The sequence below is a fragment of the Ostrinia furnacalis genome, unplaced genomic scaffold (assembly GCF_004193835.3).
Source record: "Ostrinia furnacalis isolate ACB-3 unplaced genomic scaffold, ASM419383v2 OfSCF1733, whole genome shotgun sequence".
NCBI classification, from domain to species: domain Eukaryota; kingdom Metazoa; phylum Arthropoda; class Insecta; order Lepidoptera; family Crambidae; genus Ostrinia; species Ostrinia furnacalis.
The window spans coordinates 1-71,598 of record NW_021131972.1 but is presented as its reverse complement, the minus strand read 5'-3'; the positions used below and the strand labels follow the sequence as shown (position 1 = coordinate 71,598).

General features: G+C 41.3%; 5 protein-coding genes across 8 annotated transcripts; 4 read left to right on the top strand and 1 right to left on the bottom strand.

The window, feature by feature from the left end:
* Positions 1–4,059: 4,059 nt before the first annotated feature.
* Positions 4,060–20,383, top strand: Rsph3 (Radial spoke head protein 3). The gene is made up of 8 exons (XM_028305560.1): positions 4,060–4,996; positions 5,551–5,641; positions 8,779–8,934; positions 9,437–9,565; positions 10,001–10,367; positions 11,233–11,319; positions 12,773–12,904; positions 20,234–20,383. The coding sequence occupies exons 1-8, from the start codon at positions 4,173–4,175 to the stop codon at positions 20,245–20,247; spliced, it is 1,800 nt and encodes a 599-aa protein (XP_028161361.1). The 5' UTR covers positions 4,060–4,172; the 3' UTR covers positions 20,248–20,383.
* A 1,153-nt stretch (positions 20,384–21,536) lies between these two features.
* Positions 21,537–25,040, top strand: Prdm13 (PR/SET domain 13). The gene is made up of 3 exons (XM_028305569.1): positions 21,537–21,743; positions 21,850–21,988; positions 24,499–25,040. Exons 1-3 carry the CDS (start codon positions 21,537–21,539, stop codon positions 25,038–25,040), a joined length of 888 nt encoding a protein of 295 aa, XP_028161370.1.
* Positions 25,041–32,053: 7,013 nt separating this feature from the next.
* Positions 32,054–49,552, bottom strand: RpS4 (ribosomal protein S4). The gene is made up of 6 exons (XM_028305554.1): positions 49,447–49,552; positions 48,852–49,110; positions 47,760–47,857; positions 36,186–36,357; positions 32,855–32,984; positions 32,054–32,226 (listed from the first exon to the last, which is right to left on the bottom strand). Exons 1-6 carry the CDS (start codon positions 49,447–49,449, stop codon positions 32,097–32,099), a joined length of 792 nt encoding a protein of 263 aa, XP_028161355.1. The 5' UTR covers positions 49,450–49,552; the 3' UTR covers positions 32,054–32,096.
* A 3,111-nt stretch (positions 49,553–52,663) lies between these two features.
* LOC114353527 (asparagine-rich protein) lies at positions 52,664–55,476 on the top strand. The gene is made up of 2 exons (XM_028305562.1): positions 52,664–52,850; positions 53,329–55,476. Exons 1-2 carry the CDS (start codon positions 52,780–52,782, stop codon positions 55,232–55,234), a joined length of 1,977 nt encoding a protein of 658 aa, XP_028161363.1. The 5' UTR covers positions 52,664–52,779; the 3' UTR covers positions 55,235–55,476.
* Positions 55,477–57,320: 1,844 nt separating this feature from the next.
* On the top strand, positions 57,321–67,754 carry LOC114353523 (glycogen debranching enzyme). Of its 4 annotated transcripts, none has more exons than XM_028305558.1 (11): positions 57,321–57,580; positions 60,942–61,060; positions 61,253–61,347; positions 62,359–62,560; positions 62,641–62,851; positions 63,232–63,369; positions 63,491–65,232; positions 65,301–65,483; positions 65,571–66,324; positions 66,408–66,542; positions 66,615–67,754. In XM_028305558.1, the coding sequence occupies exons 2-11, from the start codon at positions 60,948–60,950 to the stop codon at positions 67,752–67,754; spliced, it is 4,713 nt and encodes a 1,570-aa protein (XP_028161359.1). In that variant the 5' UTR covers positions 57,321–57,580; positions 60,942–60,947. The 4 variants fall into 4 exon arrangements, with proteins under 4 accessions (XP_028161359.1, XP_028161357.1, XP_028161358.1 ...); XM_028305556.1 differs by having other exon boundaries at positions 57,567–57,717; XM_028305557.1 differs by lacking the exon at positions 57,321–57,580 and adding an exon at positions 57,597–57,633.
* Positions 67,755–71,598: the final 3,844 nt, after the last annotated feature.

Here is a 71,598-nt window from a genome sequence, read left to right as displayed (position 1 = left end):
CGTACACTTTCATATAAAGATGCTCCCTCACCGGGAGCATCCACGTGTAATTTAATATCATAGATTCGAATTTGAGCATTACATTACAATACCTCCCTAACTGATGAGTACTTTGCGAGCATTCTCGTGTGATTTAGTTGATATATTACAAATTGTATCATTACAAGATAACTTGTAATGCTCAGTTCTCCTCCTTCATTGATGTACTATAATATATTCGTACTTGTTTTGTATTACGAAGTGCGCGTTGTAATACAATCGTTTTCCTCCCTCACGGATGTTATGCTCGAATCTGTAACGTTACATTACACGCAAATGCTCGTGGTAAGGGATCACCTTTATGTAAATGTAAATATACTACATGTAACATATTGTAGGCGTACTTTTTTACGTACATTTATTTGATATACCTACGTCCTTTAGAAAAAATAGTCAGCCGTCACAGTCCAATCAAGTCAGAAACTTAATTGCGACAGCTCCAACAGCAAAGACTTTAGGTCTCATCTGTCCGAATTCTGATAAAAAATAGATACGCAGGCACACTGGTATTTTTATTGCGTTTTTTACGCGCTGGTGGCTCTAACGGAAGTCGATATTGCAAGGATGACTGAAAGAAGACTTCTTTCATTCGTTTCAGCCAAATAACGTTCATCATCATCATCATCATCATTTAGCCACAGGACGTCCACTGCTAAACATAGGCCTCCCCCAATGACTTCCACATCGTACGGTTGGTAGCGGCCTGCATCCAGCGCCTTTCTGCTACCTTTTTCAGGTCGTCGGTCCACCTTGTGGGTGGACGTCCCACGCTGCGTTTTCTGATACGTGAATGACGTTCACTGCTGGACAAAGACCTCCCCCAAGGATTTCCATAACGACCGCTCCTTCGCTGCCCGCATCCAGGCTCTTCCCGCGACCTCTACCAAATCGTCGATCCAACCTAGTGGGAGTTAGTGACTAAACTCATAACTCTATCCATAATTTCAGAAGTATGCCCAACAGCCATTCAGTGATTCTGCTGGAATATAATGTATTAATAAAATGTTATTTATAAAATAATAATGTAACAACCTTATGGGTTAAGACGATGACGTCAAATTCCATCAGATTAACAAGAGCTATTAGCACCAGAGGTGCATTGACCTTAACCTTGGGCTCCGCTGACCGGCGGGGTGATGGGCGGCCGGTGGACGCTCGCGCGCCCGCGCTCGTCGCCATAGCAACCGCCCAACAACTTCCGGACAGCGTTTTAATTCCACTTTTATTCACTTTCAAATATATCACGCTAAGCTTTGCTTACAGGCAGCGCTGCGCTACTTATTTTATGTGACTTATAAGAATGTTTATAAAAACTGCAATATCATTATACACATCGTAGGAACAAGCTACACTTTGCAGGTTGAAAAATAATCCTTGCAACAAAATATTTTTTTACTCTGTCAGCATTTTGCTAAGCAACTAAAATCAGTATAAATTTATGTCATAATCTGACTGACTGGCGACTTAACGAGTAAAGGTATAAAGATGACTTGAAACTTTGAAACTGGTACGACTCTACAATAACCATAATTTAGCATGACTGTGGCATATATGACACTGTAGTGAGTACCCATAGTAATGAAAATGCGTAATGGGCTATTATAGCGAATAAAAGAACACAAAATTTTGTGAATCGCGATAACGCCACAAGGACGCGCGGGCGTTACCTCCTCACCACTGCCAAATAATAATGGTAGGGTACTTAAAGTAGTGCGTAATATCAAAACCGGCGTGTTGGAAATGCTAGAGCTAATGCTACAGCCATCTCCGTGCAAGCTTGCAACCAGTATTTGCTTGCTGTAGTGTCTACCCTACATTATGTTTGTTTTTGATCTGTGTGACATTTGTAAAATTTGTATTAATGTAGTTATGTACTCATGTAACCGACTACCAGTCATGTAGTCTTTGATATTTACTTTATTTTGGATATTTAACGTGTAAATCCGTGTAATAAAACTGAACCAAGTACTCTTTACAAAAATAGTTTAATGTAGAATCGGGCAATGTAAGCAGGCACTTAGGCCCGGTTTTTTGATTCGTAGTTAAAATAACCAATGGTCAAATTTGACAGATGTCAAATGACAAGTGGTTAAATATCAGAAAAAAATGTTTTTCGAACAATGGTTAGCTTGACTTTTAATACATTTTTTAACTATTTGTTTACATTTTGTTAATATTTAACCATTAGTAGCAAAATTTGACAATTAGTTATTTTAACTAAGAATCAAAAAACTGGGCCTTAGCCAGACGGGAAAGTTAAGGATCAGTCATCGGCATGTAATCACATTAATTGTGGTGACCGGTGACGTCAGCTTGTCATTCCTGTAAAGGGCTGCACGAAGCCGTACGACATGCAACGCCCTGCTCTAAGGCCGCCACATAGCGCTGCGATGGATCACCTGCTCACTAACATGGATATGAAAATAAATGTGTCAACGCTTAATCAGGACAGTATTAGGTTCGTGCTTGGGAACCTAAGTAAGACTAACTATCTAAGATATTTTAATCGTTATGTACCCCCAGCCAGAGACATCAGATTGTGACTAGGTGAAGATATTCATATTTAAAGTCTGCAAATAAATACGTTTCTGGTTACGTTGGGACATGTTTATGTTACGATAGGGTTTCTTTCTTTACCAAAGAAATGAAGGGACACAAACATCTCCATCTTCTCCATCCACTTATCGTTTCCGCCCTGTATACCTGCTAAACCATAACTAGATACCTAATTACCACAAGTAAACAATATGTGCCTACTTTCATTTCCTTTCGGGAGAGTGCTAAGATAAAAGAATTCTTTGACGACATATTATACATATGTCGTCAAAGAATTCTTTATTACTTTGGTTTTTGAAGTAGTTTGGTCTCGCCTGTGGTCTCGCCAAATGAAAAAGATCAACATTTTTAGAATACTTAGTTGCTGTTAAAAGTTTTAAAAACTCTGGGAATATACCTAAATAAATAGTATTTCGGTATTTTAGTCGGTGGGTAAATATTTTATTTACCGTTAAAATAGATATTGTTGCAATAAATCCCGTGAAGTGATAATTTTATAGTATTTATTTGTCTCAAAACAGGTTAAAATTAAATGTACATTGCACAAATTATCACAGTGTGCAACAGTGGTATGATATAGCTGCAGCGACTGGCCGCGTAAACGTGATTCTTGAATAATATTATAATCTATAATATAAAAATGAATCGCAAAGTGTTTTGGTAAGCGCATAACTCAACAACGCCTGGATCAATAAAATTTTAGCATTTTTTTATGTTTTTGACGAATTTTGAGTGTCATTACACAGCTAAAAACTGACATTATTTTAGTCATAGCCATAGCTAGTGGTGAACCGGTTATTACGCACCAGCCCCACATTATTATAGTACCTATTTGGGGGTGACGCACGTCCTGGACGGCGCCCCAATCACACGGCTACTTTGCAGGTGGGGTCAAGAGGGTTACCCATACAAACACCTTTACATTCTTGATGCTCATCTTGGTATTAAGAAACGTATTCAGCAATGGGACTTATAAAGGACTTAGAAAAAAATCAAAATCAGAAAGCTTTGAAAATGATGTCTCTGAATTTCTTACATGAATCATCAAAGCATGTATTAATGGAACCGTGACAGTTAACGGTCAGTATGTCAGTGAAGTGACACAGCGGTGATAGCAGGCGTCACGCTCAGACGCGCACGTGTCGGTTCCCGCGCCTCTTCCGCAACGCGTCATTACACGAGACGTGATTGATAACTATATTTTTTTAAATAGTTTACATTTTTCATAAATTAAAAATCATAATGTCCATTCCAGTTGCGCTTTACATAATTTCGGCGTTGAACTTTAACTATTTTTTTAATTACTAATATCACAAAATCCCTTCCCCAGTTTTGTAATGTTTACCCCAGTTACGACCACGTGGGCGCTTGCGCGATTATATATGCGGCAGCGGCGACGCCGGGGCGAGAGGTAACAGCGCTGACCACCGGCCGCCCGCCCAGTGCTCGCCGCCCGCCCGCCGCGCTCACTCCGGGCACACCGCGCCGGCACGTGCCGCGACTCGCGCGACACCCAGATCCGATAAATTGACAGTTTCAAATCAAAACAATACCGGAGCACCATGTGATGTGACACGATGCCAGCTGCGGACATCTCGACGGAGGACTCCAGCGCGTTCACCGTCATCAACCATGAGGAGCCGAAGCGAAGCGCCGAGCGCGACGTGACCCTCGCCGAGCGAGTGCTGCCGCGCAACGTGAACGTGGTGCAGCCGCTGCCGCGCGCCGAGCCCGCGCCCGCCATGGGAGCGCCGCACGGGCCGCACTCCATCCTCGACCCCAAGTTCTCGCGAGCGCTCGACTTCAAGCTGCGCCGGCTCAAGGAGAAGGAGATCCTGCAGGCGAATCTGCGTAGACCCACTAAATTTCGCCCGACCAAGAACGGTCTTCTCGCGGCCTCCAACCCCAACATCAGCACGAAGGAGCAGGAGGTTTCCCCCGGGAAAATGGTCAGTCGATCTAACCCGCGTATCGACGTCATCCCGCCCGATAGCGACAAGAAAATATCGCCAAAAATGGACAAATCCCCTTCACCCGGACGAAAGAGTCGCACGCGCAAAATATCGGGGTCGAACGACGGCGAGAAGCCTCGCTTCATCACTACCGTTAAGACGGGGCAGTTCCTGCTGCCCCCGCCCGAGGTGGCCAGCCTCCTGGGGCTTCAGACGCTGTACCCGCCCCAGGAGCGGGAGAAGATCGTGTACTCGTACGCCAGCAAACCCAAAGCTGTTCCGATGCGGGCGAAGCGGTCAGTCCCCGACAAGCAGGAAGGTGCTCCCGGCGGCGGGGGCGGTGGCGACGGCGGCCGGCGGCGCGCCGGGGACGTGTTCGGCGGCGTGCGCGCGCTCGTGGCCGGCGTGGTCGGCATGCGCCACCTGCTGGAACAGGCCGACACGTATGAGTATGTCTCACCAGCTCATTCGTCGCACAGTCGTAATAAAGCTGCATTCATGTTTTCAGTCTACGGCGATCGATTTCAAATGGATACAAAAACACCCGTATGCAATATCATCGACATTATCGCTGTGTTGACGTCGAGCTTATCGGCCTGGTTTATTGACTACCGTTATGATTATTTTCCCCGTACTTTTAAAATGAATACGTTCCTATCTATTTGTCGAAATGAACCTTAACGCACGACGACGATGACTCTCTTAACTGTCAATTTAATAATGTCCACCTTTTGAGTATTGATGTATTGGGGTCAGCCGACCGCTGCCCGCGGCGCCCCACTTCCCAGCGGTCGATCTCCTCGGTCGAGGTCGCTACCACCAATTTCCCTTCGCTGTCTTCCCTTATCTTATCTCTGATGTGATTCAATAAATTCCTTGCAGTTAAAATTGTTGGTCACGGCAATCACGGCAAAGAATTAAAGAATGAGAGATGAGATATCGTTGTAATGGACAGTGCCGGTAGCGCTACTGAGATATGGAGCTGACGTAGAGTTTGTTGCAGCGGCAGCGTGGCGACGACGCAGTACTCCAACGTGATGCACGACAAGCGCGTGGTGCGCGGGAGCACCTTCGGCGCGCACCCGCATGCCGCCGTGAGTAACGACGCAAACTCTTTTTTATTCAATCATATTCTACAGCCCATGTTGATCAGATGTAATGTAGAATTTTTTATCTGGTGCAATATTTTTTCAAATCGGTACAGTAGTTTCAAATCTTCCCTCTTTACAAAAGTGTACATAAAATATTTGGTATTAGTTAGACTCCTACATAATTTTCATTCTAAATGTCGTATTCCAAAATGACAATAATTGATAAATATAGTTTTTTTTTATTAATTAGTATAGTCTGTAAATTATCAGCAAATCCATAAATGAATTTTATTTAATTATGCCCTTACACACATGATAAGCAAATATGTGGTATACGAGTATAAATAAATCTCAAGTAATGAGCTACGTTCTATTTTATAAACTGTTAGAGTGCAACACAGGGGGTGTACTACCTGTAGTAGTTTTTCAGGCGTAATATAAAATGTTTATGACATCGCGGCGGCGAGTGTCGCGCGGTCGCCGCACCCGCATACATTACGGTGCTTTGCGACCATCTACCGGCTGCAACTCACATCCACTCACATTCTATGACTCAGTGGTTGGGTGTCAAGTTCATAAAATATGTTAAGTTACGATAAGGAATGCCGTTAGCAATATTTTTAAATGTTCTAAGTTGACTGTAACGACTTAGTTCTTGTTCATTGAAAATAGAAAATATTTATCTGATCTCAATAATTTTTTTTACCGTATTTTCTGCTAGCCTACCGTAAGTGCTGACAGTTGCTACGAAACACCTAAAATAAATAATCAGTCATTACTGCAATGACTAAACTTATATTTTAGGAAAATACAACGAAAAAATCCATTATTACGGAATTTAATAATGGAATTTTTCCTTATATTTATTATTTTACGGTGAAATCAAAACAAGCTCGTTACTAAATCTTAAATTCCCGCCACCAGTTCCAGCGACATTACGAGCATTAGACCGTTCCACAGCGCCCCTCCTCCTTGTTTGTACGCAGCTACTTTCAATCGTCTAATGAAATTCTAATTCTGAACCCTATCAAAACTTTTATTAAAGCAGTAGATTTTATTGTTATCATCTAATATTACGAACATATAGATTGTAATATTTCATAAACCTCTACTAAGTACTGGAGTCTACTAGAACTTTTGAGAGCTACATCCTCCATCCTCAAAATCCCTCTGCTAAATTTTAATATGTTCATCAATCATTGTGATAAGTTTATAAGATTGGATTATTAGTTTAGTAGGTACAGTTAAGAAAAAGAAATCAATTAAGTTTTTGACATTCAATGGGTGACTTTAGAGTTTATAAGACTTTTGAAACATGGTGGTGGTAAGTGATTGCACCCTAATCAACATTCCTTCGTCATGAATTGTAATCAATATGTACCCCCCACAGTGATCCCATTGTCACAAGGTACAACGCCAGACGCTTTGTCATATTTGTGTCGAATGTTTTCAATTGACTTTGTATGCGGTAACACCATGCCCCAGTGATTTGTATAGACGTAATAAAAATAGCATGGACCAAGGTTTCTAGCGAATCAATGTTTAAAGTTTTGTGCAGAGTTTTATTTTTAAGTATATTACTTTAAAAAGAATTGTTTACGACTAGTTAATTATTTAAATTGTATTAGTAATAAAAGACCTCACAACAAATTGATCCACATTCCCATTTTAGCGTTTGCTGAAATGTTCTGAACCGTATTAATAAAGTGCTAAAGTAGAAGTTAAAACTATCGTAAACAATGAGTCGGCCGCATGCAATTTGTGCATTTTACATTAGCGTTACTTTGGACTGAAATTAGAAACTATTTACGTCCATAATTTATTACTGAATCCCCGTCTGAATTAGTAAGTATTTGTCTCCAATTAGTAAAGTTTTTTGTTCTAAATATATGTAAATACATTTCATGCGGAAAACGAAACGCGCTAGGAAAACTAATTGAACTCTTCTTTAACGTTATATTTATACAATGCTTCAATTTTCTTACAATTGGTATTTGGTACACACAATAACTGTCGTGGAACCTATAAACATTTATGCAAACACTAAGTAGCCCTATACTGCTAAGCATTACGATCACTATAAATGTTCACATTTCTTGATACGGCGGTGTCGGCGCTGCGCAAACGAAAGGCGCCTATTATCGCCCCTCGGCCGGGTGGACACGCGACCACCGTTCGTCTATCGAGCCGCACGGGTGTGTTTAACACCTTATTCACAGATACATAAGCTCTACAATAGCTGTGCGCCATACAACGTATGCTCTACATGAAGAAGCGAATTAGCGAGTAGAATTTGGGAATTAAGGTCGATATCAGAAATATGGATTGAGCGCATAATGACCATATATAAACGCTGGATTTCAAAGGATTACCATATTCTTCATCTTTTAATTAAAATGTTAACTCATTTTGTTTGGACGACTTACATACGAGTTAATTTAAATTATTTTATACATTATTAATTTGAATAAGACGTAGCGTATCGCTGCTACGACTTAAACTGCTACGAGCCGAGACGTAGCATTCGTAGCGTATTCTGGGTGAGACAAGGAAACAGAAGTGTCTATTAAATTAAACGAGTTAGAATTCTGTCTATTACGTCAAATGAAGCATTATGAAATATTATCTTATAAATATGTCGAAAACAAAATCGGGTTTGTTCGAACACTATAACTAGAGAACGGCTGGACCGTTTAATTTCAAGTTTTTTAACAATGTATTCGTAGCAGGTTTACTATAAAATCATTGGAAAATTCGAAACAAAATAAAAGAAAAAAGACGTTACACGGGTTTCGTAATTTTTGTTAAATAATTTAATGATTGCATTTTGGTACCTGTCGAAATACTATGCAAATGGGCCTTTTATTCGGCTCGAAAATAAACAAGTCTTAAGAAAATTTTGGAGATGCCTGCCTAATGCGGTTATCACACTGCGCCGAGCTCCGCCGCGGAGCGCGGGGCGACAGATTTAATCATTGTATGCAAGTACCTCAGTTTGTATAGAAAACACGCGCGGCACTTCATACTGACGACGCGTCCGCGCGCGTGATTTTTTATATGAAAATCGGCGGAGCGCGGCGCAGTGTAATAACCGCCTTATAGTTCCAGTGCGGTAACTAAGCGGCGCGTGGGTGTTGCAGGGCGACGGCGGCGAGAGCGCGGCGGCGCGCGCGGCGCGCACCCGGCGGCGGGCGCTGGCGCGGCGCGCGGCGGCGGCGCGGCTGCGGCCCGGCACGCCGCCGCCCGCGCCCGGCCGCCGCCACCACCCCATCCAGACCGAGTACTACCTCGAGGAGGTCAGCTGGCTCACTTCATCACCCATCACCGACTACGGCACTTCACCAAAAAACCCTGGAACGTTCGCCTCTTTGTGCTTTAAACCCGGACGAACTCAACACTCCACCGAAGCAGCGGAGCGGAGATGTGCTCTAAACAACCAATAGAATTTCATTATTCACACATCTGGTCTCCACTCAGCTGTCTATTAAAATGAGCGGAGATGTATCATATTCGTGTACCGCTTTGAGAACAGAGACGTGAGCTATTCTCGCAAGCTAACGACGACGCGCACGGAGAGGAGAGATGGAGACGAAAAGAGTTCTAGCCAGTCAGCTTATTATTTCCACTACAGTCTAGCCACTACGCATCTTCCCACAGCTTCGGTGGATACACCCTAGCTGAAAGACCTCTCTCCTCGTCTCCGCTTAGGATATCTTTATAATTGGTGTAGTCGTAAGTTGCAGTTTGCAAGTAGCAGGTAGTCAGCTGAGGCGCGGGGNAGGCGCGGTGTGCTTGCAGCTGTTCGACAAGGGCGCGGAGATGGAGGTGGGCGTGCAGACGGAGCTGTTCGCCGACCGGCCCGCCACGCCCGTCTACGTGCCCGCCAAGACCGGCGCCGACGCGCACACGCAGATCTACCCTGGAGATGTAACTATTGCTTCATTTGCTTCCTTGCTCACTGACAAGTATCTCACTTGTCTAATTCAATCATTTAAATTCAATGAGGGCTATCGTTTTAGCGCTCACCAGTTTGCGCCACTGTCGAGTAAGGTCCTGTCACTTGCTAGTAGCGAAGACAGTGGCACCATCTGGTGAGTGCTAAAGTGGTAGGAGGACTATCGCATTTGCACTCATCAAGATGACGCCACTGTAGAGTAAGGTCCTGTCAATCGCCAGGGGTGCCAACTGTTAAGTATAAAAACGATAGCCCTCATTACAAATTATTTAAAGTGATACCAACATTACCAACGTATATTTTATGTATATAAAATCTGTATTGCACTGGCTCTTTAGTCTGCGCAGACCCTTTTTTTGTAACGTTCAAGTCGGGATGCAGTCTGTAACGCGTGTGCACCCTTGCAGCTGTTCGACTTCGACCTGGAGGTGCAGCCGATCCTGGAGGTGCTGGTGGGCAAGACGGCGGAGCAGGCGCTGGCCGAGGTGGCGCAGGAGGAGGAGCTGGCGGCGCTGCGCGAGCACCAGCGGCGCTACGCCGAGCTGCGCGACGCCGAGCGGGCCGAGCGCGCGCGCCTCGCCGCCAGCGACCTGCGCCTGCACCGGGAGAAGGAGCGGCGCGTGGCCGAGGCGCGCGTGGCGCAGCTGGCGGCCGCGGAGGCGCGCGAGCGCGCGGCCGCCGCCGTGCTGGTGCAGGGCTACGTGGCCGAGCTGCTGCCCGCCGTGCTGGCCGGCCTGCGCGACCAGGGCTACCTCGTCGAGCGCATCGAGAGAGGTCAGGCCTTGTANTATTTATTTTATTTTGTTGAAAACATACAGTGAAACAATAATAGATTAACCACTGCTTAAGAAACTATACACCATTTACATGTTTTCGCATATGTGTAGCAATACAATTATACAACAAAAGCCAATTCGCTTACATGAGAGAGTTATTTTTATTTTGAGTTAGTTATTAGAGTATTCACAATAAGTTACTCGAATGAAAATTAGGTAATATCAAAATCTGAAACTTCCGATAAAGTATCTGGCGTAACTATTTAAAATAATTGATCAACCAACTGTCCAGTCATTGCATACTTGATAGCATAAATTATAGACAAAGGGCGCGCCTTCAAGGATGCATCGATTAACTAGTGGGGCGCAGCATGCTGGGTTTCGTTATGTACAGCAACGCCAAATAGTTCGTGACACCCAAGTGACCAATAACTTTAAAAAAAAAAAAAACCGACTTCAAATGCGTGAACACAAATAATACCTATTCAACAAAAAAATAATCGTTCAAATTGATTCATATCGGCGGAGATATTGCGTATAAAAAAGTTCATCCCCAATTTTCCACCCTTGGGGGTTGTTATTTTTATTATTAAATTTAAATGGGACCACCCTTACACACACCTATACGCCGAAAAAAAATTTGTTCAAATCGGTTCATAATTGGCGGAGTTATCGCGTAACAAACATAGAAAAAAAAACATACGGGTCGAATTGAGAACCTCCTCCTTTTTTTGAAGTCGGTTGAAAAGTTGTGACCAAGACGTGTTGCGAACTTCTTGGCTACTTTGGGTGTCACGAACTATTTGAAGTTTAGTCAATATTGTCATCGATAGAAGTTACAGGAACGATCACTTCACTTACAGGGGTGGATGAGGAGTTCATGCCGTGGCTAGTGCGCGAGGTGTCACAAGAGATCGAGTCTATCATCACGAGCAGGGACGTAATTACAGGTATACCTCATTAAACACTTGCTCAATCATTAATCATTTTGTAATATTCCGGTATTAAGTGACCCAAATATTTTGTGGAAACAGCGTAACTGTCTTGTGATAAACTATGTAAGGCATTTTTTTATCTTAACCGCCTAATCTATTAATAAATACATAATATGCTGTTTGTTTTCCACAAAACAAATAAATGAACAAAAACCGCTAAGCTAAAACTGCAAAGCAAATGTAAAAATAGATCAATTGCGATTTAAACTGAAACTTTGTTCCGGGTTATTTACCGACCTAACTCCACGCACCTGAAAAGGGGACGGCTGGACTAGAAACGATCAGGGAGTTCCAACTGAGCCGCTGTTGTCGTGCGCAGAGATCGTGCGCGACGTGGTGGAGGCGCGCGCCAGGTCAGGCCTTGTACGCTTCACATGAAGTTAGATCGTGTTAAAGCAATTAACTTTTTCGTTTGTAGAAAACGAATTGCATTTAAAATAAAAGGAGAAATTAAAAGCTAAGCTTTTAAAAAATCTGTAGACTTTCATGGAATAGTTTCGCTAGATTCCAAATTCTACTGATAGATGGAATGTACGATGTATTCACAATAGGTTACTCGAATGAAAATTAGTTAACATCAAAATCTGAAACATCCGATTAAGTATCTGGCGTAACTATTTAAAATAATTGACCAACCAACTGTCCAGTCATTGCATACTTGATAGCATAAATTATAGACAAAAGGCGCGCTTTCAAGGATGCATCGATTAACTAGTGGGGCGCAGCATGCTGGGCCTCGTTATGTACAGCAACGTCAAATAATTCGTGTCACCCAAAGTTGGGACCAAGACGTGTTGCGAACTTCTTGGCTACTTTGGGTGTCACGAACTATGTGAAGGTTAGTCACAATATTGTCGTCGATAGCAGTTACCGGAACGATCACTTCACTTACAGGGGTGGATGAGGAGTTCATGCCGTGGCTAGTGCGCGAGGTGTCACAAGAGATCGAGTCTATCATCACGAGCAGGGACGTAATTACAGGTACCTCAATAAACACTTGCTCAATCATTAATCATTTTGTAATATTCCGGTATTAAGTAACCCAAATTTATATTTTGTGGAAACAGTGTAACTGTCTTGTGTTAAAAACCGCTAAGCTAAAACTGCAAAGTAGTAAAAAAAAATTGCGATTAAAACTGAAACTTTTTTTTCGGGTTATTTTCCGACCTAACCCCACGCACCTGAAAAGGGGACGGCTGGACTAGAAACGATCAGTGAGCTCCAACACTTTCAACTGAGCCGCTGTTGTTGCGGGTCCAATGACAGTTTAACTTTCCCCCGGGACAAACTTGACCTTCATTGGTTGGGTTTTTGTGGCGGTCAAGCTGTAGATCCTGGCTACACAGGAGTTGCAGTGGTGGGAACGAGAGGTGGGAATAGTCCCGTGACCCGCTGTTGTCGTGCGCAGAGATCGTGCGCGACGTGGTGGAGGCGCGCGCCGAGCTGTTCCGCGGCTGCGGCGAGCGCGAGCGCGAGCGCGCCGAGCCCGAGCAGAGCGCCACGCCGCCCTCCGAGCCCGACCCCGAGCAGGAGCCCGAAGGTACGCCCTCCGAGCCTCAACCAGGCCTGGCTCACTCCGCGCGGTACATCCGATAATTACCTACAGCGAAGCGCCCCGCCGGCGGGTATTATATCAGTCGAGTGGCACGCGCGCGCCCGTCAGGACGCTCGCGCTGGTGCGTTGTAGTATGATTATAATTCTATGATCGAAGTATTATTTAAAAATGGACATAAAGAGAAAGAAATATTGTGCGGCGTTCGGATGTTTAAATTCGAAAAGAAATCTACCGGATTCATCTTTTTTTGTTCGTTTCAGCCAAATGACGTCCACTGCTGGACAAAGGCCTCTCCCAAGGTTTTCCATAATGAATGCATACTTACCTACATATACGTACCTCATTACAAATAAGTAGATTAATTATTTTTTCACTAGACAGCAACCCTAATAGCGTAAGAAGAGTTCAGAGGCACGCGATAGAAAGAGACAAAACTTGTAGGTGAATAAAATTGTAGGTACGTAGTGCTATGCGAGCTGAATTCCACTGTATCGCGTCGTAGCAAGACTCGCATTTATTTAAATCGTCTTGCGGAGTAATCCTTCTGTACCTGTACTATTACTTATTCTGTGCCTCAACTGACTCACCAACACTAGGGATGGCCAGCTCGTCAATTTCAAGCTACGAAGTTTACGAATCGAATACATAATTTTATCGTTTTACAAAAGTTCTTAACCAATAATACAATGTATTGCATTGGCATAAACCACTGAGGTTTGTCTGCAATGCCTAGATACGTAGAATTACATTTATTAAGAATGTAAAATTACTATACGACACTTTAACGTACTAGATTTGTTCAATTACTTACTTCATGCTATAATGACGTACTTCCTAAATACAATCTTCTTCTTTAATATAAAAATTAATCGCAAAATGTGTTGGTAAGCGCATAACTCAACAACGCCTATACAAATTTTACCAATTCTTTTTTTCAATGTTTCTTGAATTCCAAGGATGGTTTTTACGGCGAGAAAAGTTCGAATAACTTCCGGGAAAACCCTAAAAACAGCCTTTTTCTTTTTTCCATACAAACCTAAAACGTAAAGATAATTTAAACCTTATTGCTATTCAATAAAATTAATATTAAATTACAAGCACTTACTGTTGTCAAAGCAATGTAGGTGACATTCCAAATATTTTTGACAGAACGAAGTCTGTCGGGTCCGCTAGTTTATAATAAAATGTGATTTTTGTCAAATCATCAAACTGTAGGTCTGGTTGTGTGGTCTGTGGTCTAGGTGCATTGTGTCCAGGAAGAATAGTAATACACTGTATGTCCATCTTCGTCGCATCAGCTGCTGCGCGCGCGTCCGCAGCACATGTCGCCCTCTCGCCCTCCGCCGAATGTTTTCGTTGCGAATCGATTCGCGCCACCTCGCCACGTGCCGCGACACCACCGCGCACCGACCATCCGCTACGCCGCGAAGAATGCTGCCATTACGCCACAATGCTATTCCTATTAAACAATACAAACCCTAAAATCAACCTTGTACCTATTCCACAAAGTATAAATTCATACATAGGGATGTGCCCGGCACCTGACTCGTGAGCCGGACGATATGCAACTCTCCGGCCGGGTCATAGGGGCGGGTATGGCGGCCGCACCTGCCTCGCGCTAATCCGGGGGATCGCATAATGCGCGCGAGTCGCGGTCGCGAACAATTAAGATTGATACGGTGTGATGACATTATAATATGGTTTTGATGCGGGGCGCGGTTGTATGCGTTAGTTAAGAGTTTTATATTGATGCAGTAATAATTTAAACGGCGAGTCCATGTCGACAGCGCACGTGCGAGTCCGCGAAATTAAGCCGCTGTACGGACTATTGTACACTAATGTGTCTCGACGTTTGGCGACAATCATACTTTAGAGTAGGTGCTTAAAATAACATTTTGAAGTACCTTTTTAAAAAATAGAATATTTGTTATTTGTAAAGCCCTCGTGGTACTAAGCTTAAGGGTTACCTTCTTTTTTTATGGGGAATTATTAACCGGGCGAATAAATAACATAATTATGGATGACAGTTAATGAGATATTTTAATACAAAACCGAGCGGTGTTAAATTTATATTTGCGAAAAATTTACTAACTGGTAAATTATGAATAACTAAAAAGTAAAAATACGTACTGCTTTGTTGATTTCTCAAAGGCATTCGACTGATTCGACTCAGTAAAGTCGCCAGTACTTTGAGAAACTCTGTTGGCTATGGGAACATCTAAACACCTTGTTCACCTTATTAGGAAACTTTATGAAGAAGGAACGTCTTCGGTGAGAACAGATGGCGTGTTGTCGAATAACTTTCATTCAAGTGACGGGGTCCGACAGGGCTCCATCTTATCACCACTGATGTTTAACATCTACATAGAGCTCATTATGAGAAAAGCACTCGAGGATTGGTCGGATGGAATCGTTGTTGGGGGTCATAAAATCTCAAACTTGCCTAACGGAAACGGAAATATGCCCATTTAGTATATCAGTGCGCCATAATCAGTATTTTTGATCTCCTAAACTGGGATTTACCTATATCCGATCGTTTAATGCCATTCTTTTTTAATTATTATTTTGCCGTTTATAAGTACCAAATAAATATTATACATTTATGTATAGATAAGACTTTAAATTTTCTCGTTTCTCAGTCGTAAAATTTCTCGTTTTTTTCTGTAACAAACTGAATTCTGACAAAAGACGTCCATAGACCGAAGTGGGTGCGGACGTAACAAAATGTAGCGACAGAAGTCGCGGAGGTCCAGCAGGCGCGTGCGGCGCGTGCGTGCTTCTGGTATCGCTTTTATTGACAATTCCTTTACTTTTCTTCACAGTAGGTGGTACTCTTTAATGACTCTATGATAATTTTTAATGCCGTTCTAATTATCTTAACTTCATTGATTGCTTAGGTTCAGCACATCATAGCATCGAATCACATCCGATTCTACAATAACGAAGTAGGTAACATTTATTCTGACTTCCTATCAGTGAAAGGTATCGTAAACATAATTCGTTTATCGCCACTCGTAATCATACGATTGCCGCAGTGGGTCGAAACAGTGTATAAATAACAATAAACAGATTTACTTCCAGCAAGCATTTCCAATTACGGCGAGAGTGGCACAATGCGTCTGTGATGTGGCGGGCGCACGTGCGCCGCAGATCGCGATAGCGGCCGCCAGTCGCCACCCTCCGCGCATGCAACACAAACTTCTTATTTTGATTTAGAAATTAGTTTTAATTTAGAGATAGAGACATTATTAAACAATATGACTGAGTTTAGTACCTAATTATATGTAGTATTGTATGATATTCAAAGAGCTCACACGTTTGTTTTTGCGATGGAGTAAAGTTCAATGGATTCAATTTGTGCCCGAGTTTGAATCTAGATTTTAACATCGTTTCGGAACTGTAGGGGGTGTCGTCACCTAGGAATAATTAGTTCGTGTCTGATCTAATCTGGATTTGAAATATGTAAAATACTAAAACTTTGTATTAAATATAAATGAGCACCAACACCCGGCAGAATCTTAATTAAAGGCACACAATAGTTGCACCCGGTGCGCGGCGCGTCCGCGACGCTAAGCAAATATTTTTGCACTACTCAGAACACATTAGCGCTGCGGAAACAATAATACAAATCTCATCCCGCGGCTTCCTTCAACAAGTGTATATCACGCGTCTAAATTGCTTGAAGCTTAGGGCTCTGTGTCATAAGGTCTAAATTAGATAAAGCAATTTCGCGAATATTCGGCTCGCATATTTTTCTAAACTATCGCCAGAGTCCGAACATTGGCTCGCCGCCCCGACGCGCTCGCGGCCGGTGTTTGTGCAGCTGCAGCCGGCGCACGCGCCGCTTTAGTCATTTTTTTTTGTAATGTAAAGAGCTTAAATGTTACAATTTGGAGCACTTAATGAAAACACAATGCGAGCAGGATTACATTGCAAAGTGGACAAAATATTAGATACGATTATATTTCGATTCACAATAGTTAAAGACGATTGACCTACACAGAATCTTTGGTACCAAGGTATCAAGATTCTGGTATTACCAGAATATGATTACTTATTCATAATTTCCAAATAAACGTGCCGAATTTTCATGTTTTGAATTGTGAAGGGGTCAAAAGTAACTCGAAATGGTTTCTATGTATAATCCTACTGCACACAACTGCTTTTGCGAGTTATTTTACTCTGATCGTGACAGAAGACGCTGCCGGGTGCCTAGATATGCTAAAGAATAAAAAAATACGCGTTGCCTAATCATTTACAAGGTGGTAAAGAAATTAGTTTAGGGGAAATGCACATTAAGTATGCTTTGCGGCGCTTTGCTTGTACTATAATATACGAGTAATCGGTGGGCGCCGGCGCGGTGGTGTGGTTTGGTACCTACTTGTGCCGGCGTCACTGACCGGAAATCTTAAGCTAAGTAATTTTATCTTTTTTATATCTAATTATGGATTTCCGCAAAGTAACACCTGATACTATAATTAGATTAAGTCGCTTTCCGGAAGCTTGACACAGCGTAGGATCGTTACACTTTACATAATTATTAAACATTCGGATGCCTTGTTTTGGATTTGGCATCTGCGTCACCTCTCCGCTAACCAAGTGTTGCCGATACAGCATCGGATAGATGCGCGGTAGAATCGCTAAAATGCACGATGTGATACTGCGATCGAACGTAGTCGCTAATTAACGTAATTTAGCATCAATACTGTGGCCCTTAAGGCTAAAAAATAAAGCTAAAATACCCTGGATTTTAAACTTTCGCGTTCCATTTCAATTAGCAGTCTGCTTGTGACCACGGCTGCAGCATCGCAGCCGAAACGTCAAGCCGTGAGTACATTGTATACAATGTACCTAACTCATTAATAAACGTCGCGTTAAGACACGTGTCTTAGTATATTAAATACCCTGGAGTTATACAAACCAAAGCCCAGAGGTAGAGCATCAGTACCCTTCATCTCACCAGATGGAAAGTGATTATCAGGCCAAATGGTGGAAGGAAACTTCATGGTCATGAAGTTTAAAAAAGTTACAAAACTAATGACAACTTCTAAACTACGAAAAATCGTTGAACATACAATATGGGAGTGATTCGGGTAGCCCTACTGATGCTCTACCTCTGGGCTTTGGCTTGACACTACTTTTTGGGACTACCTGTACTTATAGGATAATATTTTGAAGGATATCGTCGGGAACACGTTGTATATTTGTATATATTCTGAATATAATTAAAAATAAAGCACAAACTACATTGATTGATGTTTTAAGGCGTCTATTGCAACAGCTCTCTCAAACAATGGCTTCCGCAGAATGACAGCATCATGTCATTCTGCCGCCGCCCGCGTTTTCCTTTGACACATTTATCGATAATAAGGTTAATTNGAGCATGACATAAAGTGGTTGCTAACTAAATCGTCAATGTACAAGTGTGTTAGAATTTTTATCACCACTGATTTCGATATCGCAGTAACTGTTACGGCACTGAATTCGTTCGTAAAAATGTTTAGTTTTTTTTATTTATAAGCTAAATACCAATGGATTTGCAATACTTACATGTAGTAAATGACTCCATTGTTCCTGTAGTTCTTCGTTTCACTTGTTTTATTGCACGTAACGACGCATTATCCAAAATATCGGAGAACATTTCCTTAGTACGACTGAATCGCAACTGACCTAGCTACGCGGCCGATGTTCGTTTCTGGGCATATCGCGGAGACACGCGCCACGCCCCCGTTTCACATCTATTCCCTTCTATGATCTGAGCTAGATATGCTAAAGAATAAAAAAATACGCGTTGCCCAATCATTTACAAGGTGGTAAAGAAATTAGTTTTGTAGGGGAAATGCACATTAAGTATGCTTTGCGGTGCTTTGCTTGTACTATAATATACGAGTAATCGGTGGGAGCCGGTGGTGTGGTTTGGTACCTACTTGTGCCGGCGTCACTGACCGGAAATCTTAAGCTAAGTAATTTTATCTTTTTTATATCTAATTATGGATTTCCGCAAAGTAACACCTGATACTATAATTAGATTAAGTCGCTTTCCGGAAGCTTGACACAGCGTAGGATCGTTACACTTTACATACCTAATTATTAAACATTCGGATGCCTTGTTTTGGATTTGGCATCTGCGTCACCTCTCCGCTAACCAAGTGTTGCCGATACAGCATCGGATAGATGCGCGGTAGAATCGCTAAAATGCACGATGTGATACTGCGATCGAACGTAGTCGCTAATTAACGTAATTTAGCATCAATACTGTGGCCCTTATGGCTAAAAAATAAAGCTAAAATACCCTGGATTTTAAACTTTCGCGTTCCATTTCAATTAGCAGTCTGCTTGTGACCACGGCTGCAGCATCGCAGCCGAAACGTCAAGCCGTGAGTACATTGTATACAATGTACCTAACTCATTAATAAACGTCGCGTTAAGACACGTGTCTTAGTATATTAAATACCCTGGAGTTATACAAACCAAAGCCCAGAGGTAGAGCATCAGTACCCTTCATCTCACCAGATGGAAAGTGATTATCAGGCCAAAAGGTGGAAGGAAACTTCATGGTCATGAAGTTTAAAAAAGTTACAAAACTAATGACAACTTCTAAACTACGAAAAATCGTTGAACATACAATATGGGGGTGATTCGGGTAGCCCTACTGATGCTCTACCTCTAGGCTTTGGCTTGACACTACTTTTTGGGACTACCTGTAGGTACTTATAGGATAATATTATGAAGGATATCGTCGGGAACACGTTGTATATTTGTATAATATACAAATATATTATATTCTGAATATAATTAAAAATAAAGCACAAACTACATTGATTGATGTTTTAAGGCGTCTATTGCAACAGCTCTCTCAAACAATGGCTTCCGCAGAATGACAGCATCATGTCATTCTGCCGCCGCCCGCGTTTTCCTTTGACACATTTATCGATAATAAGGTTAATTTATAATCACCAAGTAAGTAATTATTGCGATAAATTTCATACTTTTACGTCAACTTTGGGTAATTATTAATAATGATAGACAATTATTAATAATCGTCAATTAATCACAGTTACGTAACATTTACACCTACACGTGTATTTAGTTGACCGCGTGCCCCTCGCGCCCTCCCTCACTGCAGGCCCGCAACCAAACCCCGACCACACTTGTGCCGCTTTACTTTCGGATTATGCCAGGGATTTGTCAAATCGCTCGATCTAAAACCCATTCAACACAATTTAAATAAGTAAATTAAATTCTAATTATTATTATTTGTAGGTAAGTTAGTTTTAGAATGTTTAATGGATAACATTATTGTGTTGTTACAGAAGCACCCGTATAGCACCACGGCGGCCTGCGAGGTGCAACCGAGTGACAGGACAGCACAGCTGTACACTATCTGCGTTACCTATGAACACTCAAAGTTTTGGTTCGTCTTTAGGAAAATAACTAAGTACCTACCTAGAGATCGGTAAATATGTTGAAAAGAAAAAAAATATTATTTTTATGTAGTGATATAATTTATTACAATTATTACACTATATTTAGTCTATACGCTATTTTTCGGAACTAAATAAAATACTAGTTTTCTTTATTCCATTTAATTTCAAGATGTAGGTACTTAAGTATTTTTGTGCTGTTAAAGAAATTTAAGAGCTTTTCATTAAAAAATTTAATTCAGTTCCTAAATACTTCAAAAAATTGTTATCATTAATGACATTATCTATTACTGCAACTCGACGCTAAAATGGCTATGATAATGTGGTATGTAACGAATAGGTTACTTACCTAATACTATTTTGAAATTTATAAGAATGTATGCAACCTACCTAGCATTTTATACAAATAAATACAGTTGTTTAATAATACTTGCTCAAATAAATGAGAGCGCTACGAGCTACGAACTGCGAACTACGAGCGACCGCACGGGCACAGGCGTTACGCGAGTAAAGAATAAAATTCGATTTCTTTACTCGGTGCTCATAGCATGTTATCTACTTGCATTATAGACTTTATTAATAGTCATTATAATTATTATGTAGTGATACTAATCGAAAATATTGTTAATTTTGTAAATTGTGTAGATCTACGATTTTGTTTCGAAAAGTTACGTTACGTTGTTGGTATATTAGTAATAAAATTAAAATAAAAGTCTAATCGTATGACGTTGTTTTATTGTATCTTAACTACTAAGAACTTAGATTCTAAAGAATGTCTGTTTTCATTTCTGATAGTGTAACTTTCAACTTTAAAAAACCAGTTAGTATTTAAAATATTATTGTATAACTGTACATCCTCTACTATAATGACTAAATTAATGGAAGAGCGTTGCTCCCTGATACAGGCTCACTAGCTTAAAAGGGCGCTACGTTCAGTAATATTAATGCACCCATTGTTATGAAATAAATTATTTATTTAAGAATTAAAAAGTCGTATTTCGTAGCTACTCCATAATAACAATGTAAAATGTTCTCACTCGATTAAGTACTTTTTCGGTTACTTATGTAACTTCTAATTAAATTGCAGATTAATAAAATTGCAGTCGTATGTGGTGTAGTGCTATAGAGAAACGGGGAGGGCCTACGATTTCGAGTGCGAATCGCGGGGCGCCACTCTCGGAGGGCGGCGCAGATGCATCGGCCCTCCGCCCTCCGCCGTATAAAGCGCGCGCGACCCTCCCGGCGCTCGCAGTCACGACCCACGTGCGCCCGCGCCGCCCTCTCGCCACACAGCATCGCGATGATCGCCGAAATCCGGTCGTTCGCTTCGGCGTCCCTGACGACGTCGCCCGCGGCGCCGCGCGCGCTGCCGCGGGGCTTCGAGTCGTGCGAGTTCACGGTGGGCGAGCTGGAGGCGGCGCTGCGGCGGCCGGGCGGCGGCGGCGGCGAGTGGCGCGCGGCGCGGCTGGGCTGCGCGGCGGGCGCGGCGGCGGCGCGGCGCGGAGCTGGCGCTGGCGGGCGCGGGCCGGCTGCGGCTGCGGCTGCTGGCCGACGCGCCGCCCGGCCGCGCGCCGCCGCTCTGGTTCGACGAGGGCGTGCTCGCCGCTCTCGACATGCCCTTCCTCACTCTGGCTAACATTAAAGGTGAGCGTTCACGAATGATACCTGGTTGGTTCGATTTCGGTACCTTCCGCTTCGAAGTTAGACCGTGTTTGAAACCCGTCACTCTGTTGACCTGTCGGATGACCACGGTAATAATGAGGATATCGTCTATCGTCGTTAAAGGGAGGCCTGACCCACAGTAGCGTCAAATAGGACTCAATTATTTATTGCATCCATAATGTTACAGAGGTGATATGGTATTATTTTAAGATACAATTATGGACCCTGTCGGAAACAGCATTTTAGGACCTTTTTCTTCTTTCGTACGTCGTGTCTTGCCAGCGCTCGCTGGGTTTACGCCTACCTAGTAGACTAAGAGCTAGTGAACGCCAGACCTACGTCATTTTATAAAAACTGAAAGTTTGTCAGCGTATGCTCCCAATATAGGATAGAATGTTGGTGAATCATGAAGTTCGGGTCATCGTGGCTTTGGCAGCTATCCTAAAAAAACTGTCTGGCAAGGAGTTGGAACTGTCAAAACTGTCTGGCTGATGAGGAAACTACTTCTAATTATTGCCCTAATATTTTATATAAAAATCAGCTTTTATATGGTTTAAAGTAAGCCTAACTTTTACGGTGGCTTTTTCTGTATATTCAATAGACTGTAATTCTACTTACTATACCATAAAATCTCATTTTTATGTATAATATTTGGGCAATGATTACAAGTTGTTTCCACATCAGCCAGACAGTTTTGACAGTTCCAACTCCTTGCCAGACAGTTTTTTTAGGATAGCTGCCAAAGCCACGATGACCCGAATTTCATGATTCACCAACATTCTATCCTATATTGGGAGCATACACTGACAAACTTTCAGCTTTTATAAAATGACGTAGATCTGGCGTTCACCAGCTCTTAGTCTATAGGTCTGATAGTCACTGACTATAAAGCACACTTAAGACCAGACCAGCGTAATACTAGGGAAGCGCGGCGAAGAGAAAAGAAGAAAATAATTTAAACAAAACCCAATTTTATGTCATACGGTTGGAAATGATAAACCAATGCTAAAAATTTGCAAACGGTTCGCAAGCGCCCTTGAAACTGACACAGCTTCGCCCGGTGACATGCACTCGAGGATTCCTGCGCTCCCAGTAAGCGAGCGAGTAGATCCGTTTGTTCAGTGTTGTCAACCTGTGCTGTGGGTCGCGAACCCCCAATGGGTCGCGGAGCCTTTATAGGGGTCCCCAGGGGGTCGCGAGAGGTCGAAAAACTAGCTCTGTTAAAAAAAAAAAGTTATAAAGGTAGATTTTGGACCATTTCGTAGTCTTTCGTAGCTGGCTACGAAGTGGGAAATAAATCCCATTTCAAAGCTGGCTTCATACTGACAAGTTTCGAAATGGGATGTTTTTCCCACTTAGGTATTGAGGACACGCGAAAATGGTCGACTCCTGTCATGAATAAGGTTAAAAAAGTAAAAAAAACTAAAACCCAACTACGACAAAAAACGACGCTGTAAAAGTATAAAACAAGATTTTCAGAATACTGAACTAAACAAAGTTGCTAATGTAGTTGCATAGTAATTTTCATGTTTGGAAAACCGCAGTCACACGTTATCAAAGTGCTACGGTAGGTAGGTATATGTAACGTGTGACTACGCCTTTCCAAACATGAAAATTACTATGCAACTACATTAGCAACTTTGTTCAGTTCAGTATTCTGAAAATCTTGTTTTATACTTTTACAGCGTCGTTTTTTGTCGTAGTTGGGTTTTAGTTTTTTTTACTTTTTATTTATTATTTGTACTATTTTGGTGTTAAAGTGTATTTGTGGCGCATAATATTAACAAAAGTTAAATTGATAAACTAATAAGTAGTAAAGAAGCTATGAACGAAAAGATGTGAATTATATGCAATCAGCCCATGAATACAGGTAAAGTCACAAGCAAATGCTAGTAATATATATATATTCAAAATGTACAAGTAAAGCGCTTTCAAATGATACCAAACACGGCATATTTATCTTAACTTTATTTTTTTACTCTGTATGTTTTGTCCGCTAGAGGGCGCCACATTAGATTTTGTGAAACCCCATATAGCCTATAACCAGCGGACAATTAAGACGCTTCTAATGATATGTCATTTTTCGAATTCTGTTCTGATAAGTAGTTTAGAAGTTACGAGGGAACAGATGAACATACATACATACCTACATACATACATAGCCTGTCAAAATCATAACCCTCCTTTTGCTTTGCCGTAGTCGGGTAAAAAACACTGCGTTAGTTGAACTAAAACAACAAAAACATGACAAGCTCCTTTGCTTTTTGGCGTAGTGACTGACGCCCGTATTCACAAACATTACTACGAGGTGGTGGACGCACAGGGTGACACACACGAACTAATCAGAGCTTTATTCAACGCTGTGCGTTCCATTTGCTGCTTCACTTAAGCAAGCTTCGTTTGTGAATACGGGTGTGAGTGTCTGAGTGCCCACAGCGACGGGCACTAATAATGTGGATGACGGACATTTAGTGAATTTTACATTCTTCTAGGCGGACGGAGCTACGCGTGCCACGAGTGCGGCGCTCTATTCGAACGCCCCAACCCGCTGAAATTGCACCTGTTTCTGGCGTGCGGCGCGCACGACGCGGCCGCGGTGTGGCGCCGCGCGCTGCCGCTGCTGGCGCGGCGCCTGCAGCCCGCGCGCGAGGACGCCGCTCGCGAGCCCGACGCCGCCCGCGAGGACGCCGCCCGCGAGCCCGACGCCGCGCGCCTCGAGGCGCTGGCGGCCGCCTGGGGGCGCGCGCGCGGCGGCCACGTGTGCGTGTACTGCGGCAAGCTGTACTCGCGCAAGTACGGCCTCAAGATACACATCCGCACGCACACCGGCTACAAGCCGCTGCGCTGTCGCTACTGCCTGCGCGCGTTCGGCGACCCCAGCAACCTGAACAAGCACGTCCGCCTGCACGCGGGCGCGGGCGCGGCGGCGGGCGCGGGCGCGCACGCGTGCGGCGTGTGCGGCAAGCGGCTGGTGCGGCGCCGCGACCTGGAGCGCCACGTGCGCGCGCGCCACGCGCTGTGTGCCGTCCCGTAGCCGCATCGGAGCAGATAACAGGTGACATGGACGTTTGGAAACGATCTTCGATCGGCTGAGAGAGACGCCACACGGGCGTTGATGTATGAGCCGCCGCTGTAGTACCACTGCGCACCGCAACGCAATGTCGACGCCCGTGCGTGTGGCATCTCTTTGAGCCTTGTATATGTGTTACCTAGTCTGGTCCCGATGTAAATCTGATCAGTAAAGAAAGTGAACCTCTAAACCAAAAGCCTACATAAAGTACACCTATTTAAAGTGGCTGGAGAAGTCTCAGACGGACATGTATAAAGAAGGGAAGAAGTATAATTTGTATAAAATAGAATTATCAATTTTCTTATTTCTAAATGCCAAATTACCTAGGCCCGATTCGACCAAACTTTTATCCGAGAATTCAAATTCAAAATAATTCAGTATAGTTACAGAGTGGAAACGATAAGTGATCTCACTCGATTATTTATAAACTATACAAGATATCAAAAAACTAGTTACTGATCCTGAAAGTGCTTCATGAGATCTATCAAACGGTATCAATAAATTTAATAGGTTACAGAATGAACTGGATCTATCCGAAAATCGATGTTTACAGCTTCCATACATTTGGTAAAGCCACATAATATTAAAAACTACACAAGATATCGTAAAACTGGTTAGGTACTGATTCGAAAAGTGCTTCACGTCACGAGCTCTAACGATATCAGCAATAGGTTACAGAATAAACTGTACCTATCTATCCAAAAATTCAAATTAATAGTCATAGCACTCATTGATAATATTTATAGAGAGTAAAGCCTAAAACTAATGTCTCCCATAAATAATTTTAAATAACAATACAAATTACGAGTTTAAATAATACCCTTACAATACAAATACAGGGATGTTATGGATATTCGTATTACCGTAACCGAAACTTTCGGATATCAGAAATAAAAAAATATCCGAAACCGTAATCGATTGAAAAGTTTCGGATGTAGGCAGTTTCAATTGTTTTATGTATAGAATTATGCAAAGGCTTAATAGGCCAGTAGAATTAAACACAAAAATGAATTAAATCGGAAATAATTCCGACTAAAGATTTTAGTGCTTTAATGGCTTCATATTAGTTGCCCATAAAGACTCTCCTAGGTTTTCGACTTCGACGGAGTTGTGCTTAAGTGGTGGGGGCCCCCGAAAGGGGCGCTTTTTCGGTTTTTCGGTTATACCGCGTAAAGGACTTACCCTATCGAAAAGTGGTCTTCCTGACAGTTGAAGAGCATTTAATCCTGCATTAAATAAGACCAAATTCATATGTTTTGAACAAACCGTTCTCGTGCAAATGTTCGGCAAAGTAGAAAATATGTATGTGTATAATTAATAACCCTCTCCACGTCCAATGGCTCGTTACCCGCAGGCTTCCAAGTCTTGAAAAGGAGCGACTCAACCAGTGTAACCCTATCAAGGCTTACGAGCTGGATGCGCCTATCCTTATCCTATCGTCCAAGCCATTCCTTAACTGCGGTTGCTGCACCTCTTCCTGGCACTCACCTGAACGACTCTGTGTTACCTACTGTAGCTGCCCCTCTTCCTTGTATCGTCCTGCGCGACTACGTTGCCTAGCCGTATGCCTGGTCTAAGGTTCGACGCCAAAAATCAACAACAACATGTTCATATTAAAACGCTGAAGAGTTTTTTGTTTGTTTGAACGCGCTAATCTCAAGAATTACTAGTTTGATTGAAATAATTATTTTTGTGTTGAATAGCTCATAAATTGAGGAAGGCTATAGGATATAAACAATCACTCTACGACTAATAGAAGCGAAGCAGTAAAGAAAAATGTTGCAAGCACGGAAAATAGTATTTAAACTATTTTCACGCGTACGAAGTTGATTTTGTGGCGTCAAAGCTTGGACCAGGCATATGGCTAAGCAATGCAATCGTACAGGAGAGTACAAGGAAGAGGGGCAGCCATATTAGGTAACACAAAGTCGTTCAGGAGAGTGCCCGGAAGAGGTGCAGCAACCGCAGTTAAGGAACGGCTGGGAGCCTGGGACGAACAAGGATAAGCGAATCCAACTCGTGAGCCTTGACAGGGATACGCTGGTTAAGGCAACCTTTTACATGGCTTGGGAGCCTACGGGTGAAGAGCTATTAGACGTAGAGAGGTTCATTAATTAATCAATCTCAAGTTGCATTCGAAAGCACAGATATCCGTAACCGTAACTTTCGGATACCTTTCCGAAATAAAAAATATCCGTAACCGAAACCGGTATAATATTATTCCTATATCCGTAACCGTATCCATAACCGAAACTACATATCCATAACATCCCTACTTCTAATATTGTGTGGCTGGCATACATTTAGTATGGAAACTGGAAACCTATAATTTTCGGATAGTTTTTTTTATGCATAACATAAGTTAGTTTATTCTGTAACCTATTTATTTGGTACCATTTGAAAGAGCTCGTGAAGCACTTTCAGGATCAGTCGTGATGTGCCCGGACAATCTTAGTATGCCGACACTTCATGGTCTGCCCATCTTATACCAGCCATATTATACAGGGTGGCCAGGGAGTTAACGTTCAAAGCTGATATTTAAATTTCTAGCATCAAGGTGTAAATCACCCCTATGTATGTTCTACGATTTAGGTAGTAATTTTGTGATTCATCCTTAACCATCACCTAGGTTCTTAATTAGAAATAATGATTGATATCCCAAGGCAACCACGTGGGAATGTGTCTGATTGAAAATGTGTCCCGTTGAAATTGTGTCTCGTTGGAACCAAATCTTTTATTGTTTTCATTGAATGTTCCAATCTCTATGAACCTTTAAATTTATAGTGCACTTTAGAGGACCTTCGGTCGATAATAGTTGGTCATGTTGGTAGGAAAAATCGTAAAACGTTTATTAAAACAAAAACTACAAATAATAAAACGACTCATAGACATACATAATGCATATTTTAAGACATTTTGTATTTAGCATTACTGAGGCGGGAGAGTTGTTCGTATTGCATGGTAGGCCAGTAAACACGAAAATGAATTAAATCGGAAATAATTCCTACTAAAGATTTTAGTGCTTTAATGGCTTCATTAGTTGCCCATAAAGACTCTCCTTGGTTTTCGACTTCGACGGAGTTGTGCTTAAGTGGTGGGGGCCCCCGAAAGGGGCGTTTTTCGGTTTTCCGCTTATACCGCGTAAAGGACTTACCCTATCGAAAAGTGGTCTTCCTGACGGTCGAAGGGCATTTAATCCTGCATTAAATAAGACCAAATTCATATGTTTTGAACAAACCGTTCTCGTGCAAATGTTCGGCAAAGTAGAAAATATGTTTATAATTAATGACCCTCTCCACGTCCAATGGCTCGTTACCCGCAGGCTTCCAAGTCTTGAAAAGGAGCGCCTTAACCAGTGTAACCCTATCAATGCTTACGAACTGGATGCGCCTATCCTTGTTCATCCCAGCCGTTCCTTAACTGCGGTTGCTGCACCTCTTCCTGGCACTCACCTGAACGACTCTGTGTTACCTACTGTGGCTACCCCTCTTCCTTGTATCCTCCTGGACGACTACGTTGCCTAGCCGTATGCCTGGTCTAAGGTTCGACGCCAAAAATCAACAACAACAAGTTCGTATTAAAACGCTGAAGAGTTTTTCAACCGACTTCAAAAAAGGAGGAGGTTCTCAATTCGACCCGTATGTTTTTTTTTTTCTATGTTTGTTACGCGATAACTCCGCCAATTATGAACCGATTTGAACAAATCTTTTTTCGGCGTATAGGTAATACCTCAAGGGTGGTCCCATTTAAATTTAATAATAAAAAAACAACCCCCAAGGGTGGAAAATTGGGGATGAACTTTTTTATACGCAATATCTCCGCCGATTATAAACCAATTTGAACGATTATTTTTTTGTTGAATAGGTATTATCAAAAGGGTGGTTTCATGCGAATTTGAAGAAAATATTTCACCCCCAAGGGTGGAAAATTGGGGATGAACTTTTTTATACGCAATATTTTTAATTTTTAGTTTTTTTTTTGTGTTCACGCATTTGAAGTCGGTTTTATTTTTTTTAAAAGTTAATTATTGTTTGTTTGTTTGAACGCGCTAATCTCAAGAATTGCTAGTTTGATTAAAATAATTATTTTTGTGTTGAATAGCTCATAAATTGAAGAAGGCTATAGGATATAATATACAATCACTCTACGACTAATAGAGGCGAAGCAGTAAGGAAAAATGTTGCAAGCACGGAAAATAGTATTTAAACTATTTTCACGCGTACGAAGTTGATTTTGTGGCGTCGAACCTTGGACCAGGCATATGGCTAAGCAATGCAATCGTACAGGAGAGTACAAGGAAGAGGGGCAGCCATATTAGGTAACACAAAGTCGTTCAGGAGAGTGCCCGGAAGAGGTGCAGCAACCGCAGTTAAGGAACGGCTGGGACGAAAAAGCATAAGCGAATCCAACTCGTGAGCCTTGACAGGGATACGCTGGTTAAGGCGACCCTTTACAAGGCTTGGGAGCCTACGGGTGACGAGCTATTGGACGTGGAGAGGGTCATTAATTAAACACAAATTTTCTACTTTGCCGAACATTTGCACGAGAACGGTTTGTCCAAAACATATGAATTTGGCCTTATTTGATGCAAGACTTAATTGCCCTTCAACCGTCAGGAAGACCACTTTTCGATAGAGTAAGTCCTTTACGTGGTATAACCGGAACCTTTTGTACCCTTTGCACCACCGGCCTGCACCACTGGTGGTGCAAAGGGTATTTTTTAATCCCTTTTACACCACCAATAGTGCCGCCCTACCATTAACTGTAAAACGATTATCTATAATCATATAATATTAATATTATAAAGAGGAAAGGTTTGATTATTTGTTTGTACTGAATAGGCTCCGAAACTACTGGACAGATTTTGACAACATAACATAAAAATTAATAACAACCATTCATACCTACATACAACGAATAATATTCCTAAAGTACCAGGGCAACATAATCATAAAGGAGCTATATCAAATTCTTCTTGGTTGACCCGAGAAATAAACATGTATCAAAAAATAGCTCCTTTATGGTTATGTTGCCCTGGTACTTTATTCGTTGTATGTAGGATGTAAGCCCGGGGTATCGTGGGTCTGAAGTGAAATGTTTATAGGCACTTACACACACACAAATTAAAACTTTTAGGTAGGTTTTAATTTATTTATAACTATTAAATTATTAAGTATTTTACAGTCTACTACTAGTTTTACCAGGGTTTGAGGATATATATCAAGGGATATATATCTTGATATATATCGGATATATAATCCGATATATATCCAGCCGGTTTTGATGATATATATCAATTTTTAAAATTTGTAACTGTATTTGTACTTTTTGACATAAGATTTTTGTTTTTTAGTTGATTTTGCCGTGTTTACATGAAGATTTTATGTTTTTGCTTTATTTGTCTGATTTTAAGTTTTAAAAACATTAAAAACATGTTTATGTAACACATAAGCAATGGTATTCATAAATAATACAATAAAATAATAGTATGGCTTTCATACAAATTTGATATATGAATACTTTGTTGAAACGTGTATAGTTTTAAGTCCCTTTGTTCTGTTTTTTATTTTTTTCCTTTTTTGTATCAAATAAAGTTTTTCTTATCTTATCTTATACCTATATGAGTATTTCTCAAAAAAAATGTACGTAACGAAACAGTAGTAACGAAATAGTAAGGCTATAAGGCTTGTTATACATTGGCGAAATATTGTGAATGCTCTTCATTTATTCAATTCGAGATATTTGTAAGTATGCACCCAAATACGGGGTAATATTAAGGGGTTAGAAATAAAATAAGGGAGTAATCATTCATACTATTTTAATAAAATTATTTTTGTTCCATCATGTTTATCCATTTTGAGTCGTTCTCTGTATAGTCCAGTCATTTCGTCCGAAAAAAAGGCAAATAAAAGAAAATGAATTTGCGCTTCTAATTTTTTAATATGTTGTAGGGGATACCTAGAAAAGCTTAACTTGAGATTGTCGACCAAGCTTTCCTAGGAGCTTTCGCCGCCATCTTGGAAAACGCTTAAAATTTGTTTTTCGGCAATAACTCGGCTATCCGATGAGATTCGAAAATTTTTGTAGGACACTTTTTGTAGCTTTCTTTGTGCTCTACAATAACGCCCGAACCATTTTTAGCGTATCATGCATCGTTATCGAGATATCGATCGATAAAGTCAAAAATTTTGGACACAATTTTTGTTTTTTTCTTTTTTTTTCTTTGGGTCTTAATAAATATGAAAAATTCAATTGCAACAATCATAGTCGAAATTTTATCAATTGAACGAGTTGCCAATTTGCCTTCGGCATTTCATAGAACAGCGAGCGTTTGTAAATTGACGACGCCGTTTGTAAAATGCGGAATCATACAATTTGCCTGCGACATATATATCATAAATATCCGATATTTTGATATTTATAATAAATATCGGATATTTTCGAACCCTGAGTTTTACAGTCGATGGTAGCACAGCACTATTTGTTGGTGGTGCAAGAGGGATTAAAAAATACCCTTTGCACCACCAGTGGTGCAGGCCGGTGGTGCAAAGGGTACAAAAGGTAACCGGAAAACCTAAAAAGCCGCCCTTTCGAGGGCCCCCACCACTTAAGCACAACTCCGTCGAAGTCGAAAATCTAGGATGAAGCCATTAAAGCAATAAAATCTTTTGTAGGAATTATTTCCGATTTAAAATCTAATTCTACTGGCCTATGGGCTTAAACGAAAATTATCAGAATAAAATAATGATAGACTAGTGTAAAAACACGCACGTTGAACGCGATGTGTGTGGCCCAGGGGGGAATGGTTTCACATTTATCTGTGACAGAGCCTATGTGGCCGCTTCAATGTTATGGCGTGTCCACACATGCCGCCGGCTTTCAAAATGCCTCGCCAGTGTGCCGTCCTGGCCGCCGGCCGTGCCGCCCGGCATGTGTGGATGCGCCATCGGAGACGAAGAATGAATAAAAGACATCGGTAGGGTTTTGATGTTTTTTGATGTTTTATTGGTCGACTTATATCTACTGGCCGGCCACCTTGGCCGCGATGCGCTTGTCGCGCTCCTCCGCGATGGTGAGGCGCACGCCCTTGCCGCGCGGCAGCGAGATGTACGCCTTCGTGCCCTTGCCGATGATGAACACGTTGTTCAGTCTGCAACAACCAAAATGTATAAACGTTGGCAACATTCAATTTGTTGGCGAAAGTTTGTGTGGATGTTTGTTACTCTTTCACGCAAAAACTACTGAACGGATTTTGATGAAACTTTACAGTGTTATTGTTTATAACCCAGAATAACATATAGGCTAAAATTTATGACGATTTGTGACAAACTAAATTTCACGCGGGTGATGCCGCGGGAAAAAGCTAGTTTTGCATAATGAAGCAATAGAAAAAAAAAAGATAAAAACAAGACAACTTAGGCAAAAATAAGAAGTTGCACCAACTTACTTTAACCGTAACTTTAATAATAAATGGTGCAACCCACCCTTAGGCCGGCAATACACGGACCGCTTGAAGCAGAGTGTCGACAACTAAAGTTAGTTGTCAACTAAAGTAGCAAGTTAAATTGTGTGTTTACAGGCCTTGTTTTTTGATCCAGATGGTTTGAACTAACAGGATTTGTCACACGGGATGAGTTCTGCGGTCAGGTCAAAGTGAACGCAGCCCGCACCGAACATAGATGCCGCAGACCGCATCCAGTGTGACAAATCCTTGAATATCAAAACTAATGGTCTAATGTTAAGCTTATCATTAACTTTTGTGTTTTGTTGCGACAGACCTGGTGGCGAAGGTGTGTCCGGTGGAGTCGCGGATGTGCACGATGTCGAAGGAGCCGGGGTGGCGCTCGCGCGACACGATGGTGCCCACGCGCCCCAAGTTCCTGCCGCCCGTGATCATGCACAGGTTGCCTGCCCAGACACAAATATTATACATGACAGGAATACACCTTCCACTAAATTGTTGTAAATTTATACGTTTTGTAAATAAAGAGTTTATTCAATAATCTTTTTTTTATTTAAATCGTTCAGGGTTACTGAAATATTTATGCAGTTGATTTACGCCCGTTTCCCATATTCAATGCTGCGCTGCTTCTTCTCAGCACTGGCCCATTTATTGTCCCGAAGCAGTGGTAGGGTTAATATTGGGATGTGTAAAAGTGCTTTTTAAAAGCCTATTTGCAAAAATAAATGAATTTTATGAATTTTATTTTTTATTTTTAATCCTTGTCCAAATACGGGTTTCAAGTGTCAAATCTAATGCAGTTTTAGATTAAATATACACAATTTCCGATGCATTTACACTAATAAGGTTTAAATCATAAGTTTAAGTCATAAAGATATACATTATGTATAATTATTATTTTCTACTTTTTAGTGTAGGTTTATTCGTGTTTTTTCATATTAATTTTAAGACTATTTAAAAAATATTAAAGGTCTCTACCCACTACACCGTATCATACCATGACCGTGCTACGAACGTGTCAGGCAAATAAATATTATTTGTACTGAAAAGTATGACACTGTTCCCAGTAGACCGTTCCGTCACCGAACAACACCGTCGCGTGCCATGCACGGAGCGTCAACAAATGTTACACAGAACGCCGTCGATCCGTTCAGTGGGCATAGTAGAGCGTATCGTGTTGCTTTTCGTGCCTGACACGTTGCTAACACGGTCATGATATGATACAGTGTAGTGGGTAGAGACCTTAAAGTGTAAATGCATCAAAAATTATGGAGATTTAATCGAAAACAGATACAAAGAACAATGGGACAAAACGTCCCCAGAACTGTAGCACTTTAATACCTACCTTATACAGGGTGGAAACGATAAGTGATCTCACTCGATTATTTCTAAACTATACAAGATATCGAAAAACTGGTTACTGATCCTGAAAGTGTTCCACAAGCTCTTTCAAACGGTACCAATAATAGGTTACAGAATAAACTGGAACTATCCCAAAATTCAATATTTCCAGCTTCCATACTAAATGTATGCCGACGACACATTATTAGAAGTGTAATTTATTTTTTGTTAGTTAATAAACTTAAAAAGTCGGTTAAATAAACTCGTAACTTGCATCTTATTTAAAATTATTAGTGAAAAACATAAGTTTCAGGCTTTACTTGCTATAAAATTATCAAGAGATGAGTGCCATGACTGTGATAGTACTAAATGTATGGAAGACGGAAACATTGAATTTTAGGATAGATCCAGTTTATTCTGTAACTTGATATTGATACCGTTGGATAGAGCTCGTGAAGCACTTTTAGGATCAGTAACCAGTTTTACGATATCTTGTGAAGTTTTTAAAATTATGTAACTTTACCAAATGTATGGAAGCTGAAAACACTGAATTTTCGGATAGTTCCAGTATATTCTGAAACCTATTATTAGCACCGTTTGAAAGAGCTCGTGAAGCACTTTCAGGATCAGTAACCAGTTTTTCGATATCTTGTATAGTTTAGAAATAATCGGGTGAGATCACTTATCGTTTCCACCCTGTATGATAGACCATGCTAATAGGTACTATAATTTTATTGTAAGACAGCTCAAGTGTGACATGTCTCAGAAAAAAGTTATATCAAAAATAAAAATTCATAATCAACTCTGAAAAAATACATACATACTAGGTAAATCACTTTTGACCAACTTCAATCAAAGGGTATCACGACAGCTTGAGCCCGAGACAACTCGACCCCTGCGACAACTTGATTTTTTCAACACAACACTTTTGACTTACTTTAAATGGTTTCAAAACTGCTGGACCCTACGACAGTTTAACCCTACGACATCTCAAACCCTGCGACAACTCGATTAAATTACTTTTGACCTACTCAAACTGTTGTCGCAAGGGTCCAGTTGTCATCGGGGTCGAACTGTCGTAGGGTCCAGCAGTCGTGGAACCATTTGAAGTAAGTCAAAAGTATAGATAAGTTGAAAAAAATCGAGTTGTCGCAGGGTTTGAGTTGTCACAGGGGTCGAGTTGTCGCAGGAGTCGATTTGGCCCAGTGTCGAGCTCTCCTGATATACCATTTTAAATTGGTCAAAAGTGATTTAATGTGTATTTTCTAGGGTTCATTATGATTTTTTTATTTTTTGACATAACTTTTTACTGAGACATATCAGACTTGAGTTGTCATATAATAAAATTATAGTATTAGCATGTACTATCATATAAGGTAGGTATTTAAAGTGCTACAGTTCTGGGGACGGAGTTCATACAAAATGTCTGTTCTTTGACAGTTGCAATCCGGATTTGGACAAGGAATGAATATGGGAAACTGGCCCTTAATCGCCTTACTTTAGTGCGATTTAGACATTATAAACGATCTATAGTCTGATTTTTAATTCCACGGAATTTTGACAGAAGTGTTACCAACATTGAAACATTCCCACTAAGAATGGAGAGCATTTTCACAAATTAAAAACTAAGACTTAAAATTCTACTGATCATTAATCTAAATGGTTATTTGAGTTTTAATCATAGTTTTGAAGTTACAAAAAAAATAGTGACATTATTTTTCTACTACTGGACTCCCCGGCCAATAATCCATAGGTTAGAAACCTTTTTTATGAAAATTCTTTTGTTAGTAAAATCTTCGCTTCATAAAATAGCCAACATCAAGATGCCAAATAGCCAACAACAAGATGCCAATTTTCTAATCCAAGTTGATTATGATGATGATAATGATGATCAATACATATTTTCGTTTATGATAATTATGTTGTTTTACTGTGTTAAAAACACGTTTTTTTCTATTTAATCTCTAAAATGTACATAATAATAATTAGTGTACATTGAATTCACAAAACAAACAATAATTCATTCTTGTAAGTTGTACTTGATGTAACATCATTTCATATTTTTTTATTAATAATTCAAAGCAAAAAAGTTTTCTTAATCTAAATTGTCAAAAAATTACAGCTGTCAGAATTCCGCCGAATTAAAAATCGGACTATAGCGCTGGTTTTAATAATTTGGTTAGTTGACAGAAATTAATTAGGTATTTCCAAAATGGAATTTACATAGAAAATTATGGCTGAGTGGATTTAAATTTTCCACTATCAGACAAACAATAATAAAAATTGACAGTAGTCAGAAAAGTCACCTGATTCAAACTTGATGAAGTCCATGATCTTCGAGGAGGCGATGTCCAGCTGCACGGAGTCGTTGACCTTGATGAGCGGGTCGGGGTAGCGCAGCGTGCGGCCGTCGTGCGTCACGAGGTAGGGCACGTTCTTGGGGCCCGTCGCTACGCGCTTCACTTTGCACAACTTATACTGGAAAATACAAAATGGATTTCATTTGCGCCGGGCCTGGGTTTTTTTCCATACTTCGTGAGCATTGTCCTTTACTCATTTATTTTTAACCGACATAAAAAAAGGAGGAGGTTCTCAATTCGAGTGCATGGTTTTTTTTTGTTTGATAACCCTATACTCCCTAGGTGGTCCCATTGTCACCAAGTCAGGGTCTGATGATGGGATCCTAGGGAAATCGAGGGCAACCCTCAAATTTTATAGGCACATATCGTTTTTCATGTTTTTTCTTAAGTTATTATATTGAGGAGCTGATGATAGAAGGTAAAATTCCTTAATGCTTAGGAATTAGAGGATAATTCTTTTAATTTTATATAGATACATAATAGTTTTTTAGACCGCCAGTTGTATTCTGTCACGTTTTTAAAGTGGGCTGACGGTTAAGGTCTTTTTAGGTTAATCTGTATTCTGTAAGGAACATTATTTTACACTTAACACAAAAAAAATGCTAGTACTAAAACGACAGACAAATAATTAGAAAATATTAGACTCATATTTTTTATTTTCTTTCTTAATTAAATAATAACAGTGCTACATCGAGTTGAAATGGCGCGTTACGTCACGTTTGAGTAGATTTTTTACTCAAAAGTGACGTCACGCGACATTTTAACTCAATATAATTCTGTAATTATGTATTACATTATGAAAAAAATTCTAAAATATTTCCAAAATTTTTTTATCTGTCTGATGGACTAAATAAAATTTCGATTTAAGAGCCATTTTACATTTTCGTGCGAATTTCTAAGATTTTGGAAGCATGAATTACTATCTTAAGCAACACCCAGAGATTATTTAATAACTGCGAAAGATAGGTCAATCCTTGTTGTTGACCATTAATGAAACGGATTTACTAAAACTCTTTTACTTAATTCACAGTGCCCCATCTCCCACAACCATTTTACGAAAAAATTGCCGCAGACTCATTTTCAAAGTCCTGTATCTATTATTTATGCTCATATAATAAGCTTAAAAATATAAAGTAATCATCGGACATATATTCTTGTAGTTCATTAATGAAATAGATTCTTGAATTTCATTACCATTATTGAGTAAAATCTAAAAATAATTTGGCAAATTTGAAGATTAACGTCACATTTTGATCGTGGTTTTTGGTTTAAAAACACAGCAATAACTGCAATAAAAGTATCCCAAAATAAAGAATATTCATTGTAGAATTGATTTCTACAGTTATTGTTTAAATATTAGTAACCACTTTGTCAAAATATTGATGTGAATATCAGTATAAATTACAATGCGCAAGCCGACATCGATTAGTATGGCGCGAGCGCCCGTCAAGGCAGGACGTGTGTCATTTTTCCCGCCGTGACGTTTACGTGCGTTCGTGTCGTGAAGCGGTGATTTGTACGGCGACCAAATACATTTGATACTATGCCGAGAGGCTGTTTCGAGTCGGCCGGCCGAGCAGAAATTGAAATGATGAATTTTAATTTCTTTGACGGATCTGGGTGTAACTATGTATAATATGTAGGTACCATGTATTTAATTTAATAAATAAATTATAAAAAAGTATATCCATTATGATAGCACCCTTAACACAAGCATATTGGTTGCCTACTTTTGGACTAGATGGCGCTGTGAAATTGTCCAAAGATTTGTTTATTTATTTATCCGCTTTGAGTTTTGTTTCGTGAAGAAGAAAAAGAAGCGTTTTGTTCTGTTGTTAAATCTATACTAATAAAAGAGGAAAGATTTAATTGTTTGTTTGTTTGTTTGGAGGCAATAGGCTCCGAAAAAAATTTCTTTCACGATTTAGAATCCTAATTTTTTTCTATGTTGGCTATAAAATATTTTCAAAAACTTTAGTCCAAAATCTTTGATAAAATTCGACGTTTAATAAATAAATTAGATAACATATTAATACTTTTTTTTTCAGTACGATTTTAGTACTTGTTTTTCAGAAATTCTACGATTTAACTAAACTTCTAAAGTGTTTATATTTTATGCATAATTTATTAACTTCTAAAATATACATATATCCTATTGATAGATGACGTGCTTCGTATTTTATTAAAATTATTACCTGACTAGGTTAAAAAGGTGTGGAATGTTATTTTGGAGATAACTTGGTTCCATAGAAATATAGAGAGATGCTAAGTAATGCGCTGAGTTCGAAACTCAGTGTCGTATTAGAAATTCACACACACAAAGAAATCAAATTATGTGCTCATTATCCATTGCGGTATCAGTATTCAACGTTCGAATAATCTTTAGTACTATGCAAGCAATATAAACTGTTTACATAATGACGTCGCTACTGTCATCATTGCTTTCACAAGCAATATGTTCCAATTTGTCCCTTGTCACATTTCCCTTTAGTTTCTGTGATCTGTGCTTGTTTCTAAGTTGATATCAATGAAATATTCCTTAGTACTTTTGATTTAAATTATTTTTTTTATTTTGACACGTGTTTGAAAAATCAAGGTCAGATTACAATAAAATAACAAGTGAAAACGTAACATTGCATTGCAACTCGCAATTTCGCAATATTGATGAGGAGATTCCATTGGAAAGTCTGTATTCATTCCTAGGATTCCCCTAACACCATCAAATTCAAGAGAATTCAAGAGAGTGCAGTTTCCCATCTCATGCTTAGGGACCACGGTTTAAAATAGTGTGGTTGCATAGAGCCTGCAACGGGCAACCGCGTGCGCAGCTGCTCATACTAATTTTCGATACAAAAGCAAGTGTTGGCGCCCTCACGAGTTTTAGCGGAGTTCCATATGGTAGCGGGAGTAGACTTAATGGAAATCTATGCTTCTCCGACGACCAGTTGTATGTGGAATACTCCAGAGTATGCGCACACAATAGCCTGGTGATTTTAGCACCTGAAGGAAAAACAAAAAAACATTGTTTACAAAGAAATCTGCGGCAGGTGTAGTGTTTTAATTTTGTTTTAGAAAGATCTCATAATTTTGTAAGTATTCAAATATTTAAACATAATGATGTGTAGATTTTATATCAAAAAATATAATCATTTAACAAAATTAATTTTCTTAGAATATTTTAATTCTATTAGAACCATTTTCCACTTCATCGCAGAAGAAGTCGCGGGCAAAAAGCTAGTATGAAATATGTAGTATTGCCCGCGGCTTCACCCGCTTGAAATTTAGTTTGTCACAGATCGTCATAAATTATAGCCTATACATTGTTATTCTGGTCGACGCCAGGGATGGATGAGCGTCGCTGTCGCTGGCGACAGGGTCTTCTGGTTCAGGGTTCATGGCGTAGGTCTCAGGCAAAATGAAATCCACTCGTAGAAATTAATAAACTCAGTGTATTAACGAAAATAATTACACACAGCACTAGAGTCGTATCGGAACTGAGTGAACCAAAGGTCTTGCGATAGGAACGTCCGACCCGAGTGATAGTTGAACACAGACTGCCTAGTACTGCTGTACTGTACTGTAAAGTTTCATCAAAATCTGTTCAGTAGTTTTTGCGTGAAAGTGTAACAAACATCCAGACATCCACACAAACTTTCGTATTTATAATATTAGTAAGACTAGTAAAGAGTAAGATAGTAAGATGAATTATTTTAGTTATTTGTTTACTTATAATAATATTTATTTATTTATTTCTTAGCTCTGTCTGATAATGGATCTGGAGGAGATGCAATGGCCACCTCCGTAACAAAACAATAGAACCATATGGAGTTTGGGCTTGTGTGATTCGTCTTGACGAATATTTCGTATCCAGGGTCCGATTATGGAGCTGTAAGGGGGCAGTTTTTTTTTTCACTATGTGACTGTCTTTATTTTGTACTTAATATAATATTTTACATATTATACCTATTCGTGTTTCATTATTCGTATCCAGGGTCCGATGATGGAGCTGTAAGGGGGCAGATTTTTTTTTTCACTATGTGACTGTCTTTATTTTGTACTTAATATACAACGTGTCCCAAAATTCAACGATAAGCCGGCGCCACAGGGCGGACATAGTCATGGGTACTTTAGGAAAAATAAGAAAAAAAAATCTATCTCAATTATTTTTTAAGTTACACAATAAATAATGAAATTCGTCGAAAATTGACACCCCTTATGATATTTTACATTACCACGGCCACAATTTTTCAAATACTTCTATTTTTTTGTTTGTATCGGCAACCTAAGTAGTGCTGCTGGCTCCACCTCAATCCCTAAAATCCCCAGAATCCTTACAATTTTTACACAAAAGTTAATCAAAATATGATATTTCTTTAAAATTTTGAACGATTTTTACTTTTCCCTATCCCTATTGTATGCAAGGTTCAAATAATTTCGAAAGCTTGTATCGCGGAATTTATTCCTTTTTTTCCGTTTGCGCTAAGAGCTTTCAAAATTATATTAACCTTGCATATAGTGTTGCCGATCGATAGTCTATCGATAGCCAAACTATCGATAGTATCGATACTGTCGATACTATCGATAGCTCAAAACGAGGCAATACTATTGAATATGTGCAATACTATCGATATTATCGATAGTATTGTTGCTCGTGAAGAATAAACTATCAATAGTATCGATAGTATTGTCGCTTTTGAATAAAAAGCTATCGATACTATCGATTGTTCTAGTCTAGATAGACTATCGATAGTTTGGCAATTTACAATAGTATAGTTCCAAATTACTGAACTGTCCTATCCGTGACATACAGTGGGGCGCCACCGTCAATACTGAATCGCTGGTTCTAGTAGGGAATTTAGTGCAATGATTTGTATGGACACCCCTCCACTTTGGTATAGAAGGCTCATTTTTGCAACAATGGTTCTTTGGGTGCTCCTGAGTGGATTTCCGTCGGTAGACATCGGGAGCCCCCCCTGTGGTAGCAGGGGGAGGGGGGGCAAGTTTCCTTCCGCCGCGCTTCACTTTAAGGCCCATATCTTCAAAACTATGGGTATTAGGGCAAGTGTGGTATCATTTTCAGATAATTAAAGGATGGCGAATTCATTTCTAGAACACACTTTTTGCCTTTTCATACAAAAAAATAGAAATATTGAACAAAATTCACCAAAACCAAAAAGTATTTTTTTAAATAAACGTCGTTTACTTTTAAACCACTGGAGATAATCTAATAAAAAAAATATGTCCTGAAAGCTACATTTATCAGGATTATAAAAATATAACATTGTATGGTACTTTTTTCGCAAAAAGTAGGTGAAAAAAATTTTTTTTCAGGACACAGCGGGCGAATTTTATTGCGCATCGGAAAAAAATATTTATTTTATCCATGAATTCATACTATTTGGTTCATAAGCAAGCAAGGATTATTATTTTAGAATTTATTTAGAGTTGCTGGCACATCAATCTACCATGATTTGTATTTTTTTGTCAATTGATTTTGAACTCTATGTTTGAGACATAAGGTTGAAAATAGCTTAAATACATTTTAATATTGAAAATATAAGAAGAAAGCACTAAATAAGTAACTAATTTGTCTAAACGTCTTAATGATTATTATTATTTTAATTAACACTTTTATTTCTACATACTATCGTACCAGTGATTTAACAGAAAGGTAAGTGTGAGGAAAATGAGGTTTCACAATCATAGTTAGTCCGGTAGAATTAGCTTTTAAATCGGAAATAATTCCTACAAAAGATTTTATTGTTTTAATGGCTTCATTGGTTGCCCATTAAGACTCTCCTAAGTTTTCGACTTCGACGGAGTTGTGCTTAAGTGGTGGGGGCCCCCGAAAGGGGCAGTTTTTCGGTTTTCCGGTTATACCGCGTAAAGGACTTAATCTATCAAAAAGTGGTCTTCATGACGGTTGAAGGGCACTTAATCCTGCATTGAATAAGACCAAATTCATATGTTTTGGACAAACCGTTCTCGCGCTAAAGTTAGGCAAAGTAGAAAATATACGTATAATTAATGACCCTCTCCACGTCCAATGGTTTGTTACCCACAGGCTTCCAAGTCTTGAAAAGGGCCACCTCAACCAGTGTAACCCTATCAAGGCTTACGAGCTTGATGCGCCTATCCTTGTTCGTCCCAGCCGTTCCTTAACTGCGGTTGCTGCACCTCTTCCTGGCACTCACCTGAATGACTCTGTGTTACCTACAGTGAAGAACCTTGGATTAAAATGACATTTCCATACCAAATGACAATTTAAGCCAGAGTTCAACTAGGGTGGAACTTGTATTAATAAAGGGGTTAAAGTTTTATTACTTCTTAAGGGTTTTATTATGGGTTGCTAAAGCGAATAAACCCACAAGACCCAATAAGTCCACCCACAAGATGGACCGACGACCTCATAAAGGTAGCGGGAAGGCGCTGGATGCAGGCCGCCACCAACCGGCCATTGTGGAAATCATTGGGGGAGGCCTATGTTCAACTGGACGTCCTATGGCTAAAATGATCATGATGATGATGATGAAAGCGAATACAGGGCTAATAGCTTGGGTAGTTCATCGTAGGTATAATACTTTCCTTTTCAATGCTTCTTTTAGTTATATTAATAGATTGTAGTCATAATACATACTCGTATACATGGATAATTGTGTTATACTTTCATTATAATACTTAGTGGAATTACTGCTTTCAAAACGTGAATTGGAACTGGCCCCATAGCAGACATTTTCCTACATCTAAAGGCCTTTTAAAATATATATTGGTTATGGCTATTGGAGCGGGTACCACTTTCCATACATTTGTGCCCATCATCCTTTAGTTTGTCACAGATCGTCATAAATTATAGCCTATACATTGTTATTCTGGTCGACGCCAGGGATGGATGAGCGTCGCTGTCGCTGGCGACAGGGTCTTCTGGTTCAGGGTTCATGGCGTAGGTCTCAGGCAAAATGAAATCCACTCGTAGAAATTATAAAACTCAGTGTATTAACGAAAATAATTACACACAGCACTAGAGTCGTATCGGAACTGAGTGAACCAAAGGTCTTGCGATAGGAACGTCCGACCCGAGTGATAGTTGAACACAGACTGCCTAGTACTGCTGTACTGTACTGTAAAGTTTCATCAAAATCTGTTCAGTAGTTTTTGCGTGAAAGTGTAACAAACATCCAGACATCCACACAAACTTTCGTATTTATAATATTAGTAAGACTAAAAATTAAACTGACTCCGAAAAAGAATTATTTTTACGTTATCTCCAATATTGTCGAAGTTAACGCTGGAAAACTAAACAAAGTATCGTATATTATTTTTTATTTAAAATTAATCAGTAATCGGTATAAGTGAATACTTAAAATAATATCGATTAAATTTACAGATTATTGTCTATGACTCACGGGTTACAGCACTGATGTGTCAGAGACAAGTCATAGACAATATGGAGATAACACATGATTTTAAACGTCAAGTCAATTTGACAAGTCTCACAAATTATCATCGTCCACGTATTTTGCTAAAATAATTTGTTTCAAAGATTGATTTTTAACTTGTATAAACGTGAAAATAAAGTTGGTTTCATGGGCTTGTTAAATAATGTGTATGATATTATGAACACGTAAGTGATTATGGTGTAATTGTGTAAGAAAGTGTTTGTTTACATCTCTGCCGGATTCTAAAAAATCAGGGTATACTGTGGCTGCCCCTCTTCCTTGTATCCTCCTGCATGACTACGTTGCCTAGCCGTATGCCTGGTCTAAGGTTCGACGCCAAAAATCAACAACAACAAGTTCATATTAAAACGCTGAAGAGTTTTTTGTTTGTTTGTTTGAACGCGCTAATCTTAAGAATTACTAGTTTAATTGAAATCATAACTTTTGTGTTGAATAGCTCATACATTGAGGAAGGCTATAGGATATATACAATCACTCTACGACTAATAGAGGCGAAGCAGTAAAGAAAAATGTTGCAAGCACGGGAAATTGTATTTAAACTATTTTCACTCGTACGAAGTTGATTTTGTGGCGTCGAACCTTGGACCAGGCATATGGCTAAGCAATGAAATCGTACAGGAGGGTACAAGGAAGAGGGGCAGCCACATTAGGTAACACAGAGTCGTTCAGGAGAGTGCCAGGAAGAGGTGCAGCAACCGCAGTTAAGGAACGGCTGGGACGAACAAGGATAAGCGAATCAAACTCGTGAGCTTTGTTAGGGTTACACTGGTTAAGGCGACCCTTTACAAGGCTTGGAAGCATGTGGGTAACAAGCCATTGGACGTGGAGAGGGTCATTAATTATACGTATATTTTCTACTTTGCCGAACTTTAGCGCGAGAACGGTTTGTCCAAAACATATGAATTTGGTCTTATTCAATGCAGGATTAAGTGCCCTTTAACCGTCATGAAGACCACTTTTCGATAGGGTAAGTCCTTTACGCGGTATAACCGGAAAACCGAAAAAACGCCCCTTTCGAGGGCCCCCACCACTTAAGAACAACTCCGTCGAAGTCGAAAACTTAGGAGAGTCTTAATGAGCAACCAATGAAGCCATTAAAGCAAAAAAATCTTTTGTAGGAATTATTTCCGATTTAATCAATTTTTGTGTTTAATTCTACTGGCCTAAGTACGGGAGATATTTTTAGCACAAAGGTTACGGCTGTGACCGTTTTAGTTGTTTTTTTCAGACAGCACCAGCTTCTGCACTACTTCTTGCACTTACATCTCGCCATTTCCAGGCAAGCCTCGGCAGCTACGGGCAAACCGGTCCATATAGGCTCCATGTTGCTATCGACTCTGGTCCACCCCCAACCAGTCGGGTAAAGGGAAGACTGAGTCGGTTGCTTGCACCTGATCCTATACGCGAACCCCTTGGATTGATCTAATAAGTGGATAGATCTTGAACAAGGGACGACTAGAAAAGACCTGGTGCCAAGCATCAGGGGGTGACACATGTCGCACAGATTAGTACTCACTGGCGCATCTGCATAGCAAGTCTGCGGTCTATGTCATTGTCTATCAATCTTGGAATCGGTAGGTAACCCCAAAATCGTGGGGGTTACCAGGGGGTGCCTTAGGACTTACGCCGCCACTGCAAAGATGGCCTTGGGAACGCAAACGGGCGTCTACTGTAAACACTTCGAACATAGTGAACGCTTAAGGAGGTTGTGACGTTTAGACAAATTAAAGTTATTTATTTAGTGCTTTCTTTTCTATTTTCAACCTTATGTCTCACACACAGAGTTCAAAATCAATTGACGAAAATATACAAATCATGGTAGATTGATGTGCCAGCAACTCTAAATAAATTCTAAAATAATAATCCTTGCTTGCTTATGAACCAAATAGTATGAATTCATGGATAAAATAAATATTTTTTTCCGATGCGCAATAAAATTCGCCCGCTGTGTCCTGAAGAAAAAATTTTTTTCACCTACTTTTTGCGAAAAACGTACCATACAATTACAATGCTATATTTTTATAATCCTGATAAATGTAGCTTTCAGGACATATTTTTTTTATTAGATTATTTCCAGTGGTTTAAAAGTAAACGACGTTTATTTAAAAAAATACTTTTTGGTTTTTGTGAATTTTGTTCAATATTTCTATTTTTTTGTATGAAAAGGCAAAAAGTGTGTTCTAGAAATGAATTCGCCATCCTTTAATTATCCAAAAATGATACCACACTTGCCCTAATACCCATAGTTTTGAAGATATGGGCCTTAAAGTGAAGCGCGGCGGAAGGAAACTTGCCCCCCCTCCCCCTGCTACCACAAGGGGGGCTCCCGATGTCTACCGACGGAAATCCACTCAGGAGCACCCAAAGAACCACTGTTGCAAAAATCAGCCTTCTATGCCAAAGTAGAGGGGTTCATGCACTAAATTCCCTACTATTCCGATTTTTGCCATGTTGGAAACCATATAGTTGAACGATGGTAGCGCCCCCCTGTCATTAAGTTTGGTGGGACAGTTCAGTGTGGGTCATCTATATCGTTTACAATATTTGGGTATAATAGTAATTAATAGGCACAACAATAGGGTTATTGGAATACTTGAATTGTTTCATATAGATAACCATAACATTTAATTATATGTTTCCAAAATTGGCAATAGGTACATTTTATTTGCCGTACTTAACTAATGCAGGTAGTTTTAAATACAAGTGAGATTATTATTGTTATATGTTTAGTTGGTAAGTCAAGCGAATCATTTGAAATATTGTAAAAATGAATATAAACAAACATACCCAATACTATTGCAAATTTACAGACTATCGATAGTCTTAAATAAATCGATACTAACGATAATATCGATACTATCAATAGTTTTTTTATTAACTAGCAACATTAGTATCGATACAATCTATAGTTTATTCTTCGCGAGCAGCAATACTATCAATAGTATCGACTGCCACAATAGATCAAACCTGGTCGAGTTGGCGCAAATAAAGGCCCAAAAACCAATAATAATAGTATCGATAGTATTGCAATAGTATTGCCTTGTTTTGGCCTATCGATAGATAACGCTTTAACAGATGAAAAATATCAATAGTTTTACCATCAATATACAGGTGACTGGAACTGAACCCGCCATAGCTAATACGCGTATAGAGGAGGTCATTTGCTAATTATTGAACCGTACTTTCTATAGCTAAAGTTTTATAGTTTAGGAGATATGTCAATTTTTATACTTTTTTCAATTTTTCCGAAATTTGACCTTGAAACTGGTTAAAAAATTTTTCTCGCGTGATTTCAATAGTTTTTTTTATTTGATATTAATATCGAATGTCTTTATTCTAATAAAATAAATTTCTGATCCAGATAATGTTTGAATAGCTAGTTACGAGCCGCCAAAGTCTAACAAAAGTACAAACCACGAAAAAAAATCTACTTCGAATTCGATTAAAAAAAAATTAATGGTGATAATGGATTGCCAATAATCCTTAAAATATCTCTAGCTTCTCTTCTTTCCAATGATATAAAAAAAAATAAGCATTTTTAGGTCAAATTTCGGAAAAATCTGAAAAAAGTAAAAAATAGACGTATCTCCTAAACAGGAACAGAACATAGAAAGTAAGGTTCAATAATTAGCAAATGACCTCCTCTATACGCGTATTAGCTATGGCGGTTTCAGTTCCAGTCACCCTGTATAGTTCGGCAACACTACTTGCATACAATTATTTTTGTCGTTTTAGTACTAGCATTTTTTCATGTTGTGTAAAATAAAGAACATGCAATAAAAGGTATAAAAATAATTAGTAATTACTTATTTATAAGGAAGAATTAATATACAGTGTGTGTAGAGAGTGGCAGTGAGAGATTGCCAGGAGGGGGCAGCTTACCTTTCCTTCAATTTTTGTCGTAGAACAAATGTACATAATTATATTAAAGATTTCTTAGCTCTATAATCTGCATTAAACAACTAAAAATCGTAATGATTCTCATTGACAATATTATTATTCTGTGGTTAAAGAATCATTGTGACTAAACAAAGTAATTTTTTTTATGAAAAATAAAGCATACCTTTGCTTCCTCTGGAGTAATCCTGTGGATGGTAAATCTGCCCTTGACATCATAGATAAGACGGAACAGTTCATTTGTTTTTTCAATAGAAACAACATCTGAAATTTAAAATAATAATATTTAACAATATTATAACCTCTAAACCTACATGGTGATTTGTTAAAATGAGCCCAAACTCGACAGGGTTTTTTCACTATCAATAGAACAGGTGAAATTAAATAAAAGCTTGTAAAATATTTTATAATATGATTAAAATATTAAGATTTAATCTATATACAAAGCTTGCCCAAAAAGTAGTGTTAAGCTTAGATTAATAAAACCTAGATAGATAGTCAGTGCACGAAAGGTGAGGCAGATTTTAGTAAGCCAGAATGGCTTACTCGTAAACGTCACATGAACTGTCAAAGTGAAAAATTGGTAAACACGTCCGACGACTTTTAATTAATTAAGACGGTTTGTGCTGTGAAAGGGTGTCTAAATACATCAGAAAAACTAAAGAAAGTGACCAGTGTTACATTTCATAAGTAAGTACTACGATTCGACGCGTATTTTGCTTGAATTTGGCTTTCAAAAATTAAATACGGGAATGATACCAGTAACAAGAAAATTTATTTCCCAATTGTTCGCCGTACAAATACACTTCCTTTTTTATGAAATCGAGACTTTTCAGTCGATTTATCTTATTGTAATTAGGTAGGTACTTTGAATTCAATAAATAAATAAGTACATGATGCGTTTTGTTTTTGTTAGTTATAAAATAATTAAAAACGTATTAAAAATTTCCCTACTTTCGGGAAAATCGCCTTCACTGTCTACACTCCCCAACAAAATTGACACTAATGACATAAGATTTTTGCCTCACTCTTGACGAAGCGTTTGTATGAAGACTATCCATCTAGGTTTTATTAATCTAAGGTGTTAAGTTAAAGCCTAGATGTAGAGCATCACCATGTATGTACTGCGATTTTTGAGTTTTCCAGTTATGATTGTTTTAGATTTCTGTGCTTAGGTACTTTTTTGGTCACTGTGGTGCGAATAGTTAAGGTACATGACTGTTTTTTTATTATTATAAGATGAATACTAAACGCTCACCCATAAAGCCCGCAGGGTACGTCGGGTCTGTCCGCACTTTGCCGTCCACTTTGATGAGGCGCTGCTTGACGATCTTGAGCACCTCGTTACCGGTGAGCGCGTACTTGAGGCGGTTGCGCAGGAAGATGACCAGCGGCAGGCACTCGCGCAGCTTGTGCGGGCCCGTGGACGGCCGCGGCGCGTACACGCCGCCCAGCTTGTCCAACATCCATGCTTTGGGAGCGTTCAAACGCTTCAAATGCTTCTTAGGTCCTCGAGCCTGCAGGCAAACATCATAGAGCCGGGCTTAACCTCAAACTTTAAGATAAATATTTTCCGTGATTGATCTATGCGGTCACTGAGAAGCATGGCTTTTGATAGTAAAATTAAAATAAATAAATAAATGCTACAAACTAAGTATAAAACGGGACATCAACAAATAGATCACTCGCCCGCGAACTGTTTTTAATCAAGATCAAATATGTTACGGACGAAAATTAACTAGAACTCGAATTATAACAAGCACTAACTTTACGAATATGGACCAAATGTTTAAAAAAGTTAATTTGACTCTCAGATTTTAATGGATTTCAAGGCAAATATTCGCGAAACTCACCATGTTGGACACAAATTTTAACAAGAAAGAACTGTCATCAGAGAACAAACGTCAGTCAGACAGCAGCAGACAGCAGACCATAGAGTATAGTACTTATACCGAGACCATGAAGCTATAGATAAAAATGGAGGCCACACTCCGAATACCTAATTGAAGCACAACCTATGTATCACTATCTCGCTCTTTGTGGGCAGACACTCTCTTTTTAAGTAAACAAAAAATAGAGTCAATGAAACTCAATGTAAAATCTTTATTTCTTGACATAGGTATCATTAAATGATAAGTGTAAATACTGGTAAAACGTTTTAGGAAGAAATTAGAGATGAAACGGATATCCGGTAACTATCCGGTAGGCCGGATATCCGGCCTATATTTACTATCCGGCCGGATACCGGATAATAACTCACTATCCGGCCGGATACCGGATAGTAACTCACTATCCGGCCGGATACCGGATATTAAAAATGTACGAAAATGTCCTATTAATAAAAATAAATACATTAATCTTTGAGGTAAATATCAATAAAATGGCTTACAATAATGACGGCTTTTATTTAAAATCCAAAAAGTTACAAAAAAGTCATAATATTATGGCCTTTCAAAACTAATTTCTTTTTCTGGGCTATTCAGTCTAATGACGAATAAATAAATAGTAAATATCTGTTAATGCCGAAATATTGCCAAATAAAATAGGCGATTTTTTTTTTCACTGATGACATGATGCAACTATAGTCCGATTTTTAATTCGACGGAATTCTGACAGCTGTAATTTTTTGACAATTCAGATGTAATAAGCCTTTTTTACTTTGAATTATTAATAAATAATATGAAATGAAATTTCATCAACTACAACTTACAAGAATGAACTGCTGTTTGTTTTGTGAATTCAATGTACACTAATTATTATGTACATTTTAGAGATTAAATAAAAAAAAACGTGTTTTTAACACAGTAAAACAACATATTAACATAAACGAAAATATGTATTGATCATCAATCATTATTATCGTCATCATAATCAACTTGGATTATAAAATTGGCGTCTTGTTAGATTGATTATTTTATGAAGCTAAGATTTTATTAACAAAAGGATTTTCATAAAAAAGGTTTGCAACCCATGGATTATTGGCCAGGGAGTCCAGTAATAGAAAAATAATTTCCCAATTTTTTTGTAACTTCTAAAATATGATAATAAAAATTCAAATGACCATTTTGAAATGATCAGTACATTTTTAAGCCTTAGTTTTTCAAGTGAAACCTTAAATTCAAGAAAGGATTATTTTTTAATTTGTGAAAATGCTTTCCATTCTTAGTGGGAATGTTTCAATGTTGGCAACACTTCTGAAATGTCAAAATTCCGTCGAATTAAAAATCAGAGTATAATTTAATTTTCGCTATTCAATCACACACTCACGATTGCAACCGAAATTGAATTGATCTGCCCCCTAGACAAGTGGAAAAATCTCCCGAATTGATCTGCCACCTAAACAAGTGGCAAAATCTGACATTCCATTGGGACGGATTCGATTTTCGAAAAGTGTGACTAGTCTAGTCTACTAATAGACCTACTGATCGCGTTCGAAGCACCTGTGTGGCGCTATAGTCGTCACGACATGCAACGAGACAATGGGGCCAACTATCCGGCCGCCGGATATCCGGCTATCCAGCTTAGCAGCTGGCCGGATATCCGGTATCCGGCCAAACAACTATCCGTTTCATCTCTAGAAGAAATTACTGTGAAAAATGTTTATAATGATCCAATGTCGTAAATCACGAAATAAACACTTACGCGTGGAATCTTAAGTGACTTCCGGGACACCACGTACTACCGCAACCACGCACTACAAAATTTTGCACCATTTCTTGTGAATTAACTGTAAAAAATCTCAAACGAAATTAACTGCATAATAAACAAAATAGTAAACAACCGCCATGATGGGCCGGATTGGGCCGATGTTGCCACATGGTACCGATTCTCCAGGAATTGGGATTGTAATTCCCTGATTCGCCAACACAATAAGCCTAAATGGCCGACACTTTTGTGATTTTTTATTTAACTAGGTAATCTTAGTTTCAAATATTAATTATTTATTTGTTTAACTTCTGATTTGGTTAGTGAATTGGCTATTTCGAAGAATTTACAAGATTTAAATAAGAAGATAGCAATACTACTGTTCACACTAAAAAGAGAGGTAGGGCCACAGAGAGCGAGATAGATATAAGTAGGTATTTGACTCAAGTTTTTGTTCCAAGTTTGCCCTCTATTTTTATCTTTAGCTTCATGATTCGTTCCTTCTGGAACAGGCTAAGGTCAAAGACCATGCTGCCTAGTCATCAGTAGTAAAAAAAATTGGTTGTTTACCTTAATGTCATTGCCTTAAAAAAAAAGAGTGATATGAAAGCATGAAGCTAAAGATAAAAATGGAATTTGTTCCAACTCTGCCCGAGTTGGAACAAAAACTTGAGTCAAATACCTACTTATATCTATCTCGCACTCTGCGGCCCTACCTCTCTTTTTAGTGTGAACTGTAGTATTGCTATCTTCTGATTTAAATCTCCTTGTAAATTCTTCGAAATAGCCAATTCACTAACCAAATCAGAAGTTAAACAAATAAATAATTAATATTTGAAACTAAGATTACCTAGTTAAATAAAAAATCACAAAATTGTCGGCCATTTAGGCTTAATGTGTTGGCGAATCAGGGAATTACAATCCCAATTCCTGGGTAATCGGTACCATGTGGCAACATCGGCCCAATCCGGCCCATCATGGCGGTTGTTTACTATTTTGTTTATTAAGCAGTTAATTTCGTTTGAGATTGTTTACAGGAAATAATCATTGTTTTATCACAAGAATTGATGCAAAATTTTGTAGTGCGTGGTTGCGTGGTCCTGGAAGTGACATATTAAGATTCCACGCGTAAGTGTTTATTTCGTGATTTCCGACATTGGATCATTGTAAACATTTTTCACATTTTTTACAGTAATTTCTTTCTAAAACGTTTTACCAGTAATTACACTTATCATTTTTAATGATACCTATGTCAAGAAATAAAGATTTTACATTGGTTTCATTGAATTTGAGCAATTTTATATATTTTGTTTATTTAGAAAGAGCGAGTCTGCCCACAGAGAGCGAGATAGTGATACTTAGTTTGTGCTTCAAGTAGGTATTCGGAGTGTGGCCTCCATTTTTATCTGTAGCTTCATGTATGAAAGTGAGGTTATGTTTGACTTTGATGATTATTTTTGGAATTCTGCGAGTGAACCAGGGTTTACTTACTGCGTGTTTCATGCAATGTATGTTTTAGAAATTTAAATATAAAATTTATTATGGATTCTTCTTCTGGCGAAGAAAGTTTTACTTGGGAAAAGGCATCCTATGGGAGCGATGCTAGTGATGAGTAAGTTACAGAATTTCCAGCTATTTGTTGCTATAGGTTAGAAACAGTGTGCGATTATATTAATTACTAAATTATCTTAGTAATCTAAGTAATTGACATTGAATACACGCATTATAATATCTTTGAGAAAAATTAAAGTTACTGTAAACTAAGTTTATTTTATATCTAAATTAATCTTATCATTATTATAATCAACTTAATGAAGTTTCTATTAATTTATGACTTTTATCAGTCCAATGTCACATACAATAACTAGCATGTTTTTTAATTTTATATTTTATAATAATCTTTGTTTGATCATTTTGAACGTCATCATCTATTCAACATGATTTCATGTAATAGGCATCATGTAGGTACATAATTGTACAAAGCTAGACCTTAGAATCCTCAATGTTGTCATTTACAGACCCATAATTATGTAAGATGTTGTGTTATGATTTATAAATAATATAATACATAATGCTCATGTTTATTACAGGCCTTCTAAACTGGAAGTACAAGACGTCAACAATACAAAAACTGAGCTTAAAGACAGAAAAAAAAGGAAACATAACATTGAAGAAAATAGTTTTCAAGAAGAAGAGTGTCCTAAAAGGAAAAAGATTAAAACAGAACCAGAAAGTGATTCCGAAGCCAAGAAAAAAATTAAGAAAAAAATGAAATTGTCTAATAGTAATGGATATTCTTATAATTTGAGTGATTCTGAACAACAAGAGAATGATGAATATCTTAATATGCAAGTGAAGCAAGAGCAAAAGTGTCTGGAATTAAGCAATAGTATAAAGTACGAAAAAAATAAAAAGCATAGAGATAGTGAATTCGAAAATGTAGATTCTAAAGATAGCAATGTGAATGATAACACATCTAAAAAGAAAAAAAATAAGAAGAAAAAAGAACTTACTAATAATGAGCTATCAATTGACAGTGCTACTGAAAATGATTTATGTAACCATGAAAACCAGGATGATAATATTGTACAAGAGAAATATGAGCTGAGTAAAAAGAGTCCCAAAAAGAAAAAAAGGAAGGAAAGACTGCCAAGTGAAAGTCATGATAGTCCTGAAAATGAAAACAAATTAAGTGCAGAAGAAACTAAAGTACAAAATAATAAATCAAGTGATTATAATTTTAATGAGTCCAATCAAAGTGATCACAGCAATGATTTAGATAGTAGCATGGGTGTAAATGACACAAAATATTCAAAAAAACAACATCAAAACAGTATAAACATTCATTCAACTGTTAGAATTACTCAGTCTCAAAATGATTCACCAAGAAAGATAACATCAACTAAACAGATTGATTCTTCCCATAACAATGTAGCAGCTATTGATGACAAAAGCAATTCAGCATATTATAATGATGAAGAAATTAGAAGTCACTCTAACAATGTTTTAGATGATAGCACTTATAAAAATCATTCTGAATCATTAAAAAAGCAATTTTTCAATACAACAAACAACCAATCTCCCATTAAAATTGCTAATAATTCACCAAAAACATTGTCATCCAAACAGAGAATGGACTCTCTTAACAATGTAAGTATTACTAAACCAGGAAGATTAATGGACCGAATTTGTTATGAAGATGACCCTGACACAGATACAGATGTAACTCAAAGTAACAATGATACCTCAACATACTTAAAAAAGTACTTGAAACAAAACAACAATTTGCAACCAATTGTAAAAGGGTTAAAAAAAGGTTCAGAAATTACTGATGATGATGAATTGTGGATATTAAAATGTCCTCATGACATTGATATACAAAAGTTAGATAACACTTGTTTTAATTTAGACAACAAAAGTAAAATAAAAATTCATGGTGAAACATATTGTGGAAATTTAGATGAAAATACAAGTACAATAGCTATTTTATCCTCTGATAATTGTAATTTTATTATTAAAAATGTTGTTACAAGTGGTACAATCAATTTACGTAAAAGATTACCAAAACCCCATGTGCAAGAAGATAATGTTATGGTAAATAATCAAACTGATTTTATTCCATTGCCTAAAACTAAATGTCGCCATCCATTGTTTGGCTCAGACTACAAGGACGCCATTCATGTTCGAATGCGCGAGCGCGTAGACTCTGCAGCCGAGGACCCTGAGGTGTCCACAATTTATGAAAGAAAGAAGAAGAAAAAACATCATAAAAGAGATTATTACACTACATTGAAACAAGAATTAGACAATTCATTCGAAACATCGCCAAAACTAGAAAATGAAGCAGATGTTACCATAAAGAAGGCTAAGAAACGCAAACATGTAACTGAAGATGAAAGTTATAAGAAAAAACCTAAAAGGATAAAACTTGAGCCAGATTCTGCAGAAGCTTGGGAGTCTGAAAAAGCAATTGAAGAAAACCTATTTAATTTTTAGATAAGTAGGCATGTCTATATTGTCTAAGTATGTTTCTGTAAATATTATTAAATGATTATTAGTGATCCAACTGATTCTGAGTAGGATGTGATCTAAAGTAATTTAATTAATGCATTGCTGCAGTTATAACTAGCATAATTTTTAATCCATGGAATGGCAATATTATTTTTTCAAAAATAGGTTGTTCAGTGTTCACTCCTACTATGAATATTTAGGATTACTACTAACTAAAATAATTTTAATATTTTGCTTTTTATTTACCTGCACCACAATAAATACTAGCGTCTGAATTATGGATGGTTAGGACTGTTAGGAGTGCGATATAGGGATAATGTACAAACTCCCGAATTAATTTTTATTGTAGTAGGGGCAATTCAGTGGTTTGTGGGGTATAACTACAGTGTGGGATAGGGCTAGCGATAATTTAAGGCCCCTTGTTTTCCTGTGTACCCTTGCGATGTTATTTGTCAAAAATGCCCCATATGTGGACCTACCAAGGGGGTACATAAGAAATACATTTTTTTTTTATGTAGTCACATAAAAAATGAAGGCCCACTTATGGGGGCATTTTTGTCGATAAAATTGACAAAATTGCGTGGTATATTAAACAAGGTAGTACATGCTAATATCTAGACTTACAGATTAAGATACTTAAATACTAGTAGAAATGACTCGCATTAATATAACTTATCACTAAGGCCCGGTCTGTGAGCACGTAGAATTTTGTCCAATGACCCCAAGCTACCCATCCTTATCGCTCGCGCGTAATTATTATGTTGCTATCGCGCTCGCACACTCGCTGCGGGTGCCAGTTGCAAGTTGCACAGTCGCCATAACCCAAACACACTGTAGGTTTAACTGGTTTACCGGCAATTTGTATAATTTAGGAATTCTATACAATCCTTAGTCAATGTGTAGAATGTGGTGTAGAATACATGGGGCGCGTAAGCAATGTATGAAATGTTATAATTATGTTTAATAAATACTTTACCCTAGGCAGTGTATGTAATTCCTAGGTATTGTATAGAATACCAGCTGGCCCACCGGCAATGTGTATTAAAGTACTTGTTTTTATGTTTTTCTCTTGCACGGTAAAAAAAAGTTTCACTTATCTGTGGTTGGTTTCACATACGTTTCAAAATAATGCCACAGCTAAAATAGATCCAAGTAAGATTAGTTATTGACGTAGGATGTTTTATTCAACTCGGCAAAATACTATTGCTACTGACATACTGATTTTTTAGCACCAAATTAAAAATTATTACATTTGTTATTCCTCTGGCCGGTGGGTAGCACTGACGTATATCTCATGGACGGCTCTTGGTGTAACTTAAAATTATACGTGCTCGGTACGGTACGGTACATACAATTACGCACACACACGCAATATTATAAATACACGATTTAAGCAAACAACATGGCCGCAATATAGGCAATCAGCTGACAGATTTTTGTGTTTGTGTGTGTAGTTGTCAGCTGATTGCCTATATTGCGGACATGTTGTTTTCTTAAATCTTGTATGTACTCGGCACAAATCAGGTAGTTAGTGACGTCACATGAAAATGCTGCCGGAATGAGTACCTACTGATCAAACATTATCTATCTCTTTTTTCATACGTCACTATGGGTAAGTTAGAAAGAGATAAACAGCTGTTTGTCATTAATGTGTTGATTTGATATATATTTGTATATGCAATTTTTGTATAGATCAATGTTTCCTCTCCACTATAAGTACCTCTATGGTGGGTAGGGACAATGGGAATAAAAAAAAATTCCACCAGTGCCTGACGGGGACAAAGGGAATGAACAAAAAAAATGACAAAATTGTTAAACCAGTCAAGTAAAGAGCGACCGACAGTTGACTCGCTAGAGCGCTCGATCGGTCACGCTCAGGCCCGCTCAGTGTTTGTTCGTTTGCAAAATGTAAAAACTTTTTAACAGCTAGTTGAAACGAAGCTGTAACGTAAACGGAGCGCAACTGTGCCTTTACGTAAAAGACAGAAAGCTACTGTCTTCAAATGTTTCACGAACATTTACTGCGTTTTAGTCATTTTAGTTTAAAAAATAAGGTCTTTCAATGAAAAGTGCTTAAATCCTTTGTTTGCTCGTGAACTTTACCGCGATAACGAATTACAATTCAGCTGGAATGAAAGTGTGGAGCGTGCGTGACTGGAGTGTGTAGACTGGAGATGAAACGCGAATGAATTATTTCAGACATTATTACAAAATAGACACCGTTTATTTTGGCCGGACACGCAATCATGATCATACTTACCATGCATTTATACTGTGGCTGAAGGTCATACGAAGGAGATATTTATCTGTCAGTGACAAAAATTCAAAACAGTGAGTGAACAAATGAGTAAAGATATTATTTTTTTATCAAATATTAAATACAGGCAGGTTTGAATTTGTGATAGTTTCATGTGTAATGCAGTGAAGTCAGTGGTTCTGTAACTATTAATATTCACTAACAATTTTTGGTAAGACATTCACAATGCTATTAATACTTCCTATCGCCATGGACCAATAAAAATACGCTTGTTTAAATCGGCTTCAAAATTGAAGGGATATTAATTTAATTATTAAAATAATACTGAATAAATATAATAATATACGTTTAACAATTTCCTGGGTCAGATTTAGAGCTCTGCCTAGTTTAACATCAAAATTGAAAATAACAGTAATAAAATTGTAATTACCTTTAATTTAGACTATTAAATCCCTTAATTTCGTACTTTTACTTAATACGAATTTATTCAATGAGTCTATTTTTCTCTTCATTAAATGTATAGAAATAGTCGGAAGATACATTTCTAATGTATTATAGGTACGATAGTACCTACTTGTCATATTCAAACAGTAGATGATAACCATGATTGAACTATGAATAGGTAAGTACTTGGTCATTGTCCTAGTCTAAAACTTAATTCTCACACTTAATAACCGTAACCGTGCCGTAACTTAGTTGTTGCAGCTGAACTTTAATTTCTACATATACAAGAATGCAAGTACTATAACAATACTTTTTATGCAATGTAAAAATAAAAATGGTTTATTTTCTTAATTTATAACTAGACTTTATTAAATTGATTGACATTATAATGGAGTGGTGTGCTGTTTAATCAGAATAATATTATCTTTGAATGATGAGACACTAGACACAACCGGTGGACCATATGGCATCCCAAAGTGTTAATAAATGTAGAAACATTGTTTTGACAGATCTTTTCAAGAAGTTAACTATAGATGACCCACGCTGAACTGTCCCACCAAACTCAATGACAGGGGGGCGCTACCATCGTTCAACTGTATGGTTTCCAACATGGCAAAAATCGGAACCAGCGATCCGGTATAGACGGTGGCGCCCCGCTGTCAATGTCATGCACAGCACAGTTCAGTATTTTGGAACTATATAAAAAAAACCTCACATCAGACAATACATCACAAAATCGCTCTTGTCACAACTACACTAGATGCCATGCAACATTGTCAGTTTGATGCGCAATGAGCTTAATAATGTACTTAATGGAGATTATAAAATTAATATAAATGTTACCCACTACAGTATCAAATAAATCTAAGCAGTCTTAGTTTTTAATCTTTGGTATTTAACACTATGAAACCTCTAAGTGTTGATAGTTGCGGGCAATGTTGGTATTTGTTGTGTCTGTTTCAAAGTTTTTATTTGCACAGTAACATTCTCACACACTTTACAAGTATGGAAACTACCCGGTGAAACTGCAGTGTTTCAATGTGAGAGAGTATTTCATACCTATAGTGTTACGGAATAATACATTAATTTATTATTTAAAGAAGAAGAGAATATTGTCTGATAAGTGTCACAACAACCAATCTTTTGTTTACTGTTATTTATTTCCAATTAAAGATGTTATTATGCTGTTTATCTAGATTGACTTCTAGACATGCAGAGGTAAAATTTTATTGATCATTTAAAATAGNTCAGGCTATATATTAATTTATTTTGATAACTTGTAATAAGGTTTAGTTTGGCAAATAAAATGAATTGAATATTTTCAACAACTTTCGCCAGCTAGTTTTAGAGCTTCTCATAAATATTTTTTTTTATTTAGTACCTTCATGAAAGAAATAATTAGGTATGGCTAAAACTGTTGGTAGGTATTAAAATTAGCCCAAGGTGTAAAAAAGTAAGTGGAATGATGTTTGTAGGTTTTGTTCTTTACTTCTAATAAGTAGGTTCACCCGAGATGTACTAACGAAAAGTGCTCAAGTAGCGTGATGCGCCAGCTACGCGTCATGGCTTGTGAACATAGATAAAAGATGTGTAACTTTACTCCTCTTTTAGACCAACAAGTTTTAAAGGGCTGTGTTGTATAATTAAATGTATTAATTATTAACAAATAAATAAAACTTGTTCTTAAAACCAATAATCTAAAAATGTATAACATACCTACTAGCTTTTGCCCGCGGCTTCACCCGCGTGAACTTTAGTTTGTCACAGATCATCATAAATTATAGCCTATAATGTTATTCTGCGTTATAAATAATAATACTGTAGTTTCATCAAAATCCGTTTAGTAGTTTTTGCGTGAAAGAGTAACAAACATCCATCCAGACATCTATACCTAGACATCCAAACTTTCGCATTTATTACATTTAGAAAGAAAGAAAAGTAATGTCCTGAATCTGTTATTCCCAGTTGCCCCCGTCCAGCAAGTAGCCTCAAATTACAATGTACACCAGTCTTAGATCATTAATATATGGCTCCAGTAGAGTAATTGAATTGACGTGCTCTGGGAGAGCGTACCGTTTACCGTTTAAAAAGTTCGTCACACGGCGTCACATGATGCCTATAAATTCATAACTACTTGGTATTTTTGAATGAAATAAAAACAAATGTATTTATTTATTTATTTTTACTCGTAGGTATATATTATTATGTAAAAGCTTAACTGTAACAAAGGTTTCAAGTGATTTTGCACACCTAGTACTAACATTCTCCATTGTCTTTTAGTCTTAGCCATTTATTTTTATTGGGAAAAATATTTCTCTCAAAACTCTTTCTTCTAGACTACTTACCCACCTATTCACGTTGTTTTTTTACTTGGTCTCTCCTAACGACAGGCAGGAGGAATAATTGAACACGACGAAGATCAATTGGCTAACTAAAGAAATAATTCTGTGAGGTGGCAGGCAGCCCTACAAGATGTTAGGAGAGCGTCACGGACTTTTGTCCTGACCGTTCCGGTGATTCGCTGGGGTTTATTTAAACCCTTGTGCGAGCGGCGCCTGCGTTTATACCGGACGTGCTGTTCTATGGGTGCAAACGGCCAGCCTCCGACATGCCGAAGATGGTGACTCGAGAGAAAAGCGACTACGGGAGAAAGGTGCAAGAGAAGGCCGTCATCGAAAAGGTCGCGCCGACTTTCGCACCTTCGTTATAATGTTTCAGCGCAATGGACCCTCGGTCTCGAGCATTCTGCTTGCTGTTTGAAAAGTTCATCTCATACGTTGCGAGACTGACGGTAGTAGCCTAACACTGGTTTAGCCCGCACCAGTACGTGCTTTACAAAACATTATTTAGGTCGTGTTCTTTTTCAATTCGGTAGAGGTTTCAGAGCCTAGTCTCCTCCTTAAAAAGATGACGAAAACATAAATCGGAGACGGTGAAACTAGCTCTGACGAATGCTAGGATGTGTGTGACCGATTGACTTGTGTGGTGCAGAGGCAGATGGCGATCGAGCGGAGCGCAGCGGCGGCCGCGGAGCCGCCGGCCCGCGCCGCGCCCCCCGTGCGCGTCATCACCCTCGAGCACGGAGAGCACCACGACTCTACGCTTTACAGGTCAGTATTTTTGTTCACTGGACTATTAGAACATCGTTAGTATGGTATAGGATCAAACGCATTTCGTAATACATTACATATTGTTGGTAGGATCAGTCATTCTAATGTCCCTCTAGGCCCTAGGGACATTAAGTAGGTACTTATGTAGATATGTAACCTAGTTAGTTTCAATAATAATTATGTTTGTTACAGATTTGAAAAAGGCTGCCATTTACAGTTCTGCCCTGGTCCCAGCCTACTCGGGCGAAAAGTTTTCTTGTACACAAACTACGTGGTGTCCGATAATGGTACGTGAGGTATCACTTGCGAACTCTTTATTCCGTTTGCACCGGTCACCGAGACCATAGATAAAAAATTGGCCAAGTGCGTGTCGTGACTCGCGCAGTGTAGGGTTCCGTAGGTGTCCGTCGTTACCACAATACATTTATTTCAGAAGCAAACAATTACTTCTTTTCATATTTTCATCTAAGGAATTTTTACTGGTTAAGAAATTTTATAATACACTAGCGGCCGCCCGCGACTTCGTACGCGTGGATCCCGTTTTACCCCCTTTTCCCGAATTTTCTTTGCTATAAACCTCACGGAGCCCGAGACCTTTCCAACGAATGCAAAACCGTGGAAATCGGTTCGTGCGTTCTGGAGTTATAGCGTCAGGGAGGAAAACCCCAGTGCCGTAAAAACCCGACTTATTTTTATATAGTAGATGAGTCAAATGACTATTACCTACCACTATTACTCTTAAACTAGTAAGTGATCTATCTTAACCGCTATAGTTTTCTTTGAAAGTTCATGAAAAACACTTTAATAATTTTCAAACAGATCCCTAAATGGAAAATAGCCTTAGAAACCCCTAAGCCATTTTAACAGACCTATCCAACGATACCCGACACGATGGGGTAGAAGATGAAAAAAAAATCCCCACTTTACATGTAGGGGAGCTATGCTAGAAATATATTTTTTTCTAAATTTTATTTTACCGTTTTGTCGGCGTGATTAATATACATACTCCCACAAAATTACAGCTCTCTAGTGCCAATAGTTTTCAAGCAAAACCTCGGACAGACTGACGGACATAACGAAACTATAAGGGTTCCTTGCCAGGACTACGGAACCCTATAAAAACCGGTCATGTGCGAGTCGGACTCGCGTATCGAGGGTTCCGTACAAACCTGTATGCATATAACTTTGATTTTGTTACAGCATAAAGGTACTATAGCCCTGATTGATATGAATTTCAATTGAATACTTCCACGCGTTCATGTAACGTTTTGTAATCGGTCACATGACCTCTGCCTCAGCCGACGAAGACGGCGGCGGCGAACAGGCCGAGTTCGTGCGCAACCAGTACTACGGGCTGGAGTGGCGGCGCGAGGAGGCCGGGCCGGGCGCGGGCGCGGACACGCTCGGCGGCGGCGTGCTGGTCACCGACATCGACGCCTTCTGCGAGCTGCGCCTCGCGCGCGCCGGCTCCTTCCATTACTACTTCGTATACGACAGCGCGTAAGCCTCGTTGCGTATTCGCTTTATGATATTCAGTGGTCCTTTTCGACCGTGACGAATAACTAACGGCTCGTCGGCAGCGAGTCCAAGATAGGTCCGCAGGGCTCGGGCTGGTTCCAAGTGGCGCCGACGCTGCGCGTGGGCGCGGGCGGGCGCGAGCGCGTGCCGCTGGACGGCGTGGCGTGCCTCACGGTGCTGGCCAAGTGCCTCGGCCCGCTGCCGCGCTGGGAGTCCGCGCTGCGCGTGGCGCACGAGGCCGGCTACAACATGGTGCACTTCACGCCCGTGCAGGTGAGCGACGGGATCCGGCAGGATCAACTTTAGGATCAGTCTTGATCGAGAGGATAGTCTCTTGTGCTCGCCACGAACACTACAGACTAGCGTGTTTTTTGTCTCCTGTGAGAAGTCGTTCGTCTTGTTCTGTGATTTTATTTTCATCAAATTAACTAACCTACCTTGTTTTTAATCATAACATTGTGTAATTTATTTATTAATATTAGGGAAAAAAACATTTGATACACAGACAAATAATCACAAAAAATAGTACCTAATCAAGTGAACATGTAAAGTTGTGGTGGAAAATAGAGAAAATTTATTTATTATTTATTTAATTACATAAAAATGTCTGATGTTCTTTTTCGTATTATTATCACCGAACTCGTCTATTGCAGGAGTTGGGCGCGTCAAATTCGAGCTACAGTATCGCGAACCAGCTGCGGCTGAACCCTCGCTTCAGCGCCGACGCGGGCCGCGAGGCCACCTTCGCCGACGTCGAGAACCTCGTCGCCAAGATGCGCTCCGACTGGAAGGTAACTCGGAGTCTCCGCGACGAGTGCGGTTCGTGATTTCGATCCCGCGCTCGCGGGCCCTCCGGCCACCACGGGCGCCCCGGCGCGAGCCGCGCAATAAAGTAATAAACGCGTTTCGCAGATGCTGTCGATCTGCGACATCGTGCTGAACCACACGGCGAACGAGACGCCGTGGCTGGCGGAGCACCCCGAGGCCACGTACAACTGCAGCAACTGCCCGCACCTGCGGCCCGCCGCGCTGCTGGACGCGGCGCTGGCGCGGCTGTCGGCCGCCGTGGCGCGCGGCGACCTGGAGCCGCGCGGCCTGCCCGCCCGCCTCACCGAGCACGCGCACCTCGACGCGCTGCGCCACGCGCTCGACGCGCAACTCGTGCCCGAGGCGCGCCTGCACGAGCTGTTCCAGTGCGACGCCGCCGCGCTCGTGCAGGAGTTCTACTGCCTGGCGCGCAACCGCGTGCCGCCCGTCACGCCCGCCGCCGAGCCCGCCGACGAGCTGCGCCTGCTGCCCGACCCGCAGCGCCGCCGCCTGCGCGCCTCCGTCGACATGGAGCTGGCGCTGCGCCTCCACAACGTGTACCGCGCCGAGTGCTACGACGAGGACTCGCGCCTCAAGAAGTGCTGCGAGGAGCTGAAGCGCCGCCTCGAGCGCCTCAACGAGGCCGCCGCCGAGGAGGTGCGCCGCCACCTGCGCGCCGCCGTCGACAACTGCGTGGCCGGCGTGCGCTACCAGCGCCTGCAGGCCGACGGGCCGCGCGTGGCCGAGGTCGGCGCCGCGCACCCGCTGGTGCCGCGCTACTTCACGTGGCCCGCCGCGCTCGACGCGCTCGCGCCGGCCGAGCTGGAGGCGGCGCTGTACGGCGACGCCGGCGCGCTCGTCATGGCGCACAACGGCTGGGTCATGGACGCCGACCCGCTGCAGGACTTCGCGGCGCGCGAGCTGGACGGCCGCGTGTACCTGCGGCGCGAGCTCATCGCCTGGGGCGACAGCGTCAAGCTGCGCTACGGCGCGCGCCCCGAGGACAGCCCCTTCCTGTGGGCGCACATGCGCGAGTACGTGGAGCTCACGGCCGAGGTGTTCGACGGGCTGCGCATCGACAACTGCCACTCCACGCCGCTGCACGTGGCCGAGCACCTGCTGGACGCCGCGCGCAACGTCAAGCCCGAGCTGTACGTGGTCGCCGAGCTGTTCACCAACTCCGACCACGTGGACAACATCTTCGTCAACCGGCTCGGCATCACGTCGCTGGTGCGCGAGGCGCAGGCCGCGTGGGACGCGCACGAGCAGGGCCGGCTGGTGCACCGCTTCGGCGGGCGCGCCGTGGGCGCCTTCCGGCCGCCGCGCCGCCGGCCCGCGCGGGCCCGCGTGGCGCGCGCCATGTTCCTGGACCTCACGCACGACAACCCGTCGCCCGTGGACAAGCGCAGCGTGTTCGACCTGCTGCCCACGGCCGCCATGGTGGCCATGGCGTGCTGCGCCACGGGCAGCACGCGCGGGCCGGACGAGCTGGTGCCGCACCACGTGCACGTGGTGGACGAGGCGCGCCTGTACGCCGAGTGGGGCGCGGGCGAGGGCCGCGTGGGCGCCGGCGCCGGGCTGCTGGCGGCGCGCCGCGCGCTCAACGAGCTGCACGCCGAGCTGGCGCGCGCCGGCTACGACCAGGTGTTCGTGGACCAGGTGGACGCCGACGTGGTCGCCGTCACGCGCCACGAGCCGCGCGAGCGCCGCTCCGTCGTGCTCGTGGCCTTCACCGCCTTCGCCGCGCCCGACCCCGCCGCCGGCCCGCGCGCCGTGCGCCCGCTGCGCTTCGAGGGCCAGCTCGACGAGATCGCGCTCGAGGCCTCGCTGAAGCACGTCGACCACAAGTGAGTCGGCGCGACCTCGTCGTCGGATCGCTCCCTCGGGCGGCGCTCTGACCTCGCGCTGTTTTCAGGAGCGGCGGTAGCCCCCTGCGCGGCCCCTCGGCGTTCGAGCGGCACCCGCGCTACATCACCGGGCTGAGCGAGTACGAGTGCGAGGTGCGGCGCGGCGTGGCGCTGGCGCAGTCGGCCGTGTTCGCGGGCGAGCGCGTCGAGGGCGAGCACACCGTGCTGGACTTCCGCCCGCTGCTGCCCGGGTGAGCCGCTACTGTTCTTTGACCGCCGTTCGTGACCGACGTTCGCTCGAGTTCTCGTTTTACATGTGACGCGCCCTCGTGACCCAGGACGGTGGTGGCCATCCGCGTGTCGCCGCGGCCGGCGCACCGCGCGGCGCTGGCCACGCTGGCGCGCACGCTGGACGCCGTGGAGGCGGGCGCGCCCGACCCGCTGGCGCTGGCGCCCGCGCTGGCCGACCTGGACCTGGCCGACCTCAACGCCGCGCTGTACCGCTGCGACGCCGAGGAGCGCGAGGCGGGCGGCGGCGGCGTGTACGACGTGCCCGGCCACGGCCCGCTGGTCTACGCCGGCCTGCAGGGCGCCGCCTCGCTGCTGGACGCGGTGCGGCCCGCCGACGACCTCGGCCACCCGCTGTGCGCCAACCTGCGCGCCGGCGACTGGCTGCTGGAGTACACGTGGGCGCGGCTGGAGCGCGAGCCGCGCCTGGCGCCGCTCGGGCGCCGCTGCCGCGAGCTGCTGCGGCCCGTGACCGAGCTGCCGCGCTTCCTGGTGCCCGCCTACGCCGACGCGCTGCTGCGCGCGCTGCACGGCGAGCTGGAGCGCGCAGCGCTGGCGCGCATGGGCGGCGCGGCGCGCGCGGGCGCCTTCTCGCGCGCGCTGGCGCTCACGTCGGTGCAGCTGGCCGGCGCCGGCTGCGCGCCGCTGCCGCCGCCCTCGCCCGCGCTGCCGCCGCCGCGCCCGGCGCGCGCCGTGTCGCTGTCGGCCGGCCTGCCGCACTTCGCCGTGGGCTACATGCGCTGCTGGGGCCGCGACACCTTCGTGGCGCTGCGCGGCCTGTTCCTGCTCACCGGCCGCTACCAGGCGAGTGCCGCGCCCGGACCCGACGCGGGTGACCGACGAGAGTGACGAGACCGAAGTCGATTATCGATTCGATCGTTTCGCAGGACGCGCGTTTCCACATCCTCGGGTTCGCGGCGTGCCTGCGTCACGGGCTCATCCCTAACCTGCTGGACGGCGGCCGCAACGCGCGTTACAACTGCCGCGACGCCGTGTGGTGGTGGCTGCACAGCATCAAGCAGGTGAGTGCGCCCGCGGCTCGCCCGCGCCGGCCCGTCGCCCACAGCGTCCGCTCACCGCCCGCTCTGTTGCAGTACTGCAGCGAGGCGCCGGCCGGCCACGCCATCCTCGGCGAGCCCGTGTCGCGCCTGTTCCCCAAGGACGACAGCGAGCCCGCGCCGCCCGGCGCCGCCGACCAGCCGCTGCACGACGTCATGCAGGAGGCGCTCGACGTGCACTTCCAGGGGCTCGCCTTCCGCGAGCGCCGCGCCGGCCGCGCCATCGACGCGCACATGGCCGACCGCGGCTTCAACGTGCAGATCGGCGTCGACCCCGACACCGGCTTCCCCTTCGGCGGCAACGACGCCAACTGCGGCACCTGGATGGACAAGATGGGCTCCTCCGAGCCGGCGGGCACGCGCGGCAAGCCCGCCACGCCGCGCGACGGCAGCGCCGTGGAGCTCGTGGCGCTCGCCTACAGCGTGGTCGCCTGGCTGGCGGCGCAGCACCGCGCCGCGCGCTACCCCTACCCCGGCGTCGTGCGCCGCCACCGCGACGGCGCGCTCACCTCCTGGACCTACGCGCAGTGGGCCGAGCGCCTGCGCGCCTCCTTCGAGCGCGCCTTCTGGGTGCCCGCCGCGCCCTCCGCCGCCGACGCGCGCCCCGACCTCGTGCACCGCCGCGCCATCTACAAGGACACGCACGGCGCCTCGCGGCCCTGGGCCGACTACCAGCTGCGCTGCAACTACGTCGTCGCCATGGCCGTCGCGCCCGAGCTGTTCGACCCGCGCCACGCCTGGCTCGCGCTCGACGCCGTGGAGCGCCTGCTGCTCGGGCCGCTCGGCGTCAAGACGCTCGACCCCGCCGACTGGGCCTACCGCGGCGACTACGACAACTCCAACGACTCCGACGACCCCGCAGTCGCGCACGGCAACAACTACCACCAGGGGCCCGAGTGGCTGTGGCCCTTCGGCTTCTACTTGCGCGCGCGCCTCGCCTTCGCGCACGAGAACGGCAAGCACGCGCGCACCGTCGCCGCCGCCTACGCCGCGCTCGCGCCGCACCTCGCCGAGCTGCGCGCCTCGCCCTGGCGCGGCCTGCCCGAACTCACCAACGCCGGCGGCGCCTATTGCGCCGACTCCTGCCGCACGCAGGCCTGGAGCTCAGCCACCGTGCTCGAGGCGCTGCACGACCTCGAGCTCGCGCGCCGCGCGCGCCCGCTCGCCGCCGACTGACGCGCGCGCGCCCGCCCGCGCCGCCTGCGCCACGGCGGCGCGCGCCGGGCGTCCGCCGCGCTGCGCGCCGCCGGGCCCCGAGGCGGGCGAGGACGAGCCGCGGCCGCAGTTCGCGCTGGCGGCGGAGGAGGCGGCGGAGGTGGAGGAGCGCGCGGGCTCGGTGTCGCGGCGCGCGTCGGCGGCGAGCGGCGGGTCGGCGCCGCGCGTGCTGGAGCGCAAGGTCCTGAACACGGAGCGGTTCAACAACGGCGCGCGGGTGTGGCGGCGGCGCGCGGGCGGGGCGGGTCGCGGCGCGAGCAGACAGCGCGCGGCGGTGCGCGTGCTGCTGGCGTGCAGCGGGCTGTTCTACGCGCTGTCGCTGCTGACTTTCTACTTTTTGAGTCTCGCTTGAGCGTCGCGGCCGACTTTCGCTTTTCCGCTTCGAGTCGGAGGCGAGGTGCCGCCGCGGTCGACGCGCCCGCTCGCTTCGTTCGTTCACTGCCGCCGTCGAGTCGTAATAGTGCCATAGAGGCTGGAGCTAATGTTATGTTAATGGTTTGCTAAGTTTTAATGAGATCCGCCGACGATGCGCCTCCCCGGTGGGGAATCTCGGATCGGATCGAAGTGATTAGTGATTAAGTTATTTGTTTTCTTCCTTTATTTTGTGTGTAAAACAGGCAATATTTTATACTCGTAAATGTTAAGTTTATCAATCGATGATATTATTATTATGCATTCTCGAGCGGAAGCTTTTGCTTTAAAAGTAGATGAATGCCTTGTTAAAATTACAAATTTTATTAAAAACTGTTTAATTATGAAATTAAATAATTATGTTGTTGATGTTACACTTGTAATATAAAACGATATGGTTCTTTATAGTGCTTGCAACTTTGTTTGGAAAGTGATATAATATTTTCTAGTAACATACCGCAAGGTAAGGTAAATAGTAAATTAAGTATAAAATATTATATTGAATATACGTCACAAGCACGCAATTTAATGTTATGTAGAAGTTAATTCACCCGACTACGGCAAAGCCAAAAGAGGATAATTAATAATATGTTATAAATTAAATTATTAGAGTTTCTCCTATTAATCTACCTCCACGAATATAACAATATTTTATAAGCATAATAATATGTATTATATAAAATTATTCAACATTGCTATCCAGCCATCTTGTGATTTTTTAAATTAGTTATAAATATCATAAGTATTAGTTAAAACGTAATACACCTATTTTATTATACTATAAATTATTTTTCAGGGAGTTTAGTGCTGAAACAAAATTATGGTCTGCATTGTATTATGGTCGCCCAATAAAAACTGTCAGTAATTGCGCATTGTCGCAAGCACAGGTCACAAGGGGATCCACAATACAAATTTATCTCGGCAGGTGGCGCATCGTCGGTCTGGTAACTGTCAGCTGTCAATCGCATACATGTTTTGTTTTAGTTTCGAACATCTTGGTTTTGTTTTACTGATTTTATTGTAATAATGTTGAAAAAAATTGACAAGAAAGTCAAACTATCTTGATTATCCAACAAATCACAAATAAATAGCCAAAGTAAATTCTAATAACATTTTGAAAGATTGATATGCCCAGACCGACGCTGGCGCCATCTGCGGAAAACTTTGCGTATGGAACCCCTACATACCGAAAACGACTAATGAAATCGTGGTACTAGATTAGTGGTATAAAAATAAAATCGTGTTTTATTCATACTTGTTTTATTTTGATGGTACACAGAGCCGTAAAAGAGCGGCGTAGCTTTAAGGTTACCATTAAACATTTTAGATTGTCTTGTAATGACCTTCGATTAGATAAAATTTAGNAAGTTTAAGTGTTTTGTAATCCTCATATTAATTCACTTCGCAATAAAGGAAAACAGAATTGGTGTCAATGGCGCCATAGACACTATAAATGTTGGATAAAAATAATTTGAAATTTTATTTATTTATTAAAATAATTGTACACAATGGGTGAATTTAACACTATCTGGCATTTTCTACTAGTTTCGGCCATACGGAAAATTTTAATAGTACCTAATAATTTATAAATTTTATTATTCACAAAATTTGATAATTTATGATTAGTATGCAATAACAAGAATGGGAACTTTCAACATAAAAGACAGAAGCCTTATTTTATTTATGGGACCTAACTAAGTTAACATAAATAATTTAGAAGTGATAATAAAAATAAACTTTTAAAACATTAAAAACAACAATAATTAACTAACGTTGAAATGATAAATTATAATGCTTTACAAACGATAACCGCCCCCTGCGCCGGGGCACGCGCGCGCCGCGCAGGCGGGGGGGGGGGGGTAGTTAGCCATGTAATTTTTCAGGATGGCTCGTGCGTAGCGGTTAGGTTCTGAGACGAACCTAACCTGTTTTCAGTATGTCTTCAGGAACCTAACCGTAATTTTTCAGGAATTTTCAGTTTCCGGTTTTCCTGAAACCTATCCGGTTTTTGTTAGGTTTCATTAAGTTAGGTTCTGAAACGAACCTAACCGGTTTTCAGTATGTCTTCAGGAACCTAACCGTAATTTTTCAGGAATTTTCAGTTTCCGGTTTTCCTGAAACCTATCCGGTTTTTGTTAGGTTTCATTAAGTTAGGTTCTGAAACGAACCTAACCGGTTTTCAGTATGTCTTCAGGAACCTAACCGTAATTTTTCAGGAATTTTGGACAGCTTATGGTCTCCAACTGTCCCTTCCTAACAGGCCTCGGTCGCTAGACATGGAGGTGTCTGGTGGCGGCTAAGGACGAATGCTACAGGCAACAGCCAATGGCGATGTCCCGCGTTCCCTCATATCACTTATATGGATCATGGCAGAAACAGTCAGGTTTTTAGTGGGTGTAGGGGCTACCCACTTTCTGGTAGGAAGAACCCCACATAACCCACTAGCTGCCCCCGCAGTATGAAATGTTATGCATTTTCCGGATAAAAAAAGAATAGTAAACAGGAAAAGTTTGTTTTAAATAGAACCGATTTGAAAAAATCTCTCACCATTAAAATTCATTTTTTTTTTCTGCTGAACATAGGCTGTATAAAATATTCTCAAAATAGTAAAAAACCTTTGATAATTTACTATTTGATAAAGAATTTACGTATTTATTATTGATTGGGACTAATGTATACCATTATTTATAATTATAGAGTCGGTGTTGGAAGATTTGAAGATTTTATAGTTTCTTTGGGCTGTCACTTGACAGCCTGGCACACTTTTACGATGGTGGATCAAAGTATTTTGGTTTGACTATAGAGCGTGAGAACACGCACACAGTCATAATTATTTTAGTGTGAATAAAACTAGCATCGAAATTACCTAAACTTGACATGCCACGCTAGACGTAAACGCTCTTAAAATAATTGTACACAATTGTTAATTGGTGAATTTAACACTATCTGGCATTTTCTACTAGTTTCGGCCAAACGGAAAATTTTAATAGGTCCTAATAATTTATAAATGTTTATTATTCACAAAATTTGATAATTTGTTATTAGTATGCAATAACAACAATGAGAACTTTCAACATAAATGACAGAAGCCTTATTTTATTTATGGGACCTAAGTTAACATGAAGAATTTAGAAGCGATAATAAAAATAAAGTACTTTTAAAACATTAAAAACAACAATACCTAATTATTAAATAACGTTGAAATGATAAATTATCATGCTTTACAAAAAAGATGAGAATGAAAATTTATAAGAGCCTAGGCAGTGACAAACGATAACCGCCCCCTGCGCCGGAGCACGCGCGCGCCGCGCAGGGGGGGGGAGGGGAGGGGGGAGGTAGTTAGCCATGTAATTTTTCAAAATGGCTCGCGCGTGCTGCGCACGCTCTCGCGCCC

What these genes read in the sequence shown, in the direction of transcription:
- Rsph3 (XM_028305560.1), top strand. Translation starts at nt 4,173, where the DNA reads ATGCCAGCTGCGGACATCTCGACGGAGGACTCCAGCGCGTTCACCGTC. An exon ending in GAACAGGCCGACACGTATGA is followed by an intron (nt 4,997 to 5,550) that starts GTATGTCTCACC and finishes AGTTTGTTGCAG; the next exon opens with CGGCAGCGTGGCGACGACGC. An exon ending in CGCAGATCTACCCTGGAGAT is followed by an intron (nt 9,566 to 10,000) that starts GTAACTATTGCT and finishes GCACCCTTGCAG; the next exon opens with CTGTTCGACTTCGACCTGGA.
- LOC114353527 (XM_028305562.1), top strand. Translation starts at nt 52,780, where the DNA reads ATGGATTCTTCTTCTGGCGAAGAAAGTTTTACTTGGGAAAAGGCATCC. An exon ending in GGGAGCGATGCTAGTGATGA is followed by an intron (nt 52,851 to 53,328) that starts GTAAGTTACAGA and finishes TGTTTATTACAG; the next exon opens with GCCTTCTAAACTGGAAGTAC.
- Prdm13 (XM_028305569.1), top strand. Translation starts at nt 21,537, where the DNA reads ATGCATCGGCCCTCCGCCCTCCGCCGTATAAAGCGCGCGCGACCCTCC. An exon ending in TCGAGTCGTGCGAGTTCACG is followed by an intron (nt 21,744 to 21,849) that starts GTGGGCGAGCTG and finishes CGCGGCGCGGAG; the next exon opens with CTGGCGCTGGCGGGCGCGGG. An exon ending in CACTCTGGCTAACATTAAAG is followed by an intron (nt 21,989 to 24,498) that starts GTGAGCGTTCAC and finishes ACATTCTTCTAG; the next exon opens with GCGGACGGAGCTACGCGTGC.
- LOC114353523 (XM_028305555.1), top strand. Translation starts at nt 60,559, where the DNA reads ATGCCGAAGATGGTGACTCGAGAGAAAAGCGACTACGGGAGAAAGGTG. An exon ending in AGAAGGCCGTCATCGAAAAG is followed by an intron (nt 60,631 to 60,941) that starts GTCGCGCCGACT and finishes TGTGTGGTGCAG; the next exon opens with AGGCAGATGGCGATCGAGCG. An exon ending in CACGACTCTACGCTTTACAG is followed by an intron (nt 61,061 to 61,252) that starts GTCAGTATTTTT and finishes TGTTTGTTACAG; the next exon opens with ATTTGAAAAAGGCTGCCATT.
- RpS4 (XM_028305554.1), bottom strand. An exon ending in CTTCATCAAGTTTGAATCAG is followed by an intron (nt 32,985 to 36,185) that starts GTGACTTTTCTG and finishes GTGTCTGGGCAG; the next exon opens with GCAACCTGTGCATGATCACG. An exon ending in GGACACACCTTCGCCACCAG is followed by an intron (nt 32,227 to 32,854) that starts GTCTGTCGCAAC and finishes TGGTTGTTGCAG; the next exon opens with ACTGAACAACGTGTTCATCA.